General features: G+C 45.5%; 1 protein-coding gene across 1 annotated transcript; it reads right to left on the reverse strand.

Annotated features, from left to right (window-relative positions):
- Positions 1-6,441: 6,441 nt before the first annotated feature.
- On the reverse strand, positions 6,442-43,969 carry Ube2ql1 (ubiquitin conjugating enzyme E2 QL1). The gene is made up of 2 exons (XM_020175388.2): positions 42,748-43,969; positions 6,442-11,255 (listed from the first exon to the last, which is right to left on the reverse strand). Exons 1-2 carry the CDS (start codon positions 43,546-43,548, stop codon positions 11,124-11,126), a joined length of 933 nt encoding a protein of 310 aa, XP_020030977.2. The 5' UTR covers positions 43,549-43,969; the 3' UTR covers positions 6,442-11,123.
- Between the last annotated feature and the right edge of the window lie 28,120 nt (positions 43,970-72,089).

Raw genomic sequence — 72,089 nt, forward strand, 5'->3', positions numbered from 1 at the left:
CTGCATCAGCATGGTGGCAGTATGTCACTGTTGAATCTCAGGTCTCCATCTTCCATGAATTAAAGGAAAGGCTGTGCAGCCAATATTTGTGCAATTGAATTCAGACAGTTAGGTCTGAGCTTGCTGGGGCCCAACATTGCAGCCTTGTGAATCTGGTCTCTGCATGTTCATTCTTCCGTGTGCAGACAGTACTCTTTCCAAACACCGACTGTCTGCAGAATTCCTAAGCTGCTCATCTAAACTTACGCGTGCCACTGTCCACAGAGATATCCATGGAGATTATTCTAAGACCATGAGTTCTTTTTACCTCTTTGGCATCCAAGTCACTTCCTGGCTTATTCCTTCAATGGAATAGGATTCAGAGCCCCCTGGAGGGCACTTTAGGTTGATCTCAAGCCAGTCATCAACACTCTTAGGCATGTTTATCAGTGGGTTTGAATCCACTAGACAATGCTATTGTTCAGTACATGTTTCCTGATCCTACCCTGAGGACAGCAAGGGAGACCTGCACTGATGCCCGGAACCAGAATGCACAGTGTCTGCCTCTGACTACCTCTGAGCTCAGAGCAGAATTTGTTTGGCCCTGACCTGTGGCTGGACAGCCGTGCTGGCTTTTGGTCATCACAAATGACCATGGAGCTGGATTTCATAGGTTGTGACCTGGAATTACAGGGCTGCCATTTTTAGAATGGATCCATGTCAGAAACAGAGTTAATGTGTACTCACTTCTTATTTTCTAAACAGCTTCTTCTACTGCTCTGGATTCTGGAAACTCCCCAGAGTGACCCTGAGCAGGCACTGGGGGCTCTTTAGGAGCCGCTCACTCTGGTTGTCCTCCTGTTCAATGTGCAGGCCTGGTGAGTCCCATGGTGCCAGGGTGAGACCACATGAGAGTGGAGGAATGTGGAGGGTTCAGGGGCTGTGGGGCTCACGTTCACCCTGATCAGGGGGAAGCTCAGCTTCAGGTTCCCAAGTCATCATTGTTCTACACCCAGACACAGTAGGTAACTCTGTCTCTGTCTTCTGCTCACCCTGTGCTGTGGCTCCTTATTCCTGGAAGATCACAGCCCAGGCCCTTCCCAGGCTTGCTGAGTCCCTTCTTATTCTCCTAGACCAATGCTGGTCCACACTCATCCACGGCTGGCCGTGCCCTGACTCTGTAGCAGTTCTGATCTTTTTGCCTCTGCTCTCATTGCTCTCTGGCCTGGGATGCTCTCCCACACCCTAGTCAGCCTGAAGCCAGGAGGCATCCCCTGACTATGGAAACAAAGTCTCAGCCAACCCTATTCCCAACTGCTCTCTACTCTTGTCTGGTCTGTCTCTTTACCTCACTCTGATGTCTCCCTCCCAAGAGAAGCCAACCTTCCCTGGGCTCACAGGGACTTATTTATGTGTCTGCAAAGCTGGGCAGGTGTCCACACAGAAGCCACTGCTCTCCCTGGCATTCTCAGACTGGGGAGGAGGACACACCTTCCCTTAGCCTTTGGACCTAGGTGCACATGGGCCAGGTGCTGTCCTTTGGGGCTCTCTGACCCTGACCTGCCCTTGTCAAAAATCTTTTGTTAAACTCTTCCAAGATTATCTTCTCTGTATCCTGTGGTCCTGGTGGGATGACAATGACCCATGATGACTGTGGGTGCAGCGTGGCTCTGGGAGCTGCTGGGTATTTGTGACTGTCCAGGTTCTTCAACAGAATGCCCACAGGGATCTGGAGTAGATGCACCTAGCTCCACAGGGGAAGGAGAGGCAGGTGTGTTGGTTTCCTGAAGCATCAAACAGAACACAGATGCAGTGGTGTGACACAGAACTCATTTGTTATGGCAGAACTAGAAGTCAGAAAACCTGAAGGGCCAGTTCCTTCTGGAGGCATCAGGGGCAAATCCATTCCTTGTCTTTTCTATCTTGGAGGCCACCAACATGTCTGGGCCCCTGGCTCTTTCCTATGTCATTCCAACATCTTCCTTCTGTTTTTACATCTCTGATTCTGTCCCTTCTGCCTCTCTCTTCTGATCCTGTGATGACAGTGGAATATGCTCATTTCAAAGTCCTTAACTTCGTCACATCTGCAAAGCTCCCTTTGCCACATGACATGGCATTTGCCCATTGGGATGGGTGCCCCTTGGGCACCATGATTCTGCTGCCATACCAGACAGGCCTATGCTTCATGACCCCATGCTAGTCTCCAGACGTGGCTCTTGAGGTGTGTGTGGGTTCCGCCCACCTGGCTGTCTCTCACTATCCTGGTTGGTCTCAAACAGTTTGCAAGGTGTCTGTTCAAACTGGTCCTCACTACTGAGAATTCTACTCTTTGGTCACCTGGAGAATGTCACCTGTCTCAGAACAGCACATCAGCAAATGGAACTCATGCCTGTTGGTCTCCAGGAAAGCCCCGAGTCACTGGTACAAGCACTTCAGGAGACCTAGGGCTGGGCTTGCATTTGCCTTGACCTGTGAGGCCCTTCCTAGTTCATTGTTTAACAAATAATTGACAGGAAGATTACGAGTCGAGGCATTGCTTGTCTAGTTTTTCTGGACAGAATCTGATGGACACACAGTTCGGTCTCTGAGGGTACATGCTTTTTTCCTTTGCCCCTTCATCCACGCCAGGCCAGCCTTGTCACTGCTATCTGTCCCTCTTTTTAGTCTCCTGATGTAGCCGATGCTCCTTAAACATTTAGGCCCCCCATTTTTGAGCCTCCTGGCCACCTCTTTCTCTTTCATCTCTGCTTTCTCCTTGTTCCCTACACTCTTTTCTTTTTAAGTAAAAAAATTACAGGAAATACACTGCCTTTTTTTTTTCCTTACTGAAGTGGAAAAAAAAAAAAAGAACCCACACAAATAGACTGTTAGGAAGCTCAAGTGGGCAATTTGGGCCCATTCTGTGTGATTTCTCTCATTTTCAGGCCCACACAGTCTGCTCCCTGCCAGGGCTCTTTGTTGTGATGGGACTTGCTGCATCCCAGGTGAAATGCAGATAGAGGCCGGGTATAAGCCCTAAACAGAATAAAAATCTTTTATTGCTGCATTGCTTATTTTGTCCAGTGTTCAGAATGATGGAGAAAGAAAGAGAGCTTTTGAAAGATGTAAAAAATGAGAGAGAAAGTAAATTATAGGGTGGGAGCTGGATGGTTATTTTTGCACAGGTCTTCCTTCTGTGGTTGCCTGGGTTCTATTTGTGGTTGAGAGTCATCAGTCTTCTTTCTCTTTGGGACTTGGGATAGGAAAGCACCAACAGATCTGTATGGCCACAAAGCCTCAGCTCCCAGTGACAGTACCAAATGTCACCATGCCTATGTTCCTGAGCAGAGTGATCTCTAACAGAAACTCTTGGAACCAGTTTTTCTGGACAAAATCTGATGGACACACAGTTCGATTATTTTCACAAATGACTCAGTGTCTCTTTTTGTCCTGGCCTGGGTGAGCTTAGGGAAGCAGAGTGAATAACAGAGGCTGGTGGCCACAGGAGGGCAGTGTCCAGCTTCTAGTGCCTGTTCCCCAGCAACCTCTAACTAAAATGTTCTCTATTTCAGTTTAACCCCTCACCGAGTCTTATAGAATCACCAGTGTGAGACAGATGCAGCAGGGCTGCGCACGGGGGCTGAATTCTGGCAGAAGGGTGAGAGTGGACCTCGGCTACAAGAAGAATGAACCTGGGGCTATTTATTGTCAGGCAAATCCTGTATGTGTAGCAGACCTTCTCAGAGACCATTGGTTCACATACCTACTGTGTGTGTGTAACACATATACTATACATTATATATGTGTTACTTATGCAAATATATATGTTATATGTAATTATATTTATGTGATCCAATATGTTCCAAGACAATACCTATTTCTGAGCTGCATCACACGCATGTGTTCATGTAGATATGTTTATATTCTGAAGGCAGCAAGTCCAGAAGTAACGATGCTCTGATTTGTTCTCCCAGCTTCACACTGTATTAGTTGAGGACCTTGGAGTCTGAATTTCACTTTTTGTGTGTTAAAATGTCCTTCTGAAAAGTGAATCCTCTAGGTTTGTCTCCCCTTGTAGGGAATCCTTTCACTAGTAGAAGCCATTGGAACCAGCTAGTTTTAAGGTTTTCTGGGGCAGAAAAAGTAATCACTGAGCAGGTCCTTCTCAGCAATCTGTGAAGCCCTTCCTAGCTCATTGTTTAACAAATAATTGACAGGAGGATTACAAGAAGCATTGCTTTATTTCTGGTGCTGGAAAAAAATTTTAATAAGCTCCAAGCTATCATTTGCCAAACATTTGAATGTCGGAAAGTCTGTTTCTTGGATTTCAAAAGGCTAGGCCCCTGGGGACAAGTGACAGAGAACATAAGACCTCTAGCAGGTGAGAACCAAAGCCCCCAGAAGGCCCTAGGTCACAGAAGAAGAGGGGAAGAAGGGCTCAGGGTTGCAGGGAAGTGTGTGCTACTTTGAAAATTAATATGCTTTATAGAAAAGCAACACCATAAGATGCAGAGGCTAAAGTGAGAGAAGACCCTTGGAATAATGACAATAAGATAACATAAATCAGGTGTGGGTGTGTGCATGTGTGTGTACGTGCGTACAAGTGTGTGCGTGTATGTGTGAATATGGTAAAAGTCAGAACTATCTGTGCAAAATGACTGATATAGTTTAAAAGGGTTAAATTTTAGAAATCCATAGCTTGGAATGTCCTTGGAAGTTAGAGGTTTAAATGTTACTTTAGGATTGACATAATGTAATGTTTTAGTAAACATTAATTGTCTATGTTTAAGTAAAATCAGGTTAGAAAAATCAATCAGTCTGCCCTGCAGTGCTGCCTATGGACATGGTTCTAGAAGGCCCTGGACTAAACTAAAATCCTGGCATATGTAGGAAAAGAAAAAAAAAAAGAGACTTTTCCTATAGGAAAGCTTGCTCATGCTGTTTAGAAATATTTAATTGGATTTCACCTTCAAAATCATTAGGAAATAATGACCCCAGAAATCTTTAACAAGTGCTCTGAGATAGTGCTCTGACCCTGGCTAATCTCTGCACGGTTACACGTGATCACTGCACTTGATGGCTGAAGAAATGAAACACAATCTATTTTAACTGCTTTTTGGCAAAAAGTTTATGTGTACATGGACCTCAATACCTAGGCCAGCTCCCCTGTTTAAGCAAAAATAGTGTTTCTGATAACATGTGACATTGGTCCTGACGTGGAAATAGGCCTCTTTTAACCAAAGACTTCAGTGGCAAGCAAGGCAGAGATGGAGAGATGGATTTTACATTCTCTGTACCCGTCTCTGACACAGAACACTCCTAGAACTTTCAGTGTTGGGGGGGGTCCAGGTCTACTCACTGGGTCTTCTTCTTCTGCCATAAGAAAAATATGCCTCTGGACACAGTGACCCAGGCATCAGCTGTCCATGACCATGCACAGCTGTGGCTGGACAGGCTCTGGAGACAGTGTGTGACAAGGCACACTCCACCTCCACTCCTGAGTCAGAGTCAGTGCCTTGCTGATGGCTCTCCCATGCTGTCACCTGAGAAAAGCAAGCAGCTTTTCCTGGCTTCAACTGTATGGAGTGAACAGCCTGGAAGAGACCCCCAACAGCCACCTGGAGTGGCCCCCTTGACCCACCAATTCCGCCTCATTGTCATTGGCACATTGTTTAGTAAGTTACAGTTACACACCAGGCACTGAGCTTCCTTCCTGTCTTGTCACAGTGACCCTCCAACAGCAGATGTTGACTTCAAAATTCTGGTTTGGAAATCAGAAACTGATGTCAGGGGCTCTATTTCTTGCTCACTTATGTCAAGAGGTGGGCAGGGGGCTACTCAAAGCTGCTTGATTCCAGAGCTGATGCCTGTTCAATATGAAAACAAGGTCTTCACATTTTAAAAGAAAAATATGCTCTTGATTAGAAAACTATCTTGAGAAGGACTAAGAAACTCCTCTGATAAGCAGTTTAGAATAAAAACTGAACTTAACTTATATACCAGTGTAGAAAGTGAGCTGAAATGCCTTTTAAATACATTATGCTTAGGATAATTGAGAATAGTCATTTTCAGAATTACTTCTCAATATTCCTTCCAAGAAGTATCTCTGTAATTCAGTAGTATTTTAGACTATAGCTTGAGCTAAGCACGATATTTCAATTATGTTGAGAAATTTACCAGGAATCTTTGGCAAACATGTTTACAAACCTTTACAACCAAGTGACAGGGGAGAAGGACTCTACATCACCCAACAGTGGAATCGGATCTGGTTTAGTAATAGCTCATTGATTTTTATAGAGAATCCCATAACGTACTTCAAGTTTTCATTTGGCAAACCACAAGAAAGCCAAAGTACAGAAGATCAGAGTGTATCATGTGACAGAAAGCCACTCACAATGGACCACAAAGGACAACGTGCGTGGAGACACGCTAGAGCAATCCTAACGATCGCTGAGTAGAGAACACACCAGGACACAACGTGAGTTCCATGTAAAGACATTTATTGGTCATAAGGACTTGCTTCCCAAAGTTGTTATTTTCCCCACAGGGTGGTGCCTCTAGATGGCTTGGCTCATGCACTCACCATCTCCCAGGGGCAAACATTTCCTTCCAATCTACCTTATGGCACATGCATTTCTTTTTCTCTCCTTGTGACAGTTACAGAACAGAATAACTTTGGAAAAGGTGTACATCAAAGTGTCAAGGTGAATTGTAGTGAGGGGCTGAACACTTACAGACCCATGACATTCAATCAGTCACCATCATCATGATGACAACAACATTCATGAAATAAAATCACATTTGTAGAGAAAGCAGGCAGGAATGAAACCAAGCACATAGGTTACAACAAGCTTCTATTTCAGTTCAATTAACGTCATTGTCCAAGATACAGAGATACAAAATGACTGCAGTATGTCCACAAAGCAGGATGGTTTTAACTGTGCAAGAGAAAGCAGCACATGGCCCTAGTCCCTAACTCTATACTGTCACATCGACCCAAGACGGAGACCTTGCACTTGGCCCTCTCAGTTCCCTTGCTTATTTGTGTAGCCCTGCTCCAACCTTGACACAAAAATCTTGCTTCCCTTTGGGTCGGCACTCTCTTCAAACTTTGATTATGTCTGTTTGCCAGCACACTTGGCTCCTGTGTTTCTTCTGGAACCGAGCTAACATCACTTACTGCTTTCCCGAATGTCAACACTGTTTGTTTACCTTTTCCAGATCCTTGCTTTGGGTCAAATGAGCCCTCAGGTTGAAGTGATACTCAATACTATGAGAAATGGACCCTGAAAAAATTAGAAAAATGAGGCAGAACATAGCATAAAACTAAGGAACAGAGCTGTGTATTATTTTGATGACTTTGGAGAAAATGTTTGAAGTATTGATTGTGATTGCCTGAGCTGAGCTCTGAGCCCCTCGTGGAAGCTTTCTGAAACGATGGAGTACAACTACTGCCCTTGGCACCCATGTGTTTTTGGTGCAGAATTGACCACCTGTGTGCTTCCCAGACTCCCTAGAAGATCTGTGGCTATACCCACCTAGTGAGGGGAGTCAAGTGTGTGCTCAGGAGTGGGTCACATGAACTGCTTCATGCTCTCATGACAAGCAGCATGAAGGATCAGAAAGTCACAGCAAGACAGTGACTTGTGCTCCCCTCCCCAGTCCCCAGCTGAATTTGCACAAGCCCCACAGCCTCTGGGCTTGCTTCCTTCCCTGTAGAGGGCATCCGATTTGGCTAAATATCTTCCCAGATGCAAAGGCTCTACCCTCACTGCAGTTAGGACATAGGTTCTGTTCCCTCAGACAGCAAATTCAATCAGACTTCTGTGTGCTGTTAGATGGGTTTTTATAAAATGCTGAAATATAGTTCCTGTAAGTGGGGCAGCTCCCCACTCTGCCCTGAGCTGAAAGGTTTGGCTGTGTCTTCCTCTTGCAATCAGCAATATGAACAGAGTTCATGTAGGTGGGGAGTGGCAAGGATCTGCCAGCCCACCCTTCTGTTCCAGTGAGGCACAGACCATGCCCTTGATGGGGACACAGCCTCTTCCATTTCTACACCATTGCTCAACCATGGGAAGAAGTAGAACTGGTGTAGAAATGGCTTACATCTCACTTGCTCCAGGAAACCTTCCTGCTTAGGAGTCAGGAAGCATCTAGACTTGAGCAATGGTTGTAATTGCTGCAGTGAAATTTGTACTTCTCTCACCTGTTGCTGGTCCCTAGGTATTATCCTTATCTAGTTACAAGATGATGTATCTGAAATTTCTGCTTTCCTTGTATCTGCAAGGAGACTGCTAACTGAGTGGAGAGACAGCCAGTATGGCTGTTTGACCTAACGGAGATGAGCGGGGACTAAAAGCAAGTAATATGATTGCAGGATAATTGCATTTTAACCACTATTGTTAATTTGGAGCAGGTATCCAAGTGTGTTCTAATTAAAGCCCATTATTGTAATATAAATTACAATTATGCCATGAAAATAATGTATCAAGTTCATATAAGAATCTTTGGTCTCAAAAATACTTTGCCTCCATCATTTGCAGCAGTCTCTGTCATTTCTCAATTTTCTGAGAGTGTGACACAAGTCACAGGCCAGGCTTGGAGACAGCCTCCTTCTCATCCTGGGCTCCACAGCCAGCCTCTACTTCACAAGAGTGGGTGAGGCTTGTGGCTAATGTGTGGACAGCCAGGATGTGACAGTTAGGACAAGCATGCAGTGGACATAGTGTGACTTGATGGCTAGGCCATGTGGACCTGTTTTGGCTTTGGCTCCCAGAAAGGGGACTTCTTGATGGAGTCACAGCCATAGTCATGTTTTAAATAACCTCCTACTACTTTTCAAATCTGAAATTCTCATCCATTTAAGAGAAAAAAAAACTGCTATTTTTTGCACTAAAGAATTAATTTCTTCCATAAATTGCTAACAAACCTAATAGAAATGCCACACAAAATAAATCAAATTCCAGATGTACTGAAAAGCTAGAATCAAGCTGAATGTCTCTGCTTGCCTGTCAGCAGTCTTGAGCCAACCTGGGGGACACTAGGTTTCCTGGCTGTACCTCCTAAGTGTAGACCTCCCCAAAACAACTGTGAACAGGTTTTCAACTCAGACAATAAACAAAATGACCCAGCTTTCGATGTATTTATTTTCTTAAAGAGTCACTTTCAGTTTTATTTTAGAAGAGAGACCTGTCTAGCAATCTGCAAGCTCAGCTGAGTGCTTCCTCCAGGAACAGGCTCTGCCCCAGGTTGTCAATGCACAGTTGAAGTAATCCTATCACAGCCATGGAGTACAGAGACCGTCAGCTGAGGGCTGCTCTCCGGACTAGAGAATTCTACCTCGGGGATCAGATGAATGAGCGAGGCAAGTGCACTGTCATCTGGTTTCCTGACTATTGTTGCTTGCAGGGAACTTGAGCAGGCCAGTCCTTCTCAGTACACTGTCTTTTTAGCTATCAGCTGCATTTGTGTATTTGGGGCAAATAAGAAGTGGTAGAAATGAAAGGAACAAGAAAGGGCAGTTTGGTGGCTCAGTAGCCATGCTGGGAGGAGCTGAGCCTGTCCTTTGAGGTGAGGTGGTTCAGATCTGTACAAACCCTAGCACGAGTGTGCTGCTCCCAGGAGGAAAGACTGCCTGAGGAATTGAACATAAGCAGACAAGAAGCGAGTATTAATTCCTAGTGGGAAAACACAGTTGGCCACATGTGAGTTTGACCCCCTTCTCTGCATGTTTTGGGCATTCTCAGCTTCTGGCAACTTCTCTGACTATCCTAATTGATTAGATTTTTGCATTTCCTGCCTGCAGAACACTGTTCCCAAAGCACACGATATGTGTGCAGTGCTTGAAATATTAAAATTCTGTGAAACGCATGAAATGATTCTTAGTGGAAGAGCAGCCCACAATGACTGAATTCTTGAGGCAGTGGATCAGGTATGCATGATTTTATTTAAAATGTGTCCAGCATGATTTTCCACTTGGAATGAACATTTTACCTCTTTCCGCATGTTATTATAAACAGTATTTCCTCATCTCATGGAGCTTCTTAGAAAGGTCTAGGTAAATTAACAGAAGAGAAAAATGAAACTGTGAGAGATTAAATAACAGGAAGTTTACACCACAGCGAGGGTGCTTGCGTCTTGACCTTGGGGGACACACAAGTGACTACTGGGTAAAGAAACAGACCCGGTCATGCAAATCCTCGTAGGATCACTTGGTATCCTTTGGCAGTTCTGGTGTTCCCTGTCACTAGCACATATGATAAAATGAGTCAGATGACTGCATTGAATGGGAGGGAAATTGTCTTTTGCTTTTGGTGGTTGAGAGAAGACAGGGACACAAATGCTCTGTCATTGGAGCACTTCATAATATCTGAAAAGACTGTTCCCTGTGACTGTCTGTCTGTTGCTGGGAGCCCCAGGGGGTGCACCTGACGTCCTGTCCCCCCGGTGACCGCAACAATCCCTGTCTCTCCTCAAATGGCACTGGTTTATCTGTGAACAGCAGCACACCACAAAATCAGCATAGAGAGCACGTTTTAACCAAGTGGGCAGTTGTAGTTTGAAGTTACTAGAACCTGGCAATATTAGATTTGTGTTTTCATGAGCCACAGGTCATAGCACAAATGAGGTCTAAATGTCGTCACAGCAGACCACAGGCCACAGAGAGAAAGACATATCTTCAAGTTATGTTGACCTGCCAGGAAGAGAAACAGAGATACAGAGCACAGCAAACAGGGGCCGGCAGCGCCCATGATGTGTAGAGCGGTGCTCCTATGGAACATGAAGGGTGCCGTTTACATGAAAATGGAGCGAGCAGGGCGTTGAGTTTCCTGCCGGCTCATTGGAGCTGCTGTCATGGCAAGAGGCTAGGGGTAATGCAGCGGGGTGGGGGGTGGAAGGGGTGGGTGGGCTGCAAACGTCACCATCCAGACATTCGTTCTAAAGTGACTTAGAGATGATCACTCACTTAGAATGGAAACATAATCCCAAAGAGCGTTTGCTCCCTCTTTCGCTCTGTTCATAAATAACTTAAGGGTGTCCTTCAGGTTAGGACGCAGTTCTGGCTGGAGTAGAAAAGGGGGGAGAATGAGCAGCACTGGGAGGAGATGGCAGGGATGGAGTGTGTGTGGACGGGCGGCTCAAGCGTCTAGCACACATTGCACACATCAGCCATCGGAGACGGGAGGGGTGACCCAGCCGTATTTTTCATGCGTCTTCACCAAACTCTTGAAGGTAGCTTCAGCCTCCTTGCGGCTGAATGACTTTTTTGACTTGCCGGCTTTTCTGCAGATCCGTCCCTGTGCGGGATGAAGAGAGGACTCAGGTTAGAAGTTTAGCAGTGATTCTGTCCCACAATGCTACACGAGGTCATGCGTGATGTCTGAATTGATGTGACTTATTGGTTACCTGCAAGGAAGGGGCATTCCTGGGGGAGGGGTGAGGCAGATGCAGGGCATTAGGGACTTAGTACAGAACAGATGGAGGAGTCAGAGGCTGACAAACCTTTAGGGATGGGGGTCAGCTTCACAAACCCGCAGCCTTGGCTTTACCTGAACTCACTCATTTCATGGGGCTTGCAGGCAGCCTCTGTCCCCAATTCACCAGATACACAGGAGGGACCAGCCTGATTAAAAGAGCATCAGTTCAGAGCTCTCCTGGAGCTCTCCTGGGGCACAACGCCTTCCTCCCTTCTTCAACAGAACACCTTTAACTATAACCTCCGAGACCTCTTTGACAGCAGTGGAGACAAATTTATGTATCGATGTGTACATTTATATAGTCGCATGTGCATTTAAAAACTATAGTTTTTAAAATCCAATTAGTGAGTTCCCAGAATTCACATCATTTCAGACCCATTGCATGTGTCCCACAGTGGTGGTAGTCATGAGGGCCAGGGGACAAAGCCAGCCCTGTCATAGTGAGCAGGTGTATTTCGCTCAAGGACTGCAGAGGACCAGAGGGACTGGCTCATCTTTAGGAGGCACAGGAAGCCTGAAGCCTGCAGAGTGTGAGAAACGAGACAGCGGACGACTGTCAATGTGAACAGGCCTTGGAGACCTGGGGCAATGTGATTTACTCAGCACGGGGGGCGCTGACAGAGAACGGTCAGGAGTGAGGTGATGCTGTGTCTCCAGTGGACAGACCTGCTGAGGCTCTTGTTCCAGCCTCGGTGATTCAGCAAGAAGCCTCTTGAGGGCAGATACCTGTCCTTGGACCGCGGGTGCATTTGTTCACGCTGAGCTTTGCCCAGGCTTGTCTTCCTCAGTGCTCACCATGGTGTCATCTAAGATGGAAGAGAAACACCCCCAAAACCTGGCTAGTTCCTGTGTTTGATTGCTAAGGGCTCCTGCTGCTTATGACCTTTCACTAACATTTGTTCTCTCTGAACAGGCCCTCTGCCCTCCTGGTGAGCACTGTTGTTGCTATGGTGCAACTGCATGCTATGCTTTCACTTGGAACCGGGCCTCCTCACCAGTGGCCTCCTCCTCCGTGCTGCAGCCTCGCTTCCTTGGACAGGCACTGAGGGCAGAAGCTACCCAGGTCTGTGCAGCAGAGGCAGACAGTATCCAATAACCTTGGCCTTCTCTGATAATCCTCAGTGGGAGAAGTTGGCCTGGCTTCTGAATCAGTGGCAAATGGTGGTCAGCCCTGAGAAGTTGAGGATGGAAAAGCATCTTGCATACTTGAATTCAGGGCTTCTGCTGCCTTCCCAACACTTGACTTCTCACCAGTGGATATGAGAATGATACCTAGTTGGGGAGGCAGAAATCCTGGAATAATACTCTGTTCCGGTGACAGCCCTCTGGCTTACTTGTCCCTCTGACATCCAGGACAATGACACCCTTTCTAAAGGCTGTCCACTTCAATTAACTGGGCTGCTCAAAAGGAGAAAGAAAACAGAAGAGAAGACAGGGAGCAGCCGATTACTGACTGTTGAGATTTTTCACCAGGTTTTAGTTCTATAACTGCACACTTTGCTTATGAGGTAATGAAAGGGGACCTCGAAGAGCTAGTACATCTATAACTATCATAGTCCTGGCCTGAGATCAAAGTCGAAAACTATGTCATTAAACTTAGGCAAAGGTGTCTTGGCAGGGGTGTTGGCCAGTGAAAGCAGATTCCAAAGGCTGTACTTTTGGGTAAAGTGCATCTTTTAACCATCTCTGTCATTCTTCTCTACAATACTGAAGATTAATGGGATGATTCCAGAATTCTGAATTAACATCCCCAGACAAATGCAGACTGTCAGTAATCTTGGAATAATCTGTTGCTTTTGGCATGAACGTACACTTCGCCTATTCTTTGTGAAAGTCCCAATTGTCACAAGAAACAACAAACAAAACCCTAAGAGAACAAGCCACCCTCTGTTGTCTTTTCTCCCCTGAAGACATCATGAACACAGAACTCAGGGCTTAGTCAATTCAGCAGCCAGGAGGCAGGTCCTTTAGGAGCCAGCCGGGCTCAGCTTTCGCTGCACTTAGCTGTCACTGGAGTGCTCTCAGCCTCTGGGTCCTCCTCCCTCCCTTGCAGGCAACAGATACTTTTCATAGACTGCTTGTCCTCTTCTCATTGGCCACTTCAATATTATGCAGTGAAATGCTGGGTTGGAAAACCAGCATTCTGTCTCCTGGCTCTGCCAGGGCAGCTGAGCTGTTTTTGCTGAAGAGCCCTGTGGTGCCCATGGCTCAGGGAGAGGAAACACATTTCCGGTGTCCCATGGTGACTTTGATGTTTGGGCACCTCCATTCTTCTTCCCAGGATAGTCTCTCAAAATTTGGATTTTTGCAGATTCAAGTGTGGGTCATGCCCATCTTACAGCATCATTAGGGTAGGAAGGCGAATCTGGAAACAATGAACATTTCAAACTGCATACAATTATGTATGAACTGTTTTTTATTCTCATGGCAGCTTCCTCCTGTGTCCAAAATAATCAGAGTCTAGTCTGAGCTATTTCCTTCGAATGTCTCTTGTTTCTTCTCAACAATTGCTACTTGTATTGTATGCTAAAAGACCAAGGTCTTTTATATGACAATCTACATCCCTCACTGCAAGAATTTTGTGTCACCGTCAGAACCAACAACACTCTTGATGAGTGCCACTCTCTCCTGAGGCATGGACTGTGAATGCAGAATTATGAGCACCTCGGGGCTTGCCAACACAACTTAAACCGTCCATGCTGACCCCGACACAGGACAGGATGAATGGGAACACAGGCCTCTGCAAATCCTTTGGGTCTGATCTTTTCCTGCTCTGATTTTTTGGTGCCAGTCAGCACGATTCTGCATGAAGGTATTTCTACACGGCCAAGAGGCTCACAACTGGTCCCAGATGCAAGTCCTCAGTTCAGTTCTCACTTTTGCACGGTCCGACACACCTACTGTGCATGGGCTTTCAGCTGGGCACTGAGTCGCAGAGTCTCCCTCAATTGTTCTGCACTCCTTGTTCATTCAGCATGTTGGGTGCCAGGTTTAGAAGACAAGGTGGTGCTGCCTTTGGGGTCTGGGAACCATGAAGGGAGATAACGGAGGAATGTTGGAGCTGCTGAGAGAGATGGTGCGTGGTGGGTGCTTGGGTGGGGTGACTGTTGTGGGCTGCCCATGCAGGCAGGTGTGAACAACATGTCTTGCTTCACCACCGGATGCTAGCAGCAGCCCCGTGTTACAACAATGAACTTCAAACATTGTCAAATGTGCCCAGGAGGACAGTCTCTTATAACTGAGAATGGCTGTGTATGAACTGGAGACCATCTGGAGCCAGGGAGCGCTCAGCCCTCTCTGTCATTCAGTAAGTGACTTGGGGTCAGGAATGGCGGCATGGTTCCTGGGACTGTGTGGGCCTTTCAAAGACAAAAGAGTCTGGTCCTCATGGACGTGGCTTGGATTCTAGCTTGGGAAAGAAAGAGAAAAAGGAAGGGGAGGGAGAGCAGGGAGAGGAGGGAGAGGAGGGATAGCATCCTCCTCTACGGGTTGGGAAAGATTTCTGTTTGATGGCAGAGAGCTGAGCCTTGAAACACAGCCCGAGTAAAGGCCCAAAATAGTCTGCTGTGCTCAGGGACTGCGAGCAGATGGCTGGTGGGCTTGGGAATAGAATTTTAAGGCTGTGTGTGTGTGTGTGTGTATGTGTGTGTGTGTGTACGGTGTGGTGTGTGGCGTGCATGTGTGCAGAGTGCAGAAGGAGCTGCAGAAGTCAACAGACCTGACTTCAAATCCTTGCTGCAACACTTCCTGGCTGTGTGACCTTGGTCAAGTTACTTAACCTCTGTGAGCCTCAATTTTCTCATTCGTAAACTAAGCATGATAATAATATTATATGACACTAACTTTTGTGAGGATTTAATAAGCTGAAGCATATATGATGCTTGGATCAGTGCCAGGTCTAGGGTGAACCCAATGAATGGGGCTTTTTAGTTTTTTAAATTTTTATTATTTCTTTTGGTGGGTTTGGGGTTTAAACTCAGGGCTTCATGCTTGCAAAGCAGGTGCTCTACTGCTTGAGCCACATTTCCAGTCCATTTTGCTCTTGTTATTCTGGAGATGGAGTCTCAGGAACTATTTGCCCAGGCTGTCCTGACACTGCAATCCTCCTGATCTCAGCCTCCCAAGTAGCTAGGATTATAGATGTGAGCCATCAGTGACCAGGTGGATTTTTATTTTTTAAACTATCATGGAAAGTTTTAGTCTTTGGTTAATGATTTATTCCGGCCTCTTAAAAAAACCCAAATTTCTGTCTTTTCCTGTGGATACTATGACTTAATGTATTTGGTCACAAAAGTGTCTCAGGCAGATCCAATACACAGTATTTACATGGCTAATCAGCCTTTTAAGTTATGACCATTTTGATTAGTTGATATTGACACATTAATTCCATATTCATATATTATTCTATATTCTACATTTCTTAGGATGTGCTTTTCTTTCTCTTTGCAATCATCCCTTTTTGGTACTTTCGTGTTTCGTTTGCCCATGAGTTATGGTTTCCAGGCTACTGGTTTACAGTTTTGAGGCTCCTGAATGTACTTCCTGAGCCTCAATTACAGAGCTGCTCCTCCTTTGCAAAGTCTTTAGAGGCAATCATTGGTCTAAAAGCACTCAGAAACTCTGTGCTCCCAACATGGGCTTCTAAAATGCTGTGAGCACTGCCACCTGGGGAAGTTGCCTGGAGGAAACAGACACTCACAGCCACTTAGAAGGATGTACACTGGGAAGACTGGACCAGAAATTTCTCTTTTCTTATAAGGTTGGATACTCAAAACAAATCTTAGGGGAAAAAGTATATTTTTCAGTTTCTAGGGACAGATGAGACTTTATCACAGATAAGACTGCTTCAAGGAGACACATTCCCAGCCTGGGTGTAATGTTGCATGCTTGTAATCCCAGCTATTTAGGAAGTGGAGAAAGGAGGAACTCAGTCCTGTCAGCCTGGAAGAAGTTAGCTTGAGGCTCTATCTGAAAAGCAAAAGGACTGGGGATGTGGCTTGCTTGTCTAGCAAGCACAGGGTCTTTAGTTCAATTATCAGTACTGTAAAAATAAGAACGACAGGGAAGAGGGAAGGGAGCTTGGAGGGATGGAGGGAGAGTGAGCAGAGGGGATAGAGATGAAGAAAAGAGAGAAAAAAGAGGGGAGGGAGTAGGAAGGAAGGAGGAGGGGCCACTGATGTTGGAGGCCTGGGTCCCTTCAGGTTCTGACCCATGAGGAAGCAGGTTTCTAGGGTAAGATGCTCAGTCTGCATGGGTTGGTTGCGTTTGGGATGTGTATCAGAAACCTCTGCACATTGAAGAAAATATATGGTTCTTAAAAAAAAAAGATACAGTTTGGCCATGAACAAGTCTAAAGAGGGTGGTCTAGAACCCCCAAAAGCTGATTACCTACCACCCAACACATCTTGAGAGGGCTGCTAGAGATATCAGGAGAACAAAATGCACAGTTTCCTCTGGTCAGCCTGGTGAGTGGAGGCTTTGGTTGGTTGAGCAAGTGTATAGATGAATACGTGAATGAACAAATGAAGGCAATAGGCAGATAGATTCAAGCTCCCCAGTGGAGGACCAGAGATAGCTTTCATAGAAATTGACTATCACCAGGGCAAAGAGAATAACATCCATGATGCAAAGCCTTTCTACTCAAAGAGGAAATATTTCCTTACTAGAACATTCTTGAACTTTCCATGGAGAAGTCTTGTGTGATCACAGAACCTCTGCTGTGGTCTCTAATTTCCTCATTGTTGGGTAATACAATATTCAGATATTGTCTCTTAAATCTGTGAAACCTCTGAAGATGACAGTGCCAGAATGCCAGCATCAGTTTTGAGTAAACTTGGATAATATTTATTGGGAATTAAAACAAAGCCACTTAATATTGCCATAAAAACCCTCCAGCCATCATCGGCAGCATGAAAGGCACACTTCACAGATGCTCACAAAACACTAGCATTACTTCCCTCTACATTCTAGTGAAAGTTTTAGCGATTGTCGAATCCTCTTTGAAACAGATGGTATTTTCTTGGAGGAACCAAGCACAGAAAAAGGAACTTTTTTGCTAAAAATGTAAATGATATCAGATGATCACTTCAAAGTTGCTTTTTTGGCTTAAGCAGCCAGGGGGTTGCATTAGCAATGCATCCTGAGTGACAGCAAAAGGCCAGCTAAAGGCAGACCTGGTCCACCCTGTGCGGAATCCTCCCATTAAATATGCCAGGAAACCCCACCAGGTGGACTTAGCTATCATCAACACTGCTTTTCAGAGGAGAGAAGCAAGACTCAGAAAGATCAATAGATATTTGGAATCACACAGCTAGGAATGGCTGAGAGCCAGGATTCTGGTAGAGGAATCTCTGGCTTTGGGGGCCAACTATCAGAAGCACAGAGAAGGAACACTGATAGAAGAGAAGGCACACAGGACAGTGACCCTGTGTTCCTGCTGCCCACCCTGCTTTCCCATGATGCAGGACTTTCCTTCTCTAGGGAAGCCTCTGCCCCTCTGCACCCTCTTTTTCAGTGTGGAGCTCCCAGCCTGCACCCCATTATTGCCACTGTTTGTCTAAACTTGGAGCTTGCCAAGGCATTGATCTGTGCCAAACTTCTGGCCTTCTCACCACTGCAGGTGGACCGTTGCACATTTCCTGAACTGATGGTCAGGCAACGGGCAGATATGCCTTCCCAACAAGGCTTTGTCCTGCTCTCGGTCCCATTCTGAGATAATGGCAATCTGCGTTTTCATTTTTTTCAAGGCACAGAATGCACAAGAAAGCTGCTTTTCATGGGCCATGCCAAGGACACTGCATTCTATTTTCAAAGCTAAAACCCTTATTTCATACAAAACAGCCACTCCTCTGTGGCTGTGTCTTGAGCGGAAGCATCTTCAAGAGCCCATCCCCTGTTGCTATGGGCAGACTTTCTGAGGAGGCAGACACCAGCACCTCTGCATTTACTTAAACATGTTACTCCTTGACCTTGGCTCCCAGGAAGGAGTGTGCTAACATCACTGTCCCCAGAAGCCTGCTGTCTCACCGGGGATACCCCTGGTTGAAGGTGGTTCAGTTTGTTCCCACACTGTGAGGGATGTGCAAGGAACGATGGCATTTTCCTAGTCAACTTGACCTCTTGGCTCAGAGTCTGGGCCAACCCATTTCTCTACACGCATGGTCTTCTTTAGGGTATCACATTTGTCTTCACTGATACACATTTTGTAAAGGAAGAGAATCAAGTTTCCCTTCCCCCAGTGCCTCACTGGATTTTGCACACCTGTTCTTGGTGGCCTCATTCTCACCACCACCTTCCTGTTGAGAAGGGCAACTCTGCTCCTGCCAGCCTGCGGCCACCCATGCACTGTGAGCCCCTGATGCCAAGGCTGCCTCCATCCAACATGATGCCTTGATGCTGCCCTTCAGAACAGCAAGAGGGATGTAGCAAGGCATGGCAGACTGGCGGAAGAGGCCAGGCACTGCTGCTCCCTGAGCAGTAGGGAAGTACAGCCGAGCGCACGGTTACCAGGGAGACGAGATGTGCTAAAAGTTGCCCACTCTCCACAGTTCCTGCCTTTTGCCTGTTTCCCAACAGAAAGCATCTGTGCTAACAAGAACCACTCTCCTCCCACACTGGAGAAATTATCTATCCGCGACCCTCAGTCCATGCCCACTGTTTGTTGTTGATTTGATCACCCTCTTTCATGGGGTAGCTGGGACACTTCTTTATTTCCTGACTGCCATCCTTCAGTTCTCTTAGCACAGGTAATAGTTATGGCAACGTATCTGAAGGGAAACCCCAAAGAAATGAAGGAGACCAAGAATGAACCAGATAAGGTGATAGGGAAAAGTGCAGGGGAATTAATCTGTCAAAACAGAGGGTGGTCACACACTACACAGCTTCTGTCCCTGCTAGCAGAGCTTCATCAGTTTGACACAATAACCCAAAACTTGGTTGTTCTGGAAAACGTTGCATCAAGAAGGAACGTGCAATTTCACAGTCAGCTGTGGGGAACATGCCTGGAGCTTTCATCTGGAAACGGTTTGGTTCCTAGTTTCAGGGAGCGTGGCTGTCTTTGAGCTTTACAGTGACATTTCATGGCCTCACTCTCTTCCCCAAGGGATGGAACTCGTAATGACAGAGAAAGTTCACAACACACTTGGCAGCAGGGGAGTTTTCAAATGTGAAAAGAACGTCTGCAGCATTAAATAAATAAAACTAGTGAGAATTTGGAGCCTGTGGCAGATTTAAGATATGCTTTCTGGAAAAATTCAAGTGTGCAAATGTTATGACTTAGGCACAAACTATGCAAAATGCATGTTGGCTTTTAGGTCAGTCTGTGTCTGCTGTAAAAACACAGCATAAGATTTTACACAGATTATTTACTTCTATTTTATTACTTTACTGGCTTTTAAAAAGGAAGATTGCTCATGAAGACATGAAACTTAATTTCTGCCCTTAGGTGGGCCCGTGTATCCACAGAGCTGTGGCTTACCTGGTTCTAGTGGTGTGGTTTCTGGGGACAGAGAAGGGTGTGTCTTGGATTTCATTTTCTTTCAGGATGCATGGGGTGAAGATGTAACTCATGTTGCAGGGTGAGGATGAACTTTCTAAGACAGCCCTGAATATACAGCGTGTCTCTACAAAGTCTCTACCAAGTTCCTTTGGTCTTTCCTGTACATGTGTCATGTGTCAGGATGCTTGGCCCTCAAATCTTCAGCCTCCACACCCTCCAAAAGCCAGTGTCACTTGCTCACCTCCCTGCCAGCCACTTGCAGCAGGTCAGCCTCTGCCATCTTCAAATGGACATTGGTGAGCTTCTCTTTGCTCCTATTTTGAACAAAGCCAAATGAACTTGCAGTCAATCATTTCTCTAAAGTCTGCAGTATCACCAAGAGCCCTGTGAGAGGGCTCCAGCCCCTGGGTTTGGGAGGTGGAAGTGGTGAGGATCTGTCCTTCAGCCCCTGTCCTTCCCAGCTGTCCTACCCCTCAGGAGTTTGGTACCCTCATGTGACCAAGGACCTTCAGCATTGATGTTGGCTGTTGAGAGCTCAGGTGTGGGGCTGAGGCTGGGGTGGAAGAGGGAATTGTGAGTCCCTGGAGTTGGGATCTATGGTTTCCAAGGAGAAGGGACATTTCTCCCTCTCTCCACATCAAGAGGGGCCACTCCTGTCCTCATGAATGGCAAACCATTATTGATGGCAATGAATGTCCAGCAAAGATAACTGTGGCTTCCTTTTATAGAGCTCAACTATGTTTTCCTGCTGCAGAAACAGATTAACCAGCAAGTGGATGGAAGGTGACACCATGCAATCAGAGGAACCGAGAGCTATTACCACAAGCATGTTGGGTCCCCATGGGACAGTTCTTCCTGCAGCCTGTCCATCAACATGCCAGTTGAGCTCAGGAGCTCAGGAGCAGGTCTACTTGAAGGACACTACCTGTGGCCTTGTGACCCGGCCCTGGACTGCTCATTCATTAGCCTGTTTCCTAATGAACACACACAGCTGCCCTCACAGGCAGCAACAACTCAGCAACTCTGACCAGGAGAGCAAACCCCAAACACAGTCTTAAAATGTGGTGTTCTTCCCTGTGGGAAAATTAGATCTGTATGTGCTAAAAAAAAAACCTTCTAATAAACCAAACTCCCCCCGCCCCCAAAAAACTAGACACATGCTTACATGCTTGTGCACTTGCCCCAGAAAGCCATTTTGATGTTTTATGCAAGGAATACTAATGAGGTGCTAATGAGGCGCTAGCGAGGTGGCAGGCCGTAGGTACAGAAGGAAGCATCCACTTAGAACTCAGTGCAAAAGCAATGACTCCCTCCTCTCCCTGCCATCAGACTCTGGGCTGCCAGGAGGAAGAGGAGCCAAGCTGCCAACCCCTGAGATGCCAAATACTCAAGTGAGGACTAAGCAGGCGGCTTGCCACCCTGAGTTCAAGGACACCTAAGTGTTTCCAGCCCTTTCAAACCACTGTGATGCACTTAATACAAGTAATCCTAATGCACTTTACTTAAAAAATAAGTGTATTTCCTAAAGCCTACTTAAATGTAGCAGCTGTTAGCAGGCAAGGGGTCTGGAAAACCTGTGCCTCTGTGTGCTGGGAGCCTCCTTTGCCTTCAGTGGTTCTGATGGCTCTGATGGTTCTGCAGGGCACTCACCTTCAGCAGACTGGAAATCCAGCACTCACCCAGCACCAGTCAGAGCACTTCCTTCCATGACCTGAGTGTGTGCTCCCTCCATGCCCTCTCTCTGTTTCCCTCCTCCCCTACTGATTCCTTGTTAAATTCAGAGCCCTGAGTACACAAGAAATCGCCCGGAAATGTGCTGTGAACAACTACAGAAAAAGAAACACTCCAAACAGTTTCAAGGCTATCCAATGCTCTCCCCCTGCTAAATCTGCTGGCATTATACAGGCGATGTGAGCAACTGGTGCTGGTTCCACTGGAAAGGAAGCTTAGCACAAGCCTTTTCTATGTCTGCAATGAAACAGAGCTGAGACAGGGCAAGAAATAGCTCAGTCAGTATTGCCAAAACAAGTTGGGGACCTTTGTGGAAAGTGCAGTGCTCTACATAAGACAGTCTTGAGAGTATAAGCAAGCAAGGAAGTCCATTGTAAATTCTAGTTTCTAGTCTCTGGTCTAAAAGCTTAGAAAACTGAGGGACTGGTTTTGTTTGACCTAATAAAACTAAGAAATGCTTCTCTGTAAGCAAATTGGGACCTGTCAGTACTTTCAGGTCGTTTTTATGGGAGGTGCTGTGATTGGAGTGTTTCGATTTGTCTAAGGCTGCCATAACAGTTTTCACTTTTGAGTAAATAAGACTTATGATAGGTAGAGAAAACATTTCAGTTGGTGGTTTTTCTAAGCAACACTGGGAATCTTCAAGTAATACGCACTTTATTACATGATGTAGATAAAGCTGTGCCAGTTCCTGTGCTGAGGACTTTGCATGCATACAGTCTCCAAGCCTCACCAGGAGACTTTCACTGTTCCTCGTGATGAGGAAACACGAGGTTTAAGCTTGCATAAGGTCACACTGGTGTTGGGATTTGGTGCCCAGACCTGATCTTGCAATATTAGGTTCCAGAGTTTATCCTCATGACCATTCTCACCCTGTGTTGCAATAAAATCTCAGACTGTGATATCTTCACTCATTACTCATGTACTCAGGCATGACACCTTCACTCATCATTTACTCAGTCCTGCACCGTAAGCATTGCACCACCAGAGATCCAGCATCCACTGGTACCCAAGCATATTTACAGAGCAATGAAGGATGAGTCTTGTAGAATCATTACCATCTCATCTGAAGCCCTTATGCCACAGCTAGAATTCCAAAGAAAGGATGGTACAAAATGTCATCATTCCCCCAAATGTGTCCCATATGGTATTTCATACATGATATTTGGTCTAATCCTTACCCAGGAAGTAAGCACACTTGTAATTTTACAAATGAACAAGTGGGGCAAATAATCCCTCTGTGGTAGCAAAGGTAGCATCTTTCAACAACCCATGCTTGCCCTGGAATCAGGCCTGGGCCTGTGATACCTGAATTTTCACAAGAAATAAAAGTCCATTGTTAGCTGTTAGGATTTTTTAATACTTCCTGGTGAGCCCAGACTCCCAACCTTATTTGACCTTATTTGACGTTTGTGGCAGTCACTAGTAGCATCCTATGAACACATGCTCTGTGCTGCACTTTGTGTAATCTACACAAAGTCACTGTCAATGGCAGTACTGACTATGGACTGTACTGTTAGATACGACACGCAGGGGCCAGTGCACGGACCAATGTCTTCAGCCCTACAGGCTCTAAACTTCAACCACACTCAAGTTCTGATCACAGCTTCCCAATGACTACCTTTTATAAGGTAAACATCTTCAGAAACCTGGGATTTCAAGGCAATGACTTTCAATTCGCTGAAAGTTCTGAAGCAGCATGTCATTAACCTTGCAGTCAGTACTTTCCTGGAGGACCTATTGTGAAGGGCGCTAAATTAGATGTCAAAGGAGCTAAAGAGTAAGTCATCACAACTGCTCTTTTCCTAGTAATGGAAAAGCTAATCCTAGGTGCATTTGTATATTGGCTTAAGAAATTAATTCCCCTGGCTTTGTTATTGTGATGTTTACATTGCATTAAGATTCAAAGACAACAAAAATCAACCTTATCCAATCTTCATATTTGAAGTGGCAAAACAGTTTTTCTCTAGCTTTGTTTGTCTGCCTCTTGTGTTGCTCAGACACAATGTTACATTAGCTTTGTTATCTGTAGAGGACAGAATTGGGTACACAGAAAATGGTAAAGGTGCAGCAATTTTTGAGGAACTTGATATATATAGAGAGAGTGTTAGTGATACAGCCACACATTTCTTAGATTTCTTCCTCTCTTGCAGTCAGACAGTGGCCACATGGCCAATTCCCATTAGTGGGCTGCCAACGGAAGCTATGGGAGTCTTTTCTGGATACAGGCAGGAGTCCAGCTTGCTGCTAAAAAAATGTAGGTAAGAGATGCTTGTCATCTTAAGTAGCCGAGTTTAGGGTAACTTGTTATACAGCAGTATATAGCTAATGCATAGTCCTAGGAGTCACCTGACAAAAGTTCCTGAAGAAAATAATAATGATAAAATAGTAATTAAATTTAAACTGGGCAGAAGACAAAACAAAAAATTCAAGTTGCCAACCCTCATCAAAAAAAACCAAAAAAAAAACCCCCTGAAACAAACAAATAAAAATTCCAACTATTGAAAGATACTAAGCTTCAATGAAATAAAAAAATAAGTGAAAGAATAAGCTCTTTTTTGCCAGTGAGATTAGGCAGTCCCATAACCTTCAGAGTAGAGGGTTCCAGGGGACTCTGGTCTCCTGAGATTGATGCGTGGCCATGGGTAGCCTTCCCTAAGGGAAATTTGGCAATGCATATTCAACTAGTATATGAAGCATCCCACCCTTTGATCCAGCACCCCATTTCTGAGTTCTCCCAGTGATAATGAAGGCATAGGAGCAAACCCATTGTACAGCATGGTCCTGAAGACTGCCCACAGAAGGAAGGGCCAGGCTTCTAACCGTCCACCAACATGGGACTGACTCAGTCATCCATGTCACCCTACTCCCCAAGGGATGCAAAGCCTTTAAAGAGTTAACTGACCAGAAAGATGCCCAGTGTCTTGTGTGAAAAGATGTGTGTGTACTTCAGACCCACATACCTGAAAAAAACAATGTATACCTGCGTCAGTATGAGTGCAGGTTGTAAAAGTGTGCATGTGTAGATCTACATATCCTAAAACTTTTTGTTCTCTGCCTTGTACCTCTGATACCGTGTAGAGTTTCCACCGTGAGGATGTAGTATTTTCTATAATCAGAAAAACATCTTAAGAACTGTACACTTTAGGGAACATAACATATGCCGTTTTACTTCTGTGCACTATTACTTTCCCTGGCACCTTCATGAAATATGAAAGCACTGAGAGTCATGGCAAGAACTGCAAAATAATAATAATAATAAGGATAGCTAAAAAATATACAATGGAGAAATAGCAGCCTCTTCAACAAAAACTGCTGGGAAAACTGGTTAGCAGTCTGCAAAAAACTGAAACTAGATCCATGTATGTCACCCTATACCAAGATTAACTCAAAATGGATCAAGGATCTTAATATCAGACCCCAAACTCTTAAGTTGATACAAGAAAGAGTAGGAAATACTCTGGAGTTAGTAGGTATAGGTAAGAACTTTCTCAATGAAACCCCAGCAGCACAGCAACTAAGAGATAGCATAGATAAATGGGACCTCATAAAACTAAAAAGCTTCTGTTCATCAAAAGAAATGGTCTCTAAACTGAAGAGAACACCCACAGAGTGGGAGAAAATATTTGCCAGCTACACATCAGACAAAGGACTGATAACCAGAATATATAGGGAACTTAAAAAACTAAATTCTCCCAAAACTAATGAACCAATAAAGAAATGGGCAAGTGAACTAAACAGAACTTTCTCAAAAGAAGAAATTCAAATGGCCAGAAAACACATGAAAAAATGCTCACCATCTCTAGCAATAAAGGAAATGCAAATTAAAACCACACTAAGATTCCACCTCACCCCTGTTAGAATAGCCATCATCAGCAACACCACCAACAGGTGTTGGCGAGGATGCGGGGAAAAAGGAACCCTCTTACACTGTTGGTGGGAATGTAAACTAGTACAATCACTCTGGAAAAAAATTGGAGGCTACTTAAAAAGCTAGACTTTGATCTACCATTTGATCCAGCAATACCACTCTTGGGGATATCCCCAAAAGACTGTGACACAGGTTACTCCAGAGGCACCTGCACACCCTTGTTTATTGCAGCACTATTCACAATAGCCAAGTTATGGAAACAGCCAAGATGCCCCACCACTGACGAATGGATTAAGAAAATGTGGTATCTATACACAATGGAATTCTATGCAGCCATGAAGAAGAACGAAATGTTATCATTCGCAGGTAAATGGATGGAATTGGAGAACATCATTCTGAGTGAGGTTAGCCTGGCCCAAAAGACCAAAAATCGTATGTTCTCCCTCATATGTGGACATTAGATCAAGGGCAAACACAACAAGGGGATTGGACTTTGAGCACATGATAAAAGCGAGAGCACACAAGGAAGGGGTGAGGATAGGTAAGACACCTAAAAAACTAGCTAGCATTTGTTGCCCTTAACGCAGAGAAACTAAAGCAGATACCTTAAAGCAACTGAGGCCAATAGGAGAAGGGGACCAGGTACTAGAGAAAAGGTGAGATCAAAAAGAATTAACCTAGAAGGTAACACCCATGCACAGGAAATCAATGTGAGTCAATGCCCTGTATAGCTATCCTTATCTCAACCAGCAAAAACCCTTGTTCCTTCCTATTATTGCTTATACTCTCTCTACAACAAAATTAGAAATAAGGGCAAAATAGTTTCTGCTGGGTATTGGGGGGGTGGGGGAGAGATGAAGGGGGCGGAGTGGGTGGTAAGGGAGGGGGTGGGGGCAGGGGGGAGAAATGAACCAAGCCTTGTATGCACATATGAATAATAAAAAAAATGAAAAAAAAATAAGGATAGCTACACTGTAATTATATAATTGGCTTGCTTCAGGCCTGGACAGCAGTGGATGAACTGGAGGTGCACAAAGGCACCTTCCCAGAACTGCCCCCTGGGAAGGACAGGTCTCCTGAGGTCCCATCATTCATTTGGAGGTCAAGGATAAAGTACCATGTTCTGTCTTCTAAATAACTTTGAGTTTTGGAGGAGTTCTGTGCTTAGAACTGGTCCACATTAAGAATGTCAGCTTGCTCCCTGGCCTCTGGCCCTTTCACTGTCTGTGCTCCTGGTCTGTAAACCTGTAGTCCAAGGCAGTGTCCTGCCCGAGACCTGCCATAAAACATCTCCTGTGTTCACTCTTGCCACAGAAGGGCTTTGGATTCCACCTCAGTGATATCTGTTACATTGGACCCAACTGAAGCAATCTGCTTTTCTATTAAATGATTGTCATCATCAAAGGAAGATCTAAGTTGGCAGTGCCAGAGACAATCCATTTGTATTATTTTTCATTTGATTGCCTTTTTTGGCTTAAGTGCTTTTAGCAGAAGACAAAAAGCTACAGGTCATTTTAATTATGCTATTGTAACAGTCAAGGATGTCATCCTCAAGTTAAAATGTAAATATCTGCACGTTCATTGCTTGAATAAAAGTTATATAAAAACTTTACACATGCATTTTCATTTTACAAAGACATCTTAGATGTATAAACATCATATACATACATACATACATATACATCCTATGGGCATGTATATATCTATAGATCTTCTGTATGTTTGTGCACACACACAGGCACATACATGCATAAGGGCTGGTCTTGTGATATTTTGATAGAATGATATTTGTGAAGTTTATGGAGTATCTCTGTACTCCTAAGCAGCTGGGATTGGTGAGCTTTGGTGATCGAACTTGGTCTGGTGAGTCACCCAAACCCTTGTGCTTGTTTCAACCAGTTTGATAAGTAAAGCTACCAATGACGACTTGTTTTCTGATGTGACAATAAACTAAATGAGTAATATTACACACACTTCTTTAAATAACACTGTTCACACTAAATTTCTCTACAAAATAAATACCTGGCAGCCTGAGGCCAGTGAGCAGGTCCCTTCCTGGACAGGTTCTCAACTCTACACACAATCTTCCCTCTAATGTCCCACCTCCTGGATTTTCTGGCAAAGAGTATGTAACATTTCAAGGGCACAGATTAGAAACAAAACCCCGTAAGACCAATTCTCGTTTACTAAAACACCATAACCAACACATTTGAGGTTCAGAGAAAAACAGAACACTCAGATCACATGGAATGCACATGGTGCTAAGAGCAAACTCATTTTGTCCTCTGTGTCAACCAGAAAATACCCTTTGATTGAATGTGGCTTTGTGGCTAAAAAATGCCAACTTTCCCGACACTGCAATTACCCAGCACTCCACACCCCTCCAGCTTTCTTTGATGACTCGTGATCTTGCCATGCCCAAAGGGCACCAACTCTTCTTCATTCTGCAGGGTTCTCTGAATGAGCATGTAGGAAGTGCCGGGCTTGTCTGGGTCCCACACTCCTGCTAACTTTTCTTTTCTAGAGGTGTGCAGTCCAGCAGGTAAGCACACAAGGCTCAAATCCTCAAAAAATGACGTGTGCCCCAGTGAGCTGAAGCAGAGGGCTCCATAGATGGAAGAAGCCCAGGAAAAGGGACAGCAGAGGCTGCGTGGAGGACTGGGTGTCAAGAGGGGACTGGATGGATGGGTGAAATGCAGAGGAAGCTGTGGCTTTGAGGAGCTGAAGGGGAGCTCATAAGCCCCGGCATGCATTGAGTGCTGAGCAAACACTGCCCATAGCAACTCACCAAGTCCTTGCAAGGCACGGGGGTGGATTATTGCCCCAGTTTTGGTGGGATATGGGCAGGCAAAGGCCTCTTCCCAGACACTGTGAGCAGCAACTTCCTAGCACCAGGTCGGCTGGATGCATCTGTTCCCCACCTTCAGGCCTTCCTGCATTGTTCAGGGTTCCGGGCAGGTAAGGAAGGAGTGTAGGATAGCGGTGGAGTGTGAGCACCACTAGGGCCTCACGGAGAGCTCAGCATGGAGCCTGCCTAACGTGGTGCAGTGTCTCCAGGCACCAGGAGGTGGAAACCAAGGTTGAGAACTAGATCCTGAGATAAGTGACTCAGTGGCAGTTGTTTTTCTTCACCTCCTGGCTTTCTGTTATGAAATTACAATACTTTCTCTTATGGAGACACTGTCTCATCATTACCTGCCACTTCCCTTGGCCCTAAAATCTCAAAGTGAATATCCACTAAGAAAGACTCTGTGAAAAGTGGAAAGGTACTTACATTAGAAAGTGACCTGATTCTGGTGAAGCCTCAGAGGTCCTACCTAAGGATGACATTCTTCATCTACCCAAGCTGTACCTTCCCTTGGCAGGAGTTATCCATGGCCCTTCAGAGCTCTGAATGCAGCACTGCAAGGGAAAATACCCAGGACAGAAAATAGCTTGCTCCCTGAGTCCAGATGAACCCATTTTTGAAACATCATTAAGGCGTTTACCTTTTTCCTGGGGATTCCTGGAGCATGCGGTATATCTGTGGAACGCACCAACAGTGCCCAGTGCAAGGGTAGCCTTGTCCGCCATGCGTTTCAGACTCAAGACTTCCAGGATGTCTGAGCAGCAGGAGCAGCGCTGGCAGAAACAGCAGTCACTTTGTCCTCTCTGTGACCTCACATACCATGCAAGGCCTCCTCTAACTGGGGAATGCAGCCAGAAGTGGCAAGAGCCCTCAGCCAAGCCAGCGAAACAGCCACTTCTGATAAAGACTTCAGAACATCAAATAGACAAAGGGACAAACAGAACCAGGATGTGTGTTCTGCACAGTCCACTGGAACTGACCAGTGGGGCGCTATTGTTCATTCCTCTTCTATCTGTGAATCCGGAGTTTCGCCGATTTGGGGGTTTTAACTCTTTTGTAGCATCATTGCTTATACATAGAACACAAATCAGTAAAGTACAGAGAAGAGAATTTGCTTTAAATGGGTGAAAATGCTGAATGTGGTCACAGCTCAATAAACTCCACTGAATTGCTGATTTACAAGTGACCTTGGTCACTGTACCTACTTTTCCAACTCTGTTTAATTATGTGTTTATAGATATTTGGTTTCAAAAAGCTTTTATAATATTCTGGAACAAAATTTTGATGTAAAATCACAGCATGCTTACTATGCCTCCATGGGCTTTGGGAGGTCTTCAGAACCTGGTCCCTGGTGCTCTCACAGTGCAGGAGGGAGCACATGAGACAACATGGCAGTCAAAAGGAGGGTGTCACATGTCTCGCTGTCCCTCAAAGCCGTCCCCATCATGGCCCTGCATGGAGGACATGCATGCACCTCTCCACCTATTCAAGAGGCTCTCCTGTTCCCTAAACTCAGATTCTTTCCTTAGGCTTTCCTTAGAATCGCCGCATCACACTTTTTATTGCATAATTCCCAGAACATTATTTTTATTTCTTATTAGCGTATAATTAAATAAGCACAGAAGTTTCATTGTACTTCCAGACATGCATGTAATGTCCTTTGATCAAATTGACCCTTTCTAGTCTTCTTTCTTGTTCCCTCTCCCCCGTCTTAAATAATTTTTAATGGTTTTCATTATTCTATCTTCATATGTGTATGAAGTACTTTGATCACAGTCACCCCCATCCTTTACCATCTTCTTTCACCTTTTGTACTATACATTTAAAACGTGGAATGCTTCCAAAGTTTGCAAAAAAAAATCACCTTTAAAAGATTCATTCACCCAATCTCAGTGTAAAACCTCCTAGAATATTCTGTAGTATTTTCTAAAACACGATTCAACTCTCAGTACTGTGACTTACTGATTTAAAAGAATGGAAGGAGAGAGTGAAATAAAAGACTTAAGGGAGATGAAGAAAATTAAGATTGGGTACAAGGCACTGATCTTTACTGTAATTATGTAGAAAAATAACACACAAAAGAAAGGAGAGCATTAAATAGTAAGGAGATGGATGATTCAGAGACACTTCTACTGAAAGGCAAGATTACCTATGGAACTTCTCTCTCCCTCCGTTTTTTTTTTTTTTTTTTTTTTTTTTGGTGGTACTGGAGTTTAAGCTCAGGGCCTTGGTAGGCAAGTGTTCTACCATTTCAGCCAAGCCCAGCCCTTGTTTGCTTTAGTTGTTTTTCTGATAGGGCTTTGTGTTTTTGCTTGGGGCCAGCCTTCCACTTGTACCTCTCATACAGCTGGAACGACAGGTGCATGCCACCACTCTCTGCTTGGACTTCAGATGGAGTCTAAGTGTCTTTTTTTTTTTTTTTGCCATGGTTGTCCTTAACATCTACCTCCCGAGCAGCTAGGATTCTGAGCACGAGCCACTGTCCAGTGTTCCCATGTTTTCACCATTCACTCAAATTTGGCTGACTTAAAGACCAGTAGATATCAAGGCTTTATCTTTCTTTAAGACGGAACAATTTACAAAAGTCTTTTACAGCATGTTTTGGAGGTGGAGATCTGAGACTCACTTTCTTGGAGCAGGGATCTTAATGTTATCCTCACTATTGCCGGGCAACTCAATTTAATGGTGAAGTATGGAAGTTTCCATGGAATTTTAGACGGGCTCCTTCTGCCTTGAATACATGCTAAGTGAGGGATGGGGGTCTTTCATGTCCTCAAGTCCTCTGACCAGATCACTTGTCCAGTCCTACAGGGTGGCCAGCTTCTCTCAAACGTGGACACTTGGCAACTCCAACCAGTAGCATCACAGGTGTTTCTGAGGAGTTCCTTGAACATTTCCTGTGGGTCACATAGGTTTCCCCTGAATTCCACAAGAGAAAGAGACTTTCCTAAAAGTATTAGAAAGGCAAAGTATGATAGACTAGAGTGAAATTCTCTCTCAAGTATATGGAAGGGATTTACCTTCATTCTGTGTGACCTGTGAGGATTGCTGGAGTCCGTGACTTTCTACAAAGCTTTAACTTCTGAAATATCAACCAGTTTCTTCACTTCAAAACCAAAATGGTAGCCAAAGAGTTTTCAAGTGGACATTGCATTCTGTAACAAATAAGTTCTAAAATGTGTAATAGTTATCAAGGACATTTGGAGATGATGGGAGTGAATATTTTAAATAATAATATTCTGTTACGTAATTTTCTAATTTAGCACCAGCAAAGAAAATCCAACTAATTTAAAGATAATACTTAGAGAATGGGATTCTTAAGAGACCGAAGTTCAAAAAGTAAAAAAAACCCAGACATCCATCTTTGGTAGGACAATAGCATGGTCACTGTCATAATGAGAAATCAGCTCCTGATGATGCAAAGCAATACAATGAGGCAAAGTCAACAAAGGTAATGACAAGGGCCACACTGGAGGCAGCAGCTGTAAGAGAACAAAAGGGAGGCTACCCTGGGCTTCTAGGAAATATTTATGAAATTGGGGTCAAGTACAGAAAACGTGGAACCAGCTGGACCTCAGGGTGGCCATGACATATGAAGAGTTACAACAACAGGCCTCTTTGCACGATAGGTGTAGAACACAAATTCAATGCTGAGTCTTTTTCTTGTATGTGTATTTCAACAAATATTCTAGTTCTTTAAAGAAGTTACATCTATTGATCACCTCTTGTACTGGAAGAACATGAATACATCAGTTGTGCACAAGTGTTAGGATTCCTTTGGGCAGTGGGGTTTATGCTTTTCATTTTTAAAGAAGGTTCCTGTGCTCAGGAAGGTAAGTTGCCTGCTCAGTAGTGAAGTGTGCTCAGGGGAAGGAGTGGGATGAGAGCTGTGCTTCTGCCTCCAGATCATGGCTTTAAACCACCCTCATCCTACAACAGTATGGTATAACCTAGACACCCATTGGGTTCTCAGATCCCAATTCCAATGGTTCTGGCCATGAGCTGCAGATAAACTTTAAAGCCTTTCCCAAGACAGCCATCACCTTGAGAACCAGGTGCTACCTGGAGTTTCTCACCTGACCCATGTACTCCCAAGGGCTTATCAATTTGGAAGGGAAAAATATCTTTATTTTCACTAACTTCTAACTGAAGTTTTACTTTCTTTAATTATGATTGATTGAGTTAACAAACCACAGCATTATTAGTTATGCCTTAATTTTGTCATAAATAGAAAGCCTAGGTTTTTAAAAATCTCATTATAGTTACTGGTATTGGGAAATTATCATCGATGCTTATTACCGTCAGAATAGGAGAAATGTTGGATGTGTCTCTAAATCTTGATATTCAGTAAGTTAATAAAATGCTTTTAATTCATGACATTTTAGAAAAGGTGATGACTGTGTATAATTGGTTTCCTGTGGAGTCCTATGAAATCATTTTTGTACTTTTTAAGGCATTATTCTGAGAAGGCCTTGCAGGGTCAGACGCAGCAGGAAGGCCCCAGGGTCTTCCGTTTCTCCTTGTCTGATCCTAGAGAAAAGCCAAGAGACTTCCATCTGTCTTATTAATGAAAAGGCAGCTGCCAGGAACCCCTTTTAAACAAAATTACTAATAAAATCACCACCCTAATTCAATTCAGTAGAATTCAAGCTCACTTTTTATTAGGTTAGTTTTATTTATGAATTATGATAATGTCCTTAAAGCTTTATGTAATTTTGAAGGTTGACTTTATAGTTAGAGAAACTGTCTTGTAAGAATTCTCTCAGATTATAGCTCTTTATAATGTACATTATAAAAGTGAAGGGCTGTGACCATTGGCCCTTACTCTTCTGCTTTCCTGTGGGATACAGCTGCTTTCCCTGCAGCATCCTGACTTGCCACTGTGGGCTCAGAGCCTCTTTCCGGTAGACCACCTTCCTCTGGCCAACATGGATGAGGGAGAGGGGAAGAGGGAAGAGAAGAGGGAAGGGAAGGAGGAGAAAGGAAATGGGGCAGGAGAGCTCTGACCAGAGGGCAAGTTCTCAGACACAAGCAGGGAAGAATTCTATGAACAACAGTTCCCTTGTATAAAGTGCGGTTAAAGAAATCATGATTCATATAATATTCTGATGATTCTTAAAAGGCTACATTTTAAAGACTTAGAATATTCTACTTACAAATAATGTAAGCTTGTAACAAATTCAGTCCCTGGGTAAATTTCTTCTGCAGCACTCCTCTTTTTTCCCTCTGTGGGAAGCAGACTGGAGTGGGGTATGCCACCAGCATCAATGACCTCAGCACAAATTAATCCTTGCAGCAAACAATATTTATTTCACACAATTATATCCAATTCCTGGCTGACATCTCCTGGGAAGCAATACGAACCCAACCTGACACTCAGAGATCCCCCTTCTGCACAAGCATCAGTTTTGTACAAAACTTCCAGATCACTAAATATTAATAGCTGCTTTCACTCTTACCACTATATGATTAATTCTGTAACTCCATATTCTGAGTTTTGAAAATGTCTTATCTTCAAGATTAAAAATGATAAATATCCTTATCCCAGATGAGCCAACTGTATTTGAACTTTAAGTGTGATTTTATCCATTATGGGATAGCATTTCCTTATCTTCTTCATCAAAAAATAAAAAACCTATTAAAAATTTTTGGGAATGCTTGCCAAATATTGTGATGGGGAATTGGTATTTATTTTACAGAAATTATTTTTAAAGTAGTAATTTCTTCAATCTGAGTGATTTTACCAATGTAATAATTATCTTCAGTAAAGCACTTCTTTCTTGAGCTATTTTCAGAATCTTTAAAATGCCTTTCCCTTTTGTATCGAGAAGAAATAAAACAACAACAATTATCTTTCTCCTACAGTTTGAAGAATTAAAACAAGCTTACATTTCACACAATAGATGCAACCAGCTAATGGGGAATTTAGAATTTGCCGGCTTTGATGGATTCACCATTCTTCCCTTTTAAGATCAATTCCGAGTGCTGTAGCAAAAGGCAAAGCTGCACAGGCTAGCTGCAAAGCACACTCTAACATCCAAATGTACCCATGGGGAATGGCCCAGCTACACGGGATACTTAGTTGCGTGGCTCCTACTTGCCAGCCAGCCAGCTCACTGGAACCGATGGCTCTGGCATTTGGCTGTCTGGTAGCAGCTAGGCTCTGTTCCTTTCCTCTCATATGCCTTTGGCACACGATTCTCCTTCTGCAAGCCTCAGTTTCCTCCTCTGCAAAATGGGAATAATAACAGCCCCCCCCTCCCTGTAGGCTGCTATAAGGATTGCATAAAATGGTTCACATGAGGCATTTTGCAGGCAACTGGCCCACAGAAAGCACCTGATGCACTTTCTCCATTCTTAGGCAGCACTGCAAGAAGGGGTGGAGTGGAGGGCATGACATCCACTCAGAGGCAAGTGCATTTATTTGGCACACATGATATACTGGATGCTGTGAACAGAAAGAGCAACATGACTTAAGCATATAAGCACGGTCCAGCAGGAAATGCAGAGGAATGAGTGGCAGTGGAGATGGCTTTGGGCAGGAAGTGATCACTTTGATTGGAGGAGCAGCCAAGGGACCCTTCACAGAGGAGATTGTACTTGGCAGTGTTTTGAAGGATAGCTAGGGGCTTGCCTGGTGAACAAGGGTAGAGAGTTTTCTGGGCAGGAGGCACTGGTGAAAGAGGGACCCCTGAGGAAGCCATGAAGGATGGAGCCATGCTGCCCTGTAGACACTACTGGGAGACTTTGGCTGTGCTCTGTAAGGATCATAATCCAGGGTCTGAGAGAGACAGGCATGCATTTTAGAGGAACCATCTAGGTGATGGCAGGGAGACAGAGAGGTCAGGGAGCCTGGGAGAACATGCACGATGATGCCTGCTGCTGGCTGAGGGCCTGCCCAGTAGCTCCTTCCTGCTTCTGCAGCCACACCCACCCTTCTCTCCTGGCCTTTCTTCCTGACTGGTCCCAAATCTTTTTGCTTCTCTGGCTTTCTCATCTGGTGTTCTTGATCTCCCTGCCCAGCTACTTTCCTCCTAGCCTCATAGTAGATGAAGGAAAGGACGAGAACTGGACCAGGGACAATATACAGCATGGGAAAAGGTCCCATGGGAATGCCAAGGGTGATATCACTACAGTCCCCAAGCATGGTAAGATGGGTGCTGAATGACCGAATGAAGAATGTGAGTAGCAATGAGGAAATACGTGAACAATTCAACCTTAGTGCTAACTCACTAGGCCGGATGCAGTAGTTATTACCGGAAGTATTTTTGCTATTACAACAACTTCCAGGTGGGTTTTGGAAAAATGCCTGATCCTTTTACTTCTTAGCAATAAAACAGTGCTCAAAGAACAGGCTAACACTCCACGTCAAGCCTTGACCACCCTTAACTAGAGTGCTCTCTCTGAGAACATCACCCAGAATGTTTGGAGACCCTTCGATCCCAGGACTCCACACAGCCCAAGTCCCTAATGCACAGCCAGTCTGCAAACAGGTACCTCCCCAAATAATAACCAAAACACGAGTGGGCCAGTGAGATTCCAATCAGCCGGTAAGCTTTTTGGGGCAGGCACTCCACCTGCATCTTCTCCAGCGTGTTCCCGAGTTAAGTCCTGGCCGGTAGCAGGTGCTCAGGACTTCACCTGCTCAGAACTTTGGCTCATGCATGAATGGAGCAAGGCTCACCTGGCCCTCCGCAGCAGGGTCTAACAAGTGTACTGTCCTGAGCACATTTTCTTTCTTGAGGCTCACCCTCCATTTTGGTATGATAAAGGGTCAGGGGGCAGAGTTGGTTTTAGGATGACCTTCTCTACAGAGCTCAGCTTCCCAGGGCCTGAGTCAGAGCTGACCCAGGCCAGTGAGTGCAATCAAGGTGGGGTAGGTAGAAAGTCCTCACCACCCCGAGGCTCAGCAGCTGACTGCTGCTGGTGGAGGGTGAATCCTAGATGAGTGGAATGGGAGAAGTGGACCACGACTGGCACAGGTCAACTTTTGAACCCTGGCTGCCCATGAGAACCATAGGGAAGCTTCTCCAATAAGTGCCTGCCAGGCCTGATCCTAGACCGCAAAGTTTGCAACTCTGAAGTTTGCAATTCCTGGGCACAAGCTACACAGTGCACCTAATATACTAGCAGGGCTATGAACCATGGGCAGAAAGGAGAGGACGAGCACTTCAAGGTCATTCATTCTCTCCTTATCTCCCATATACCTTATCAACCTCTCTAGGGAAGCAGTATCTATAATTCAAGGAGATTTGAAATGTGGCTCAAAGACACTCACTATTGGCAGTTGGTTTATTGTATTATTACTATTTCATATGAAAGTTAGTTTGGATGGTTCCTTAGCTGTCCTCAACATGGTACTAGGTAGGTTGTTTACTTCTAATCCTGGATCCAGTTGAGTCGGTTCCCTGGAATGAGGAGACATGGAGCCTGGGGAGGGGGGGTCACACTCTCACATGAACTTCAACTTACTGTCGCCCATGGGCACATCCCATCAAACAGCAGCAATAAGCCTATGCCCTCCCCGCAAAGGAAAACAAATCTGGCCCGTCGTTTACATCAGAAAAGGAAACAAAATGCTCTTGCATCCACTTTTAGCAAGTTCGATTCCCAAAAGTCACAATGCAAGGCAGAGGAAAGGCTCCTTCATTAACCGTCCTGTCCTAGGAGCCAGGAGCAGCAGCTCTCCAAGTTGGCCTAGGGCTATTTTTAGGCCGCAGAGTCCTGTCTGTGTCCTCCTGCCTGCCCTACTTGATAGAAGAACAAGTAGCTATTTTTTTCTCCCAATAGCCTGGCATATCGATACCTCAAGCTGCACAGTCATCGTCGGTGGTAATTCTCTCTGTCCCCTCCATGCAGCACAGGACAAAACAACACAGTGACTCATAAGAACAGAAACCCAGGTCTCTTGGGGTGAATCAGATGGCACTACCCACCTCCCGTTGGCACTATTTACGCTCTAGGTTACCCTAGCTTCCCTCCAAACGTGCTGCCATTTCTCTGCCCAACCCTACAGGCAGGATTTGCCATCCTGTGGCTGATTTAGCCTGGCTCCCTTTATGCGGCTTTTCAAACCAGCAATAAGCTTTAGAGAAACAAGAGTTTGAATTGGTTAATTCATGCCAGTAGGTTGAATTGTGTCTCCTTCAACCCCAATTTAAATGATGAGCTCCCAACCCTTGGAAACTAGGAGTGTGACTTAATTTGATCAAGTTCAAGTGACATCATGAGGGAGGGCCCTAATCCAGTGTGACTATGTCCTTAAAAGATTAGACACGCACAGAAGGTGACCACAGGCAGAAGGTGGTCAAGCCAAGAAGAGAGGCCAAAGGAGAAACCGGCTCTGCCACACCGTGACCTTGGACTTCCAGCCTCCAGAGTTGTGAGAGAATGAATCTCTCTCATTTAATCCACCCACTCCATGTGACTGCAGCCCCTCTCACAAACTAACACAGGGCACTATACTTTCATGCCAATGATAGTAGGTTAGAACCCTGTAGGTTGAGCTCAAGGGCTGATCATCTTTGTAACTCTTTACCATGAGATGTGAAAATTTCAGTCCTAAATACAATGCTGTTGTTAAGCCTTTTGTAGACTTTTGGTGCCACAGGTTGGTAAAAGAATTTACCAGTGCAAACAGGCAGGAAGGAGAAGCAAGAAGTTTATCAGGACACAGAGACGCAGTAGGTTGCCGAGCACAGGGAGTGCTGCTGCTACCCTCAGAGGAGGGTTAGGCAGGTTTATTTCTGCAAAGCAAAGCAAATGTGCACCCTCAAATGGAGAGTGGGCAGACTCAAGAAGGAACCCTGCCTTGGAGGTCCCAAGACCTCAAGCTTCTATTGTAGAGATTGGAGTGGTCAGTTCTGGAAAACTGGAGTTTGTGCCATTAACTTTGAGACTGGACTACATGTCGACTCCTCCCACATGTTGGGCAGGGAAGGTGTTGGCCTTGGATGGTCAGACTAGGGCTGTTATTTTCTGAGCTCCAGAGGCTGTAGGTCAGCAAGACCCTGCTGAAGGTCTGCTAACGTCAGCAGTCTAGGAGGTGATTCCTTATCAGCATCCAAGCCATGGTTCTCAGCCATCAGGTTTCCTAACTCCGTTAGTCTTCATCTGGCCTAATACTTTGGAGGAAGTTCTGAAGATGGGCTTTACTTCTGTCTGTCCGTGTGTGTGCACATGCACTTGTGCACTTCTCAGTGACCCTGTGGTGTAGACCATGAGCTCTGAAGTGGTTCTTCGTGCTGTGTGATCTCACTGAATTGTACAGCCCTCTACTCTGTCCTCACACTCAGACAAGTGGGGGACTCCATTCCCTGCATTAATAAAGTTCCAGAAACTAGTGCTGCCAGGCAAATGTGATCCTCCAGTTGCTTACCAATTCATACATTAAGACTCAAGGATGGTTACATTCTGTGGCTTGGAAAATCTTCTGCTGATGGCTGACTGTGACTCTTCTCTCTGGATATAATCTTTGGGCAGGTCACAAATTTAACCGACCACCTAGAAGATGCAAGGTACTCAGGTGGCCCTGGGGGAGATTCAGTGCTTCCTGAGGGCTTTACTCAAGCTGACAGGTTTCAGAGCATGGCCGCTCATGAACTGTCATGAGAATGTGAGGTTCTTTAAGCTCGACCTGACTGCACAGAGTGGCAGTTTCCTCACCTGTCCAGGCCCCAGGGAAGCTCAACACCCTGTGTTCTCGGCTGGCTTGGAGCGTGGTGTGAGTATTGCTGTTACCATTGTTATCAGTATCGGGTCCATGCTGAGTTGTATGGTTACTTCTGAGGGACATTCAGCTACCATCTGTTCCCTGCCACTGGTGATGTCTGATTAATTAAAAAGGGGGACACTCGAGGTATGAAGGTGTGAAAGTAGAACCCTGAGTTGGGCCACGATCAAATGGCTTTTATTTATTTATTTTGCACTTTGCTGCTCACACAGCTGCAGGGATATGGTCACCTGTCACTCATTTGGGCATCATGTGCTCCACACCTGGAGACACAGGTGAGCCCTGAGGCACTTCACAGCCAGGTCCCTCCCACACTGTGCCAGTTTGCTTAGGTTTAGAGAGCCAGTTGTCTGTTATCTTGGAAAATGTACGTTTTGTTCATTGTGAAGTCCACTGTGCAAGCGCTGTGCCGGCAGGACAGCTTCTTTTAGCTTCAAGTAAAAAAATCTTACAGCTTTTGAATGTCAGAAATCCCACAGAGAAGATGTGAGCCGTACTCTTACGGCACACGAAATGATTAAGGATACAAACAATTATCTAAAGGCATGCTTTTAACATTTTCACCAGTTCATTCTAAAGGCCTATGAATTTTTTATCCAACCGTAGAAAACAAAAAGGGTTGCCTACAATAGACAAAATAAAGGGTTTAGTCATAACATGTAAGAGATGACGTCTCTATTTCTACATAGAATATATCATGTAAGAAACTTACATAGTCACTGACTTTAAAACAACTACAATTTCTAATGCGCCATGAGAGATTTCAGTAACAAGGGAGATGGTTAATCTAGTAAAAGCCTCACTAAGCCTGAACGTTTGAATTTGTACAAAAAACTGTTTAGTATGTATTTTTAAAAATATTACACAGCAAACGAATTGTTTTGCAGTTTCTCTAAAAGTATAGAAACAGTACTTTCTCAATCATAAAGTTAAGCTGAGCAGTGTCTCCCTCTAAAAGAGGCAAATGAACCTTTGCTAACTTTGCAGCTCAAGAAAATGGGCCCTAAAGAAGAAATCCCAATAACAGAGGAATATAACTGAAATGTAACAATTCTTTTTAAAAAGAGTAATTATTGGTTTGGTAGCAGTCCCGGTTCTCTTTGAATACCTAATCAGGTATTTTTATTGCTTTCCCGAGCACATTCCCTATGACAATGGAAATAATTCAGTAACTACCATCTGTGCCACGCACAACCTGTGAACAGTGAATTTGCAGAGGCACGACAAGGCTCAGGTTACCTGGGACATCACCAGATTCCCACACACACATCTCTGAAACATTAATGGCTACTCATTTCTTCAATTCTTTCACTGTGTTTTGAATATTTCATGTGCACCCAGCTTTCCACACTTTTGGAAAATTGTATGTGGAAACCAGGATGAAAATGTGAAGAAACTGACCAGGTATTTTGAAAAGTGCTGCGTTTTTAACTCTCATTCCAGATGTTCAACAGATAATGTAACACAATATGCTAGATGGAAGGGACTGAGTCCAATGAAGATTTTCTTAAAATAATAAATAAAAATCTTGATAATTATGTGTTCAACAACGAAGTCTCTAACTTGTAAACTGAATGCATGACTCAATTTTGATTACAGGAAAGGGAATATATGCACCAAGACCTATCTCTTCTAGTAGAACTAGGGATACCAGTGGAGCTGTTATTATTCATATCATTAATGTAAACATGGAAAAAAAATTAGTAAGAAATTTCTCTTTAAAAGCAATTTCCTCTTTCCTCATTTAAAATCTTCATTTCCCTGCATCTTTCAGAAGGAAAGCCACCAGCTAAGAGCTCTAAAGATATTAAGTCTAAAATGTTGTGATTTTGTGATTCTGTAAGGCAAAACTACATTCCTCTTCCCTGACCCCAAGTGAGAGACTGTTCCCAAAGAGCTCTGATTAGTAATGGTTTTAGAAACAAATAGCCAACGCTTTCTGTGGAATATTCTTCCACATCAATCCTGCTTGAAAATAAGCTGGTATGACCCTCTCCCTCCTGCAGACTTGTATTCAATCCCATGCACCTTGCATCCCAGGTAACATTTCACTGTAAGATGAGAAGGAACCTCTGATGTTGAGGCACCAAGCCTTGCTCAGTGATAGGTGTCTTTCTAGAGCTGTTACATCCATCCTACTCCTAATTCAAGAAGAATGTGGACCCTGAATCCTGGAAAAGATGGCCTGGCTTGATGGCTCAGGAATTAAGTGACCTTCTCTGCGGGTGTTAGGATGCTATTTGTTTGGAACCCCAGGGGTTCCACCTCTAGTGAAATTGGCAGAACAAGCTTCATTTGATTAGTGTGAAACACCCTGCAGTGAAAGAGACAGAGACAGGCAACAGGGGAGAGCTGATCATTTCTGATAAGCCGGCTGCACAAAGACCAAACTGAGGTCATTCGGGGTCTTTCAAAGACAACGAGTTCACCATACAAAAGATGTCCATACGGAAAATTAATTTTATCAAGTAATGTTTGATATTGATTCAGGAAAAGCTCACCATAGAATTTGAACATGGCCAAGAACATATAATAATATCAAAGACAAAACCATTCACCCTGCCTGTAGCCAGGCAGGACCACATCTCAGAACACTGAGATACTCTTTGCCTGCTCTGGGGTCTCTTCCCATAAAGTGCGCCCCCAAAGAAAAGGTAATAAGACTGGGTTTTCTGTGCTTGATGATAAATCCCAGCAGGGGGGAATGAAGTTGTGACAAGGAAACAAAAAGAAACAAGGTTTGAAAGAGACCAAGACCCAGCCACCTACCTAGGAGATGATGGACCTGGAAGGAGCACCAGGGGCAGACAGGGCAATGGGCCTTGCCATCATAGAGCCTGGCCTTATCACTGAAGGCCTCAAACCACAGGTCTGCCTCTCTCCAGAGATTTCTCAGCACGATTTGATTTTCACCTTTACAGAAGTCACTGCCCAGGAGAGAGGAGGGGTGAGGACTCCCCAGCAGGGAGCTGGCCCTCTGCAAGTGCCCACCTGCAGATAACCTACCTGAGAGGGCTGGGAGGAAGCCTGTGTGTGTGTGTGTGTGTGTGTGTGTGTGTGTGTGTGGTGGGGGTGGGGGACACTTAGATCCTAAGCTCCTGGAAAGTTAGCACCTTTACAGTGATGGGGACAGGAGATGGCTAAGGAGCAGGGGAGGGGGAGCCGAGGGAGGGGGTAAGGCAGAAAAGTGGGGAAGGGGAAAGGGAGAGGAGGAGAAGGGTAGGAAGATGGGAGGGGGACCTGGGGAGGGAATATGGGGGAGAAGGGAAAAGGATATGGGAGGGGGAGAGAAGTAGGGAAGGGGCAGTGGGAGAGACATGGATAGAGAGGGACAAGTTAGAGAGACCAGAAATACTAGCGGGACCAGGACAGGTGACCAGGGCGGATGGGATGGAGAAGTACAGAAAGGAAAAGTCCTTTATGGAAAAGAACCAGTGGCGCTAAGCAGCACCTCCCTGTCGGAGGTTTGCTCAGAAGGAGCCCGACTGACAGGAGCAGCCCAAGGCGAGCAGCGAGATGGCCTGAGCGGCCGGCCAGCCCTCGTCTGTCACCTTGAGGCCGGTGCGTCCGGCGCTGAGGGTGGGCCCGCGGCCCCGCACACCCGTCCTCCCGCCCCGGGCCCGCGAGCCTTACCTGGCCCTTGACCAGGCTGGCGGCGAACTGGCGCATGACGGCCTCCACGGTGTAGGCGCTGGACCAGCCGCGCGGCGTGAGCAGCTCCATGCAGATGGCGCCGCCGTCCAGCACATAGCCGTTCTCCAGGCGCGGGCTGAGCACCCGCATGAAGGGCGGCGAGAAGGGGAAGTTGTCGGGGAAGGTGAGGTTGAGCAGGATGAACTCGGTGTTGGTCTCCTTCATGTCCTGCCACAGCACCGAGTCCTTGTCCACCTGGTGCAGCTTCACGTTCCAGTCGAAGAGGCTCTCGTCCACCAGCTCCACGGAGATGAAGCGGTCACTGAGGCGCGCGATGTCCTGCAGCTCCTTCATGAGCCGCCGGCTGCGCACCTGCGTGCAGTGCTGCTGGCGCGCCGCGGGCACCAGGCTGCCGCCCGCCGCCACCGCCGCCGCCGCCACCGCGGGGCCCGGCCCCGCCCTGGCGCCCGCTGCCCGCTCCCGGGGGCCCCCGGCGCCCGCCGCCCCCGCCGCCCCCGCGGCCGGCTGCGGCAGCTTGTCGCGCGAGGCCAGCTCCGCCGCGCGCTTGCCCTTGCCCTTGCCGGGCCCGGGGCTCGCCTCGCCCGCGCCCCCGGGGTGCTGCTGCTGCTGCTGCTGCTGCTGCTGCTGCTTGTGGCCGCCGCTCTTGGCGCCGCCTTTGCCGCGAAGCGACGCGCTCTGCTGGCCGCCACCGCCGCCGCGGTGGTTGTGATGGTGCTTGGGGTCCTCGGTGTCCCGGTTGTGCAGGCGAATGAGCCCGATTTTACGAAGCAGCGTGGCCATTTTAGGCTCGGTGCCGGCGGGGGTCTCCCCTGGGCTCCTGCCCCTGGAACCCGCGAGCTGGAACGCGGGGGGCGCGGGCCGGCGACAGGCGACCACTCAGTGGGGCGCGGCGCGGGCCACCCCAGGCACAGCCGGCCGTGGCGCAGCGGAGCCGGCAGGACAGGTGCTCGCTGGCTGCTGTGTCGCCGCTGTCATATGACGGGGACGGCTCCGGCTCGGGCTCTGGCTGCCCGGGGAGGGGAAGCGTGGAGGAGACGCGGCGCAGTTGGCCGTTCCCCGGCGGGTCCCTGAGCGCAGACCCCCGATTCCCAGTGTCCGCGGTCCTTTGTGCGCGGCCGCAGCCGGGCTGGCCCCGAGTCCGCGAGCCGCGCCGGGGCGCGCAGAGCAGCCCGCAGCGCCCGCGAGGTAGCGAGGTGGCCGCGATCTCGCGCCGTGCGCGCCTGCCGGGCCGTGCCGCGCTGGCGGCTACCGCGGGGCCCGGGCCACTGCCGCTCGCGTCGCCGCCGCCGCCGCCGCCGCCGCTGCCGCTGCGGCTGCTGACATTGCAGAGGCGGCTGCTCTGTCTGAGCCGAGCGCGGCGCGGAGGGGGCGGCACTGCCGGCCGGGAGGGGGGGCGCGGGGCGGAGCCGCGGGCTTGCCTGCGCCGTGCCACCCCCGCCGCCAGGCTCCCGCGGCGACACGCGCGCGGCCGCTGGGGGGAGACAGCGGTGCGCGCCCGACCCGCCGGGCTCTGGGCTGCAGGGGACCGCGAGCTGGGCTGGTCAACCCCGCGCCTCGGGGAGGGGTCGGCCTGCGTGTGCTAATGGGAGTCTCGGGGGGCACTGTGTCTTTCTGTCCCGGAGCCCAGCAAATTGTGGCCTCCGTCCGAACTCAGACTCCTCTTAACCGCCTCAGAACAGCCCAGAGGGGACAAGTAGAAAGCAACCTGTTTATTATCCTTTGGGTCTGATGGGGGGGCCCATGTCCCCGGATGGCAGTTCTGGACCCATCAAAGGATCAGGGCGAGGAGAGCAGGATGCGAAAGCACGCCCGCGGCAAACTTCCAAAAACCAGCCACCATGAGTCGCGACTTCTGTAAAAGGGGACCGTTTCGCCAATTCTCCTCACTGGCGCTGCTCCGCTCCCGCCTGTCACGAGGACAGTCGTGCTGCGTTCCCCAGCGCTGCGACTCCAGTGCCCCTGAGAAGCGCAGCATCAAACGCAGGGGGTGGGTGCTGGGGATGCGAGGCAGCCCCTTTTACAGCCCAGCGTGCAGGTGCAGGCGGTGGACCTGATCACCTTCAACTTGCAGGCTGACAGCCCTCCCATCCCATTCTTCTTTTAATCCATCGAAACTCTTACTATTATTATTTTTAATCCGGTGAAATTTCCAGCAAAAAGCTAATTCAGATCAGTTCAGAAGCTGGAAGAATCTGAACGTTGAGCTTGGTTCCCCTGAGTGTTGGGGAAAATCGCTGAAATACAGGAAGTATCATCTGGCAACCTGTGGCCTAAGATTCTGAGTCCCAGTGCTGTTGGTGGTGTGGCTTCGAATTTGGGGGGCCCCTCAGTTCATCTGGAGAATGTGTTCATTCTGAGCGCCAATGTGTTGCCCTTTTTGTTCTTAATGTCTTTTACAAGGTTCACTTTTTTCCAAGCCTTTAAAAATTTTCATTGTGAAAAGTCACTCTTCAGGCCATGGTGGAGATGAGACACAAGCCTGTGTCTGGGGCTGGGATTTGGGGAATGTCTAACAGGAAAGTCACTTAAGCTTGTGGTAAATGAGCAGAAGGTGCCTGCCCTCCTGACCCTCCAGAAGCCAGTAGGAAGACAGGTGACTCCCTGAGACCTGGGGAACCCCTTGGTTTTCAGGTGGTGGGGTCCATGGCAGCACCCTGATCCAAGCAGACCCAGGCTGCTAGAGGAAAGAAGTGTGGACCTTGCCAAGTCCCATGGGTCATGAACATGGGGGGTTTAACGTTAAAAGGCTGAAAACTGATATTGAAGGGAGAGTCCTTCCAGGCTACCATAGAAGGTAACCCAGCCTCTCAGGCTTCATCAGACCCATTTTATTGGTGAAGAAACAGATTGTAAGAGGATTAGGGCTGGCCCTGGTTAGCCACTTGCTAAGAAGGGTAGCCCAAGCGAGACCCATAACCTTGGAGACCCTCTGCCTCCAAGCCCTGCTTGCTCTGACTTACTGCTCTGAGGTCTGTCTAGCAAGCCTTGGTCTAGAGAAAGTTCCACTGAGTGGAACTGTCACTACCTCAGAACCAGCTGGCCTTCGACAGGCCTCAGAGAGATGTGACCCACCCCAGGGTGAAGCAGGAATGCTGTTGGGTGTTTTTGGGTAAAGGTTTACCCAAAATCCCAGGCTTATGCCTCTGTTTCTGAATGGAATTATTGCTAGGTGATTGCTATGGCCTGGGTATTGTTTAAGTGAGTCCATCCCCCAAGCGTTCCTGAGTTGGAAGCATAGCCTTAAGGGTGGCAGGTTCGTTGAGAGGTGAGGCTTACCTGGGTACCTGTGGCTCACACCTGTAATCCTAGCTACTCAGGAGGCAGAGATTAGGAGGATCGAGTTTTGAAGCCAGCCTGGGCAAATAACTCATGAGACCCTATCTTGAAAATACCTATCACAACAAAAGGCTGGTGGAGTGGCTCAAGGTGAAGACTGTGAGTTCAAGCCCCAGTATCACCAAAAAAAAAAAAAAAAAAAAAGAGGTGAGGCCTAGTGGGAGGTCTGGTCCTTACTGTCCCTTTCCTGATCTTTGGCTTCCTCTTTCCAGTGCTATCTCCTTCCACAAATGCTCCTACCAGGAGGCCATCAGCCATGATATGAGGCAGCCAAGGGGGTCTCAAAAGAGCTGCCATCATGTTGTTTAGAATTTCAGCCTTCCAAACTTTGAGCCAAATGAACCTCTTTTCTTTACAAATTATCCAGTCTCAAGTATTGCATTACAGTAACAAAAAGTTGACCAATGCAATGATGATATAATTGTGGTCCAGTTGTAAATATTGTGTGTGAGCGAAAGGATCACAATGAATAGTGATGCTGAGACAGGAATCCTAATCAGGACCAGCTAGCCCATGGAAACGGTGGTCTTCTTATGTGTTATCTATCTCACTTACAGAATCTAGGAGTAACTCATAAAAGACCAAAGCCCACGTTAGCTAAAAATTAGCAGCAACCAAAATTTACAAGAAGGGAAGTGTTAAGAAAATTATACTTAGTCCACTTGAGAGTCTATCATACAGTAATACATTATAGTCCTGAAGAGTACATAGCACAATGGGAAAGTTTATCATCTACAAAATAATTTTAAGTGAGAAAGCAGAGTGCAAAATTGTGTTCACACTGCAGCTACAATTATATGAAACTGTGGTTCACGTAGGAAAAATGGCTAGAAGGACGTTGTGGGGGGCAACAATTATTACGTTAGAGCAGGCAGGTAACTTGCTCCTCTCAGTCCTCTGTCATCCACGGATCTAAAACTCCCTTCAGTGCTAGGAGGGTGGTATTGTGTTCCTCAGCTCCCCTCTTCCTATCTTAGAAGATTCCAGGAGCTTCCATCTCACAAAAGGAATGAAAAGCTATGCACCTGACCTAACAATATGACAAGGTGCATTTTGAGATTACCGTTAATTCCATTCTGCTTGATTTTCAAACACTTGAAAAGGGGATGTGTTATACTTTTAATGAAAAAATGATTGCCAAATCTTAAAATGTCGTCCTATTAAAGGTTAAGCTTACAACTTTAGAAGAGTTGAACCAAGTGCGTACAGTTAAGTGAAATCTCTAATCTGCAGCCAGAGCCTGAACCAACCTGGCATGATTGGAAGGAGTGAGGGGAGCTGCTCATGACAGCAGGACTCATCTGAGAACTGAGGAGAACCTCCACTGGGTTTCTTGTCAGCATTTCATCAATGGTCCTGGTTCCAGCTCTCCAGCTGCAGTTTTTATAAAGAGAAAAAACCAGAGTTTCTCCATTTATTCTTTGTCTCAAATGACTGCCTCCCAATTCTTTAGGTTGGTCCTATTTCCTCATGAAGCCCAACTTCCTAAGGTCAACAAAACATCAACCATACCACCTAAAGACTCCTGCCCCAAATTCTCTGATGTTACTTATTCTAGTACTCTTTGGTTCTCTCATGCTATTTGAACTAAGGTGTCAAGATCACGGCCAACTTTGAAATAAATTTTCTGTGTGGATCTGTGACAGTTCAAGATCACGGGATCAGTTGGGCCACTTGCTTCTCCATCATAAAGCTGGCACTTTGATGTCAGGTCCCATCTCTTAAGTACCACCCCAAGCACATCATCTACGTGAATCTGTTTGATCTTCATGGCAATGCTATCCTCGCTATATGGATGGGTGAACTAAAGCGCAGAGAAATTAAGCTGGCCCAAACTAATGTAACGAGTACTGGTGGAGCCAGGATTTAAGTTCACATCCTTGGTTCCAGGTTGCACTTGAAGCCATTGCTCCATGAGCACCTACTGCATTCGGTCACCAGGGAAAATGATGAGGGAAACAAGCCCTGCCCCAGGAGCTGCGAGTCCAAGGGAGGACGTCTCTACCATCCTCTGGCCTGTCCACAGAAAACTGCTCCAGAGATGTTTGGGGATATCCAGGAAGGCGTCATAGTCACCTCGGTACTTGCTCAAGACATATGATGGACACGTGCCCATTTTTGTTGTCACTGTTGAATTGAAAACCCAACCTTTCAACCTAAAACAAACGTAGACCTTTGAGGTCACATCAATTACCGTCGTGCCAGAGGGAGCCAGGTCTCCAGTTCTGACACATCATCCAAGGCTATCTCGTGGTGCCATATTGCACAGGCTGCTGAGGCTCTAACAAGATGAAGGGCAGAAGGGAAGGAAGAGGAGAGTAAGGGTCCAGAGAGGAGAGGAAGGAAGCATGCAGGAGAGGGAGGTGAGCCCTGCCAACCTGAGCAAGGCAGGGAGGACTTCCATGTGACTTGTAGTCCAAGAGTTAGCACATCTGCCTGTGCCCTGGAGTATTTTCTTCCTGAGACAAATGACCTTTTCCAAAGATGGCATACCAATATATTGGTCCCATTTTACTAGTTCTCACCCTTAGATTGTCACTTCTGTCATGGTGGAGACATGGGTTCTATGTTAACCTCCTGTTGAATCTGGGTGGGGCTGACTATTTTGACCAGTGGAGTGGGGTAGGCAAGGAAGCCATTGACATTTGAGATTATGTCTTTAAAGCATGCAAGTCTGTCTGGCTCTCTCTCGGGATAGTTGCCTGAGGAACTCAACCATTGTACTGGTAGGAAACCCAAGCCATGGAAAAGGCCCCATGAGTGGCTATTCAAGCAGTTAGCCTGGCTGAGGTTTTTATAGGGAGCCAGTAGCACTTAGCAGGCATGGGAATGAGTACACAGGTGATTCCTGCCCAAAGCACTGAGGCTGCAGCTCAGGCCCCAGTCTTGGTGGCACTGAATCAAGTCATTCCTACTATGCCCTGACTGAATTCTTCACCCACAGAAATTGTGAGAGGTCAAAAAGAAGACTGTTAAGTTAGGTTGCCATACTTTGGGTCAACTTGCTATGCAATGCTAGATAACCCACCCAACTCCTTTACTGATAGCTGATGCAGCTCCTTATGATTCTCCAATGTGGAAGGTCAGAAACTCACTTTCCCAGATTCCCTTGCAGCCAGGCACAGGCATGTGATCTGGTGTTAGCCAACCCCATGCCCCACTTGAGGGTGGAGATGGAAGCCCAGGAGGGTTGTCCTGGTAAGTGAATGTGAGTGGAGAGCCATCCAGCTTCTGGAGGTAGCAGCAGCCTAAGTCCTTACAGAGCTTTGAAGCTTGGGGTTGATGGTTCCGTTGTGAGTGTGGATCCTGGCTAGGACAAGGGCATCTTGCCCAGGTGACTCAGTGTTATAATCTGGGTGACATTCCAGGCTGTGTAGCTGCCAAATCAAACTTCTGAATTTCCTAGAGATTCCTCAAGTGACCTTTGTTCATTCCTTTTTGGTTGCAACAGCTGGGTGATCTCTGTTATTCGTAACCAAGGACTAGGACTTTACACCTGTGGTCCAAGTTGGGCTGCCCCTGCTTGGCACACAGTACACCGCTCCATCTTCACTTTTGGTACTTACTACCTAGTACTCCCTTACTCCCAGGGCCCTCATTCTGCTCTTAGCTTTTCAAATCCCTTGCTCCAGTGCCTACCTGTTTGCTGTTTTTATCCAAACCAGACTTGGCAGGGCAAGTTGGACCAGTTAGCAGAAGCTGTGAGCAGTGCTGTGTGGGGAAGCAAGGGCATCAGGCTTAGAGGAGAGTGTGGTTATCAGTTAAAGTCATCGATTCACATGCTGGGGATGGGGGAGTCCACTTTGACTTAACTGTGAGGAGTTTGGAAGCAAATAATTTCTCTAAAGTAGACCATGAAAATTTAAATACTATATACCTCCCTGGTAGTACTTATATCTTAAAATACTGTATCTTATACTAGTTTGAGTACCAGTTAGGTTGTTTTAACAAAAAGCAACCAAATGAGTTGATTTCTCTCTGATGTAATAGGACAGGGGAGGTAACACATGATTTCTATGGTGGGTCCAGCTACTGCCTTTCCCAGATTCTAGAAATGACTGCACTCAAATAACCTGGACATTACCTACAGTTTCTTTGCTCATACCCCATCCCACGTAAGAAGCTTGGGGAATGTCCTCTTTGTCTGGATAGCTTGTGCCCAGCTTAAACCTGCTAGAAATGAACAGGGATAAACAGATGTGGGGTGCCAGTCAGACGTCTTTCCCTCCATATACTTCCCTGGGTGGATTGGTTTTTGGGGGAGGGTTAGTCCTGGAGATTATACTCAAGACCTCACTCTTGCTAGGCAAGCACTCTTACCACTTGAGCTGTGCCCTCAGTCCTTTGGTTTTAGTTTTTTCAGATAGGGTCTTGTGTGGGCTGGTCTCAGATTGTGACTTTCCTACCTTTACCTCCTGAGTAGCTGGGATTATAGACACATACCACCATGCCTGTACCTCCTAAGTATATTTTTAATAGCTTAATTCCAGAAAGACAAACCATAGAATGGGTTTCAGATCATGCATGCACTAGGATTTTATTAGACTTTTTCTGGCCTATGCTTGACCAAACCTCCCCTGCCCTGTGAGTGGGGCATATTTTCTGATGGGATTCATTAACAACAATCTCAGACTCTCTGCAGGTCTGAGCTATCTTTGTGGGTCAGACACAGTGTTTGCTGCTGCTGGTGAGCTGGACTCTGATTTGGCAGTGAGGAGCAGTGGATGAATGTTGAAGAGAAAAATTATCCCTTTGCAAGGTGGCTTCCTGGGATAAAATCAGCATGTGGTCTTCAGGCAAGGGAAAGCTGGTCTTTCTCACCAGATAGGGAAGGACCACTTATACAGGAAAGGAGGCAAGGAGTGAGAAAGCCGTGTGTTCTTCACGGTCTCACAAGTGGCCCACTCTCTACTTTGCTGTAGTCCTCATCATTCCTTCCAGTGGTCAAGTACAGCAGCCATCCACTCTCCAAAGATTTCCTTTCAGTATGTCCTTCACCTCAAGGGAACACTGGCAGTGCTGATTATGGGGTTGTGATACTGCTGCTTTCCTCTAACACCGTTGTCCTATTTCCCAGTGGCAAAGACACCGTTACTGGGTTCCAGCTTAAAGTTGGTTAGATAGTCCTCTCAATCTCTGAACCCACTCCTGGCATCAAGTCCTGGCTTGGTCAGGGCTCAATCAGGAGCCCAGGACCTGTGAGGGGTCCATCAGAAGTGTTTTAATCCAGGTAATTGGCTACAAAAATGCTGAAATGTTCAAGGGCCAAAAGAAAAAGTAGAGTGCTGAAGGAGCTGAAAAAAGAATTATCATACTGAGATTTTAGGTGTCCACCTTCCAGAGCACAAGCCTATACCTGGAGCACTGCTGTCCACCCTGGAATTGCTGCAGGGTGCCCTGGCTCTTGACATCCACAGTGGCTTCCTTGCCATAGTCAGGTCACTGCAGCACCTGTCAGGCCCTGGCAGGAGTATCACAGCTCCTCTCTTAATCCATGAGCTCCAAATGTCCAGTGTCAGATCCACGCATGGATGGACTGTGGACTCCCTGGGAGGACAGTGTCAAGCAGCTCTGTGGCAGTCTCTGAACCAGTCTTCCTGTACTGTACCTAGCTTCTTGAGCAGAAAAAAGGGATGTAAGATGGTTTTATAATTATTGAATATGGCTCTTTTCTGGTAGTTGAAGGAGTTCTTGAGAGATGAAATGAGTCATATGTTCCTTTCGGAAGAAGAAAATTCCAGATTTTCAGAGATGATAATCCCATTTTCCTGTCCTTTTCATCTTTGCTCCAGGCAAAGACAGTTACTTTCCAGTTGTGTGGAAGTGTGAAATGACAGCTGGTATTGTGTCAAGGTTAAGTGTCTCTATTCAACACTACCTAAAATATTAGGTCTAAATATAGGTCCAAATGTAGTGTTCTGAAAAAGTTGATTCTGCTTCCTGGCACAGCTGAGGGGTGGTGAGTGAAATATTATAATTAGCCGAAACTTAGAACACACATTATATCTGTACTATGCATTGGAATGTAATGGGATCTTTTGTTATTCATCCTACAAGCCGTGTTTGACAGTAAATGTTTTATTGCTTTCATGTCAGCTTTGAAAAATATAATTAAGAATAGATTCTCCAACTTTGGTACTCAAACACTGTCTAATTTTTAAATCATTTTAAGTAGAGGATGGATTTACATACAGTGACGTACACAGATCTCAAGTGCACCTCTCAGTGGAGTTTGAAAAATATTCAGTGTATAACTCATATGAGAAGGTGTGGAATATTCCCATCATTCTACAAAGTTTCCCTATATTCCTTTGTGTTCAATGCCATCTCTCCACCAGAGGCACCTTGTTTTAGTTTCTATCACCACCAAGTAGTTTTACTTGTTTTTTTTTTCTGTGTGAATCTCATGGACAGAATAACACAGTATGTACTTTTGTATCTCTAGCCTCTTTCAGTCAATATTTATATGTACTCACTATATAATACCATGGTGTGATCGGCCCATGCTGTCGTGTGGGGATAGTGTGTTTTTCATTGGTTGGTAGTGTTTGTATGTACATGATGTCCGTTTGTCCATCTTCCTGTTGAGAGACATTTGGCTTGTTCTGGTTTTAGGTATTATGCAGGTACCACCTAGGAACATATACATACAAGTCCTTTTGGACATGTATCTTCACTTCTCTTGCATAAATGACAGAGTGTCATGGCTGTGACAAATGCTAGGTATATATTGAATGTCATAAGAAACACCCAAACTCTTTTCCAGGTCAACTGTGGCATTTTACATTCCCATCAACATCACTGCTAGAAAATGTGGAAGAAACTTATCCTTGGACTTTGGAGGAAGCCTTGAAAGACCACAGCAGATAGCTGCAGATAGTCAGAGAACGTAGTGCAGCGTGTCCACAGCAGGAGACTTCTGCCGTGGCGGCTGGAGCTATTTCAGAGGGAACAGTGACAAAAGCAATGCAGGCCAGGGCTTCTGCAATGGGCAACCCTGAAAGATGCACCCACGTTAGGAGAAAGCATGGGTGCAGCTGGATGTCCCAGGATGAACAGACGCTGCTCATGGACACACAGGTACTACTCCATTCCTTCCAGAAATGTGCCTCTCCTCAAAGTCAGAACCAGTCCCCAGCCACTGTGAATGAGTTTCCCAAACATTCAAGCCTTCAGAGGAAATTAACACCACCAAATGTTTGAGGAAAAGCAGCCCTAACCAAAGGTTCAACATTGCAAGAAACAGAGTTAAAAAGGAAAAAGAGAAAGAAAGAGGGATTTTACTATATACAAGAAATATCTTTTCAAGAGAGATGTGAGATCCAGTTTAGTCTGTTATCTTTTAGGGCATAGCATTTCTGAATGCATTATTATTGGGTGGCTGATTACATGCCTACATGAATTTATCTAGGAATGACTATTTAAACAGACAGCCTGTGTCCTAATCAAAGCTCTCCCCACCCCTGTGATACTCTCTTCAGAAATGATCTGTGCTCCTTTGGATATGTAGACATAAGCCTGTAGACCAGCGGACAAACGCTCACTGTGTCTTCCTCTTGTGGTTTCAGTTATAAATGGAAACACTGGCCTGCACATTTGCTTTTTATCAGATCTCCATATAATTCTCAATGTGTCTCACTTTGGCAGCTGGTTCCTGCCAGGTCTCTCACTGCTGTGGGATTAGGACTTTACAAACTGTTGGCAGTGTGTGGAAGAGAAGACACCACTGGTGCCTTGCTGTGGAATGGGTTGCGGCTCCTACTTGGCAGCAAAGAACACAACAACACACGGCTTCCCTGAGCTCGGGTGTTTTCCCTGATGTGGAATGTAAAAAAGAATTTTATCCTAAGAACGAAATGTTATCATTCGCTGGTAAATGGATGGAATTGGAGAACATCATTCTGAGTGAGGTTAGCCTGGCCCAAAAGACCAAAAATCGTATATTCTCCCTCATATGTGGACATTAGATCAAGGGCAAACACAACAAGGGGATTGGACTTTGAGCACATGATAAAAGCGAGAGCACACAAGGAAGGGGTGAGGATAGGTAAGACACCTAAAAAACTAGCTAGCATTTGTTGCCCTTAACGCAGAGAAACTAAAGCAGATACCTTAAAAGCAACTGAGGCCAATAGGAGAAGGGGACCAGGAACTAGAGAAAAGGTTAGATCAAAAAGAATTAACCTAGAAGGTAACACACACGTACAGGAAATCAATGTGAGTCAATGCCCTGTATAGCTATCCTTATCTCAACCAGCAAAAACCCTTGTTCCTTCCTATTATTGCTTATACTCTCTCTACAACAAAATTAGAAATAAGGGCAAAATAGTTTCTGCCAGGTATCGAGGGGGTGGGAGGAAGAGGGAGGGGGCGGAGTGGGTGGTAAGGGAGGGGGTGGGGGCAGGGGGGAGAAATGAACCAAGCCTTGTATGCACATATGAATAATAAAAGAAAAATAAAAAAAAAAGAATTTTATCCAGTGTGTGATATGAGCCCTTCGATGGACAGCCCATAGAAGATCCCAGTCTTGAATCCTTTCAATACTCAGAGATGGTGGGGAGAGGAATAAACTAGATTTTAGCATAATTTATATTAAATGTTCACTAGAAAAGAAAGGCATCGGTGTTTCAAACTTAATGGAGATATTTCAATGGAACATAGAGATCATGATTACAAAGCCCATTTTGCCGAAGCTCAAAAACATTTCCCTGAATGGAAGCTGTATGTACAAGGTGGAGGAGTGTGATTGAAGGCCTTAAAGACATATTTTAGAAGTAAATGGCATTTGGGGTTTCCCGAGTTGAGTCCAAGCTGCCTCTCTACCTCTGTACTCATACTTGAGTATGAGTCTTGTATCTTGTGAAAGCCTAGATTATAATTATAAACATTTCTGTAAGAAATCACGTGTTTTGGACAGGGATGTGGGAGTGGGTGGTGCATACACCCTGCAGAATGACAAGAAAAATCCCTAACACATTATTAGAAGGGAACGGATTCATTTTTTAAAATATCTACAGTACCCCCTCTTCAGATTTGCAGATGTTTGGTCATGGACATGGTGGCACAAATCATTGCTGAACAAACAACACAGGCTGGCCTATTGTTCTCTGGACGCCATCTCAGCATGGCTATGTCATCCTGGTCCTGTCTGTGATATGATGCTTGCTCCTCCAGATATTCTGAGGACCTTTTGCCTCAACAGAAAATGACATCAGGCAGCATTACCCTAGTCTGTCCTGAGAGCGGGTAATGGTGGGTGAATACCAGAGTAAATCATTGTTTAACCCAGAAAGGGTCCCAGCTGTTACCCTTCTTGTGAGCAAAACACATATACAGTCTCATTTTTAACTAACTTAATCTAGTCTAGGAAATGCTATAATTTCATTTGTTAGAAAATGCTGAACTGATTTTACTCCTTTCTGATGGGCTTGAATCCTTCGTGTGAAAATCCTACTTGATATTATCTTCCACGATTAAAAGTAACCTCTTTCCCACACGCTCACAAAATATTTGCTTTCATGAAACATTTTGTAGGTGGGAAAGTAGTATTCTGAGCTACAGTTGGAACATTCATTATGAAGCCATCTTTTAAAGACAGGAAATTGGGCTGGTTAGAGCTCAGAAATAGTCATACAAAGTTATCCCCTAACATACAAAACTCTCTTTTACCCTGGGATGTGGGCTAGCCTTGGAACCCACTCTACCCCAACCTGCCTAGGGTGCATTCACACACAGAATAACAAACACACTTTATTCTACTCTCTGCATTCACAAGTAGCTGAGAGACAAAGCTTGTAATATTTCCCTATGAGTCTTCCCACTTTGCAATCTCATCTTTTCTGAGAAAACATTCTGTTTTCCTTTTAAAGTGCCGACTTTTTCTGTCTAGTCCAGCAATATTTTTCTGAAACGGTATTTTATTACAATTTAGTCTCTGCAGAATAAAAAAATTAGGCAATTAAAAATATAGATATTACTTTCTCAAAACAGATAAACAGATAAGAAGAGTTGTACACACACACACACACACACACACATTTAAAAAGCAATCACCATCTGCCTGATAGAGAATAACTCTGCTGGAATTGAGGCTTATTGTGTAGCTTTATAATTAGGGTGCCTCTGCACAGAGAAATGTCCTTATCAGAATTCATGAAGAATGTCTTCTAATATTTTCCTTTTATTTTCCAACTCATTATGTAAACAGCATTTTGGTTTTCAACTAGAGGAATTTGGAATGTACAAGGCTTCTTGCAGGGCAGAGCATTTGTGAAGATATTTATATTTTCTAAAGGGTTTTGAAGGTAGATAGATACATAAGATAATCACACTGAAAAACACAAAAACCTAATGATGACAGTCACTTGCTCACATCAAGTGTGTGAGTTGAGCTGTTTACTCTGAGGACTAGGTCTAGTTCTAGACTAAATGAGAAGCAGGTAGGGTCCACCACTCATTTTCAGCCCCTGGCTCCACTGTCTCTCCCTCCCACAGGGCTCCCTACATACTTAGTTGTGCCTGCCACCCACTGATGTTCTCTGAGGTTAAAAATGATCTATCTGTCCTTCAAACCAAGAGTCTCACCCTCCTTAGTCACCTGTGTTCTCCTAGGAGTGCCAATTATTTGGATAATTCAACTGTGAAAAGAAAACTGTTGACTAGCTCAATGTAACAAAATCTACTTGAGAAGAATGAAAGATTCTGGAACTAGGCACCATTCCAGAACAAGGATGGATCACAATGCACCCTACACCAAATGAGCAGTTCTACTTATAGCCAGAGAAAAGGAGGGGTATCAGAAACACCTTGGTTGACTGCAGTGGACGCTCCCTTAGGTGGGCGTGCTCTAACCAGTTGGCAGCCAGTGATTAGCAGGGGCTCAGCTGCTGTGATTGGCTGAGTCTCCACCACTGCTTATCTTGCGTTTTGTTTACTCATCAAGTTCGGTACAGTTCAGTTCAACACAACCACGTGTAATAAGCATGGGCTGGGAATGAGGGAAGTGCTATGTCTGCCTTTCACATCCCCAGACACACAGTTTCCCCTATTATGGGATGCGTTGATTGCCCCTCAACATTCCTGTGAAGCCTTGACCCCTAATACCTCAGAATGTGACTCTATTTGGAGACAGAGCTGAAAGGAGTCATTAGGTGGTCCTAATTCTCTATGACTGGTGTTCCTACAAAAGAAGACTAGAATTCAGACAGCCACAGAGGAAGACCCTGTGGAAATGTAGAAGATGACCATCTAAAGTCAAGAGGAGAGGCCTCAGAAGAAACCAGCCCTGCCCACACCTTGATCTTGGATCTCCAGCCTTTAGAACTATGAGGCAATCGCCTGCAATATGGCATTCTAAGCAAACTAATACTCCTGTCAGTGGAGTCTGTTAACCTAAATGGAATCTGTATCTTGGTACAGATTCTAGATCTTGGTACAGATCTAGGTATAGCTGATGGTGTAAAATACAGGCAGACCCCACTCTGGGAAGGACTATGTACCCCATGTTCACTTTTAAGACTGTGAGAGAACAAATTGTTTCTGTCCAAAAATTAGTAATATGTACAGTGACTAGACCCCCAGATCACACATTGACTTTTAAAACTCTAATATTTGGAATTATTTGCTAGTCATTTTATATGCTCTGTTACTACCCATCAAACAGACAGACTGACAGCCCCCAGCCTCAGAAATCTACATTGCTCTCTGTTTTGCTGGCACCACTCTTAGCATCCCTGGTTACATCCCAGGACATGTGTTGGAACTCAGGAGCATCACCTGGTGATGAATTTTTCATCCCTCTATTTGACAGCATTCATTTAGTAGCTGGTTTTGCTTATTCTTCTCCTTCCCACCTTGTAGGTCATGAACTGTGTGTGAACAGGGGCCTCGCCTCCTCTTTGCATGCCTCAAAGTCCAGCACAGTGCCTGGCACAGACAGATACTCAGCAAGGACATTCAGGATTGTGCTGATGGAGGCTGCGATCTCAAAGCAGCACAGTGAAGAAGAGAAGGAGAGGACTTGACCTCCTTTCCTTCTCCCTTTCTTTCTCTTCTTTCCTCTCCCCCTCCCAGAGACCTGGGGCGCTATCCCCACTCCTGTCCTTCATATCCACTCCTATGGAAAGGTGGAAAAGTCCAGGCCTCAATGACTCTGGAAGCTGGAGGAAAGAGGCAGGCTATAGCCAAGGAGGGAACTGTCCACTGGGCTGAGGCTGGCTGCCTATGGAGCCAGGAAAATCAGCTTTGGGACCCATAGTCACTTGCTTCCCCATTTTCCAGCTGGAGAATCCCCCAAAAACTATCTCATCCACTTGCCAAATTTGAGAGACAGGTCCTATGTGGCAGTTCCAGTCAGAGTGGTCTCAAAGGCTGGGCCTGTGGGCTGTTCTGAGCCTGAGCCTGGCTCCGTTCTGCAGGCTCCCACATCTCGAGCAGCCTCCAGTCTGGGAACCTCTCCAACACAATGCCAAAGTAATGATGAGTTAGCTCCTGCTTAGAACCCAAGAGGGCTATTTTTAAAAGTTCTGCACAAAAGCTGTGCTGTGACATAGAACAAGGATGCACAAAAAGAGGAAATGTGATCCAACCTGTGATCGTTTCAGACGTCACAGAGTATGAGGTCAGGAAGATGTAAGAAAGGGTAGATGTTTTAAAGGTCTAGGATTTGCTGGATTTTATAAAGTAGAAGATTTATAAATATCCAGATCAGCAATAGTATTAAAGCAGGAATGAATAAATAGAGAAAGTTTTGGAAACAAGCCTTCCTCAAGAAAAGATCCCAGAAATGTTGAGTCAGACTTGTTTATTTATTGTAAAGTTAGCTACTCAGTGTCCTTTCACCTTCTGAATCAATTTAATCTCTGTTTTCTCAAATAAAAACATCTGAATGTAAAAATTGTCAAACCTAGAAACATCCATGATCCATTCAACTTAATTTTCTCTTTGACCAGAGCTCCAACAATTTCAGACAAACGATTGTTGATTGACTTGAATATGGGCCGAAGATAAAGCCTAGTCTCAAAGTGGTTTCCAGAAGGACCTTGTTCTTTTTTATGTTAATGTCATAAAATGTGCCTAGATATCTTCCTGCCCTCTGAGAAGGGCACTGCCAGTGTTGTTCATGAAAACTCATGCAGCGTCTTGAAGTTGTATTTATTCTCAGCTTCTGTTGACTTCTGTGAGCACTGAATCTAAGTTTACTCATGACATCTTTCTTTTTGTTTTGAGCTTGTACCTCTCATGCACTGACAAAGCTTTTCATTTAAATTTTATTTAAGTGAGTAGTTTTGGTGAACCATTGGGTTGATTTTCTGGGCACTATCATAAGAGTTACTTCACTTAGGGCAAGTCATTTAAGTTCTCTGAAATTCATGTTTCCTCAGCAATAAAATAAGGTTGCCACCCTACTCACTACAATTGCTGTAGTATGTACGATAACATTTCCAAAATGGATAATATATTAGCCACTCAATAAACATTTGTGATCCCTCCCTAAGTGATCTGAAAGACATCAATAATGGCCTTTTCAACCTTATTTTTATTTCAGATGTGTAAGTCTTTAACATTTTAATCCAGGTTTTTGCACTTTGGCACCATAAACATTTTGAGCAGAATGATTCTTGGTTGGGTAAACTGTCCTGTGTGTTGTAGGATGCTTAGAGGCATCCCTGGCTTCTACCTGTTGGATGCATAGTTTTGACAACCAAAAATATCTACAGATGTTGCCTGGCCTCCCCTAGGGGTGAGAACACCCTTGGTTGAGAGCCCTTGCTCTAATCTGAAGGGATTGAGTTTCTAGTTGTTTTGGTTAGGATCCTAAATGTCTCCCAAAGGCCACATGCTAAAGATTTGGTCCCTAGTCCACGGTGCTATTGGGAGGTGGTAGAACCTTTAGGAGGTGGGGCCCAGTGGCAGGAATTTAGGTCATTGGGGGAGTGCCCATGAAGGGAATGTTCGGACCCCAGCCTCTTCCTCTCTCTGTCTCTTTGCTCTGCTGCTGTGAGGTGAGAAACACGCTCCCTGTCGTGGCATTCTGCCTTGTCATGGGCTCCAAAATACTGGAACCAACCAACCATGGATTGAAATCTTTGACAAATGAGTCAAGACAAATATTTCCTCCTTGTAAGTTGGGCAAAAATACAGGTATTTTGTCACAGTGACACAAAGTTCATAATATACTAATTGTGAACTTCAGGCTCATAGTGGGCCAGGGTTCTCCAGACACCACACCAGTGGCTACGTACCTTGTCTCTGTGCTGGCCTGTGTTTGCCAAGAGAAGAAAAGGTGCTTAAAAAGAAGAGAGACCGTCCCCTAAGTGCCTTGGGACTGAATAGTATTCAGTTAGAAATATGGGTAGAACGCTGTGGTTTTGAAGCTGTGATCACTTCTAGAGAAGATCATTAGTACTGGGAACATGCTGCATCCTTTATTTCTCTGACCAGCCTTCATTTTTTGCCTGCCTCTAGAAAAATGTCAAAATTCTTTTATAAGTTGAAGTTGTATCAAGTAGGATAACCTTTGTAGTGCTTCCATGTCACACACATCATGGGTTCATGATGTATGTCCATATATCAACCAATCCTGTCATCCATCCACCCTTCCATCCATCCATCTATCCATCTGCCCATGTTCTTAGGGGTGACCTGGGTCAAAAGACTGAATGTCTCTTAGACAAGTGCAGAGAAACTTAGGGTCCCCAATATGATCTGCTTTTAAAGGTTAGTTTATACTTATACATAGCCACATACATATTAAGTGCATATAATTCTAATGCACATAGTAGTATTTATATGCCACATGCATACATACACACATATGTTATCATGGCCATGTAATTAGAATCAGATACTCTAGGTTTATGTTCCCCTGTAAAGCAGCGTGAGGCACAGAACTCTCACAGGTTAAGGAGAAGGATAATTTCTGTTCCTGAGGTCATTTCAATCCCATGAGCATAGCATGGAAATTAACACAATGAATTTTAAATAAGAGTAGCTGAGAATATAAGAACATTAATAAATGCACTTGCTTGTGGAGAAAAAATATGGCTTGGCAATCAGCAGACTGTCATTTTCTTTAAGAAGGCACATTTCCCTCTGTGTCCCTATGTCTTTTGGGCCAATGATTTCATTTTGCTAAGCCTCAGTTTCCTCACATAACATATTATTATTTCTGTTGGATGTTTTTGCCAGATCCTCCTCCATGAAGAATTTGGGATTCCTACATTGGTTGATATCATTTAACCTAGTTCTTCTTTCTTTGTTACACATTTTCAAAACTGTTTTTTAATCTCTTGCTTGTCTGAAGGATTTTTTTCCTCTGGCTGTGGAAATGTGTGAGTCTAGTTGGCCGCATTTAATGAGATGTTGCTTGTTTGAAGCTTGATAAGTAAGATGTCATGTAACTGGGGCTTCTACTATATAAAGAGTAAGTAGCTGCAAGTCCACTTTGACCCACAGGTGCTCAGTGTTGCTGCTACATGCACAGTGTGTGCACCAGTCAACCTTTCTCGCTCCAGTTCTCATCAGCTTCCCATCTTTACAGTGGCTCATGCCTGCAATGCTCTGTGTTTAATCTAATTCCAAAGTGAAATTATTTTTGTTTTCCTTGAGCAGATGAGGTCTGCTGTTAGTTCATTTTGCAGGTGTGAGAATCATACTGATCATTTTTCACACAGAATTTCCCTTTTGTGTCAAATGATGAATTCTAGAGAATCAAAACTTGACAAGAAAGTGATATTCGTAGTTCCAAACTCAAAATAAGCTGATCACTTTAAAAACCTAAGGAAGCCACATAAATATTTCATTCCCTCATTGAACATTGTCCAGATGTGAAACTTTGCTAAGCCTTTTTAAAATGTAAGGAGGGAAGAAGGAAAGGAAAGCAGGGAAGAAAGGAAGGAAGGAAGGAAAAAAGGAGGAACGAAGGAAGGAAGGAAGGAAAGAAGGAAGAAAGGAAGGAAGAAAGGAAAGAAGGAAGGAAGGAAAGAAGGAAGGAAGGAAAGAAGGAAGGAAGGAAGGAAGGGAGGAAGGGAGGAAGGAAGGGAGGAAGGAAAGAAGGAAGGAAGGAAGGAAGGGAGGGAGGAAGGGAGGAAGGAAGAAAAAGAAAGAATGGATCAGAACATACCATGAGGGTCTTTAGGGCTTCTGTTCTGCCTCGTTCTCCTCACTCTGGCACACTCAGGCTCCCCTGGTGGAGTGGGGTGGAGACTGTCTCACAAATGCTGGTTCTCCTGAGGGCCCATTAAGCAGATCCTCTTGGTTAAGTCTCTGGCATCAGTAATTTGAAGCTGTCCCCAGGTGTCAAGCATGGCCAGACTGCATGGCTGAACCAGCTAGAGATGCTGGTGAACAAATGTCCCCAGTGTGATATGTCCTGACGTAGGTAGCATGAAGCTGGGGATGGGAGGAGGAAGCTTTGATTCTGCTAGGCAGAATAAGAAGAGGCAGCTCCCCAGAGAGGCTGCATAGATCCAAGCCTGCATGAGCTCAAGCTTTGTGAGTACATCAGTCTTTCCAGTGTTTCCTACACATTCTCCCTCAGGGTGAGTTTCATTATCGTGACTCTGGGACAGTGTCCTTATGGCCAGTGTGGCTGACTTGAAGGGCTCCATGGGTACAGTGCTCTCCTCCAGGTCCACTTGAGATCACTCCCTGGTCTACATACTCTGTCTCAGTGATGAGTTAGAGACACATCATCCTGGATGGGGTCAGAGGGTCTCTTCTAGAACTGATGCACCCACATAGGACAGCACAGGAACTGAGCACCTGTGCCTAGGGATCCCAGATTAGAGACAGGGAATTCAAGGGAAAATGGAACTGTAGAGATGGCATCCCTGATGGCTTGTGGAGATCCACAGAGCTATTTAGATTTCCCTTCATCTATGTTTTTCCTGAGATTGAAACATTTGGCACTAATGGACATTGTTAAAGAATATTGGCAGATATGCACCTGCTCCATACAATGAACTCTTCCTAGTACATGGCAGGGTTCAAAGTATTCCATAGGGAGTTCCAGAAGCCCCAGAAGCCTCAAACAGAGGATCATATAGGCCTGGACTTAAAGGCTTTTGGTGTTTCCCAGTGCCATTCTTTGAGCCTTTCTTTGGTCCTCAGAGTGGAGTCCATATCCATGTTTGTGCCACATGTCCCCTCTCTGGTAAGTGCCTTTCTTTTAATGGAAGCAGTGGAGCCAGGCAGAACTCTAGTGCTGTTGGGATGTGTGAGACTCAGGGAGATGACTGCAGGAGAGGGGAGGCAGTTGGTGGGGAATGCACCCAGACGCCAGCTGGCCATCTCCCACAGCTTCTCCTTGGCTTGTGGGTCCCATGTTTCCTTGCAGGAAATTTTTATTTATAGTCCTCACACATGGGAAAATGAGGTGACCCACAGGGAGGGGTGGGGATATTGTGTTTTGCCCCCCAACTGAGGAAATAATTCATTTCAAATGAGTTTTCTTTTTTTAAACTGGATTCGGCTTTTCACCAGTAGCAAAATTTCTTTGAACTGAGTTTTACTTACATGGGCTGTGTGTCATCCTAGAGCCACCTGAATGACAACACAGAAGGTGATTAAGGAGATATGCTAGTGTCCTGGACTGTCATTGAAAAGAACCACAAGTGGACCTTGAAATAACAGAGATCTATTCTCTCACAGTTCTAGAGGCCAGATGTCAAGACCACGCTGTCAGTAGATCCACAGTCTTGCTGAGACTCTGGGCAGAAGCCATCTTGTCCTCTTCCAAGCTTCTGGTGGGTTCTAGGAGTCCCTGTGTCCTCAGAGTGCAACCGTATAGCTCCAAGCTCTGCCCATCACTGGATGACCTTCTCCCTGTGTGTCTCTGACATCACATGGCATTTCCTTCTTCTAAGGGTGCCAGTCTCTGGGTCAGAACCCATGTGAAGTATGTCACTTCAACTTGAGCCTATTTTCAATAAAGTCCAATTTACAGGGCCAGGTTAGGATACCATCATATCTTTGGGGGACCCAGTCCCACCCATAGCAGAAGGTGAGAGGAAAGAAAATGGTAATGCTTGTATGGAGGATGGGAAACAGCAAATGGAATGACAAGGAGACAGTGAAAATGGTGAACAGTGTCAGGGGACCAGGATGAGCGCCTGGCTCTCTAAGGATACTGAAGGTGAAAAAGTTGTTGCAAGCCTTTTCTGCTTCTGTCTGCTTCTGTCCATGAAATGTATCCCAATTCCCATTCAAGTGACTTTTCATTTGTAACTATGGTATTATGTCATAGAAAGAATTTAAATAGACAAGTTAAGTTTTGGCTAGACTGGGAAGGGGAACTGGGTCAAGGTGAGCAGGAGCAATTTAGGGGAAAAAAAAGCCATGACTTCATCCAGAGTTTTGATTTCAGGCGCCTGCTTCAAAGTCACCACATGGCCTCCAAGGACCCTGTCCTCTGATGTCCATGGGATGATGTCCCCAGGACAATGTTTACAATCCAAGGAATCTCTGCAAGAGATTGTGCATTAAACAAAAGAGACAAAAGGGATCATCAGAGAGTGCATTTCCCATGCTGTAAAAACTGCACCTTATAGAAAAACGACTCCAAAGCCGAAGACTACATTTGCCCCTTAAGTTAAGAATATTGAAGTGTAGAAGTGAGTTTTCCCAGTAACAGGTTTGTGCCACACAAGGGGTGTCTGGTTTTCTCTAGAGTAGCTGTAGGGCTCTCCCGATGCTTGTAAGAGCTAAATTAAGGCTGATTGGCTTTAATTACAAGAATAAAGAGAAGCAGTAGGAAGCGGTGGGTGGGACTGGGAAGGGCGTGGGCTATACAATTGATCAGACCCAGTTTCTAATCGTACTTCTTTAACTTCTAGCTGTGTGAACAAACCCAATGGTTTAATGCAAGAGGAGTGCCTGTAACCTGCACCTTGGATTTGAGGGGTGATTCCATTTGACAATGCATGCAAAGTCCTTGCCTGACATCTGGTACTCATTCCATGGGCCCTTAGCACACATGTCCCCAGCCCAGCACACTTACTAAGAAAACCAATGAAAGAAGTGAATTATGACTCCCCCTGCCAAGAACAAGATAAATTGAAGTGCTAAGCTCCCATACTTGGAACATGGCTTTATTTGGAAATGGGGTCTTTACAGAGATAATTAAGTTAAAGTGAGGTCATTAGATCAGGCTCTATATCAATATGATCTGTGGTCTTGTAGGAAGGGAAATTTTGGATCCATAGATAGACGTTCCCAGGGAAAACATTGTAAAGAGACACAGGGAGAAGAATCAAGGAGAGACGTCTGGAGCAGGTCTTTTGTGATACCCCCCGAACATGACATGGCAACACCTTGGTCTTGGTCTCTAGTCCCCAGAGCCATGTGTCTCTCTTTCTTAATTCCCCACTCTGTGGAACCCTGGCAGCCTCTGGACATCAACACACAAGGACAGATGTGTCACCAACATGGGGGATCAGGGGCACAGGCTTAGTGCACGCTGCTCAGGCTAGGGCTGTTAACACTGCAGACACAGCACACAGTTTGCACCTAAATGACACACAGTCAGTACCAGTGAAAGCACGAACACTCAACACAAAGGTGCCCTTCACAGCAGCTGCTATGCTGTTTCTTTTCCTGCTCTCATTAGTTAGTGAGCTATAGGAAGTCTAGAACACCTTGAGGATTAGGAAAGCATTTGGGGGCAGCACAGCCACTGAAATCCCCCAAAGCAGAGTTCAAGTGCATCTGTGACATCACATGCTCAAGCAATATGTAATTACAAGAGATATTATTAAACTATAAAACGGGAAGCTAGAAAACATGCAATTTAGTGAGCTCTGTCTCCTGCCTAGTGTAATTACATGCCTCTCCTTCGGTTGACATTGTATTTACAGGGTGAGTTTTGCCTGGGCTTCTGCCGTGGTTGTTAATGCAGGACATGTCAGGAATATGCCAGGGTGATGAGTCAGAGTCAAAAAGAACACTCGTCTTATTTAGGACCTAATTTTTTTATTTACACTATGATGTGGTAAGATTGATTGTCCAATCTTAACGGATGTCCACTGGAAAGCTAATGATTCTTTATTTCCTTACTCTCTCTTTTCTTTGGTGGGTTTTGTTTTAAATGGACTCCTTTGGTCTCTAGAATGTTATTAAAATATAGATGCTAGTCATGATTGGTTTGGATACATGAATCTGGAGTTTGAAAACATTGCAACAACTTAGAACTTGAATCTTTGGAGGATACAATAGGTTTCTTCTCCTTAACACTACAGACATTTGGGGCAGCCATTATCTCTGGTGTGACTGGCCTGTACATTGTGGGATAATTAACAGCATCCCTGCCCCTCAGCCACCAGATAAGACTCTCTTGGAATGACAGCCCAAGTGTATCCAGATATTGCCAAGTGACACTTCAGAGGCAAAAATTCTTAGTTGGAAATCCTGAGGCACAGGAAGTGGGTAATGGATTATGTGAGGATGAAAGGTCAAATTGCAGTGCGATCTTAGGGGCTAATGCCTGATGCTGGAATGGGGAAAGCCAGTGTGTGTTGAATATTCCTAAAGTCTATCATCTTGCTTGTTTCTCCAATTTTGCATGATGAAATCCAACACATAGTTACTGATAAGGCTGAAATGAAGGCTAAGATTGTTCCTCTGTCTCAAAATATTTCCAAGGTACAATCAGTCACTGGGAATCAGGATGAATGGCCCCATATCCTCTTCAAACCAGGTCTCCCTTTTTTAGCATCCTTTCCACTATGATGACACTTTGTGAACACTGTGTTTGGGGTTCTCCAATCAGAGCACCAGGTATAGTTTAGGACTATTGGTGTTACCAAGGAAAAACTTCATTCCATGAAATGCCCCCAGCAAGCGCCCCAAATCAACTCAGATGTCAGGCAGTGTGTCAGAGCAGAATCACAGTCCCTTCATCAACAGTCTCTCTCCCTTGGTGCTACAGGGGAAAAACCTAAATAAACCCTCTAGCTTCACTTGGTCTTAGTTGACTTAAAAATCACTAATTTTGGAGGCTACACAGCTGAGCAATACATTATTAGCTATATAGCTTTGCTATGTGAGTTATGATGACAATCGTTGCCTAGGTTACTTTTCAGAGACCTGAAGGCCACTTTTGCTGAAAACACTCTTCACTTGAGTCTGTAGATGTCATGGGTGACTGGAAGAGGATGAGAAAGCTGGCATCTTTGTGTTCACATTGTGTCTGTCTCCTTTGCTGTCTTAACCTTTAGCCTTAACTCAGGTCTGCAGTTAGACATGTTAATCATTTCAGAAATGTGTTGTCCAGAAGTATAATACAAGGCTAACTTGACCTAGACTTGGCTGCTCTCTTTACCATCCACCATGACCAGAAACACCAGACCATGAAAGGTATGAAAAGAGGTGGCACCAGAGTTCCTAGAAGATCTCTACCTATGCCCAGGAAGAACATGACTTTTCGGTCCCTCTATTAGCCTATGTCTCTTCCTCATCATTCCTGTCCTGTGTCTGTAACCCCTCAACCCCCCTGGGGTGGAGAAGTGAACTTGTGAGCAAAATTCCTTCTTCTCCATTCTTTGGCCACTGAATAAAGCCTTTTTTTCTCCCCAGCACTTATTTCCCAGGCATGGTTTTTCTTTGGAGATTCTTGGACCTGTGTTTAGTAAAACCAGAAATGTTGATTTAGATCATGTATCGATTAGTTGATCATTATCACTAGCCCACATAGCCTTGGAAGTGAGTGAAGCTGCAAATTTACTGCAGAGTATTAGTGAGACAGGGTGCCCAGGTACGGGTGGGAGGTCAGACTGACCAGGCTCCCCAAGCTGCAGGCTTGGGCTCTACTACTTGTTTAGTCATCTAACACCTGGTTTTCCTCTTGCGCTCAAAGACATCATAAGAAATTTTTGAGGGGACTAATAAATTCCTGGATATCCTGTGTGTCCCATGTTCTCTTTGTTTAGCTTTCCTATAAAATGGGTGGAGTCAAGGACAATCTAACTACTTCCATTTACCAAAGCCAAGGTCTGTCCACTTTCTGTCCTCAGCTCCTTCTCCCAGATCTCCAGAGCCCATGAGCACCTCATCAGTAACACAGCCTCGCTCACTGTCCCATTACCCACAGAGTGCTTTCCCATTCCCAGCCTCTTGGAGCTGCATTCCAGTATCACATAGCACCCTTTCAGTGTCTCCTGGGACATTCCTACCTGACTGATGCACCTACTCTGGGGCTCCCAGGTCAGAACTGCATTGTTGAGAAATGTCCCATTGTTCTTGCGCCGACTTTTCTTTTAGGGATCATCAGCCTGCGTGGTCTCCGTTCTGTGTGGTCTTTGAGAAAGGCCTTGCCTCTGGCACTGGCTCTGCCATGCCTTCCCTCCAGCCAAGCACAAGTGTATGCCATGACATGGTCGCTGGCCCTGCTTCCTGTGGACTCTTGCTCTTCCACCAAACAGGTCTGGCCCTAGCTCCTTCCTTCCCTCCTCCCATCCAGAGGGATTTTAGTATCAAGTCAAGGCCAAGGGCCTCATCTGTGTTTTCACAAAATTATTTTTAATTGCCAAAGTAAGATTTCAGTTGAATATGTGAAAATACCACTAAGTCTATAAAAGGCAAAGTTCCCACGCCCCCTGCTTTCCTGAGGAATCATTCTTAATCCTTTGGATGGTGCCTTTCCTCTGATGTTTAAAGAAAGAGATCACCTTCCATGTGTTGGCCTGTGACCTCAATCTCCTGCTCAGGCAGACCTCTCTGGAAGGCACCCCAATGACCACAGCTAGCAATGCATGCTGAGCACTCAACAGGGATCTGGTAAGCTTTATCTCACTGGAGCTGCATTTGTGTGCTTGGGGACTAAGGCCTAGAATAATGAAAAAACCAGCCCCAGGTACTATGGCAGTTCTGAACTTAGCCACAAGACAATAGCTCTTCTTCTTAGGCTTAGACATGTGGTTCTTCTAAGAAAGGTGAGGGAAGGAAAGACTGGAGAATGTCCTTAAAACAAACCAGGAAACAAAACTAACCTACTACTTGATTTCAAGGACCAGCCTGTCTTGGTCTTAGACACTGAGACTCATCTACCACTGGATTGTCTATGTGGAGATTCATATATTACTTAGGAGAAGAATGGAGTTCAGGGTGTCTCCTGTCCTCCCACCATGATGCTTGGTTACAGTGGAAGTGAGGTCCAGACTCAGGTTTCTTGTTGTGAGCCTCCTGTTTTCTCAGAAAGAATGTGCCTTTCATGCAGAGGGGTTCAGAGAAGCAGGGGTGGTTGCTTCTGGCTGTGGGAGCCCCAGGATCCAATGAGCTGCAAGGGCTTCTGGAGGAACACTGGGTAGGGATACCTCATGTGGGAAACTGCTGGAAGGGATAGGCCTCATGCAATGGGGAGAGCTGGAGTTGGCATTTCTTGCTCTGAAGATCTTTGGAGATCACCAGGCAGTGCCTGTTGCCTGGGCTTTTCACGTGCAGGATAGGAAATTTAGTAAGACAGTCTGCTTCACTTGGATGGGGATAAGAATTGCATGAAATACTTGAAGCTCATCCCTACACTGGACAACACTATCCTGGGTTGACTGACATGACAGTCCATGGTAAGCAGGAAATACTGCATTGGGATTGTTTCTTTGCATCCTTCTGAATGGAGGGACAGAACATCATTTATCTCCCCCTGTGGGGACAAGCCAGTGCAGGTGGATGGTATGCCAAAGGTGCTTGCAAGCTTTCTTGCCCTTTCAACATTGCATGCCAGAATACCTCTATGAGTCTCTCCTGATCTCTTCCCACTTGGATAAAGGACACAGTCTTAGCAAGATCAGGTGCAGACACAGTCTGTCCCAATTCTGTTGGGTCTGCATCCCCAGCCTGCCTCATCTGAAGAATTTGACTCATACTTTACCATTGCCTTTAATTCTACCAAGTACGGCCAGCCCTATTCTCCACCATGACCTGGGAAATCTGGAAGGCAAGGAAAATCATTGCTCCACTGAGGGGGCAATTCAAATGTTTTCCTCAAAAATTGGTTGGGGTGTATGTCTTCTCCTGGCAGCCAAGCATTTGGAAGCTGTGAAGAAGCACACATTATTTGTAATGTGGCTTTGATGCACCTCTGGGAAGGTAACTTTACCTGTCAACTTGGCCAGGCTCCAGCACTCACCTATTCAATAGAACATAATCCAGATGCTGCTGTGGAGGTATTTTGTCAAAGAACAGTGTATTTTCATGATCCAGAACCTCAGAATGGGACCTTATTATGAAAAAGCTGCTGTAGATATAATTAAAGTCAAGATTGTATCGCCCTGGATCATTGGGCCCTAAATCCAATGAGAATTTCTTTATAACAGATTGAGATGATGCAGACATACAAAAGAGAAGGCCACGCAAAGAGCAGGCAGAGATGGATGATGCAGCCACATGCCAAGCACACCCGGAGCCACCAGAAGCTGCAGGAGGCTGGGAGGACCCTCTTCTAGAGCCCATAGAAGGAACGGTCCTGCTGATGCCTCAATCCAGGGCTACTGGCTTCTTGAATCTGAGAGAATAAGCTTGTGGTTTTAAGCCACCCAGTGTGGTCATCTGTAATGGCAGTCCTGGGAAATGAGTGCAGTCCCAGCATCCAGGGCCAGGTTTAGTCCCTGTCCTGCAGGTGGTTGATAGAGCCCTGGATTCAGAGTCAGAGAGCTTTGTGGATGTCCTGGTGAAGGCTCTTGGAGCTTAGGAGCTTGGTTACTTCCCTTCCTTTCACTGAAACTTGGGGGAAGACTAATTCCTCATTCTCACAGTGTTCTGAGATGTGCAGTAACTAATGTCTAGGAAGTACTCTAAATGGTTGTAGAATGATCTTCTCCGCTGCCAGCACATACACACACCATTCTCTGTTCTTCCTCGGGGACCTAAATTACCTGTGAGATCTCTCCATGAACTGGAGGTTCCATTTTATAATGCACCTTTGTTTGTTCAAGAATTGATTATTTAGCTCTTGGACATCCCCAATACTTTGCTCCTATTTTTGCTTTTTTGCTCCTTCCCAGGTCCTCTTATTTCTGCCATGGTGGGTAAGACTGAGGGGAGAAAGGTCAAAGTTTCTCATGCTTCTTTTTATGAAAGGCGGGTGGATGGCAGGTTAAGCAACAGTTTTGGGTTTTTTTTTTTTTATGCTGTCTGACTCTACCTTTTAAAATGTTCAGTCAAAACTGATTTGTCTGATACTTTCAATGTCTTTTAAAATTCATGTTTGGACTTGGAAACCCTCAGACTCCAAGCTGACCATGTGAACACCTGCACACAGAAAGTACACACCCACAGTCCTCACCTAAGCTCATGCCCGCGTCCTCACCTAGGGATCTGGAGTGAGGGCTGTACTGGGCATGCACAGAGGAGGCAGCAATGCTGGTGAGCCATGTCCACTCCATTTGGCCTCTCTGACTGACCCCAGTCACAAGATCTGACCCCCACCATTGTGGCACATATGTTCCCTGTCCTGTGCTTGTCACGTTGAGCAGAAGCTCTAAACAGACCAGCCTCAGGGTGGTGTACAGCCAGCCTCCCTCCAGGAGGGATGGCATTCCTGTCTTCTGGTCATGTGGAACAGTGTGTTTCTGCAGACCCTCTTGATGTCATGAGTAGTCTGTTCTACCTTCCAGAGAAGGCTGCCAAGCAGGGGAAAAGGACAAGTGCTCTGGGAGTGGGAGGAACAGCTCTTTGTTTACTTGACAACTGTGCCAGCCAGTGGGACGAGCCCTGGGGCACAAGAGAGAGCCACACAGTCCTGTGCTGTTTGCATGCTTGCTTTAGAAATTGAAGAGGAGGCCTTGATTTCCTCTAGGTTATTTCTTCCACCAGGACACTTTATTACAGTGAAACTGGCTGTGTTAAAATGCAATTGGGGATTATTTATTTTAGGGATTTTCATACACTTGCCCTAATTAGAGATGAATATGCACTTGGAGCATGTAAGAAGAAAAGAGGGATCTTTATGTTTCCACTGTGTGAAAGTAAGGATGCCAGGAAAGAAGAAAAGG

The sequence above is a fragment of the Castor canadensis genome, chromosome 6, assembly GCF_047511655.1.
Source record: "Castor canadensis chromosome 6, mCasCan1.hap1v2, whole genome shotgun sequence".
NCBI lineage: Eukaryota > Metazoa > Chordata > Mammalia > Rodentia > Castoridae > Castor > Castor canadensis.

Excerpts from the sequence above, each read along its gene's own strand:
- Ube2ql1 (XM_020175388.2), bottom strand. The coding sequence starts at position 43,548 with ATGGCCACGCTGCTTCGTAAAATCGGGCTCATTCGCCTGCACAACCGG. Across the intron at positions 11,256-42,747 it reads CCAGCCTGGTCAAGGGCCAG|GGACGGATCTGCAGAAAAGC; the intron begins GTAAGGCTCGCG and ends CATCCCGCACAG.